Source organism: Rutidosis leptorrhynchoides, chromosome 10, assembly GCF_046630445.1.
Source record: "Rutidosis leptorrhynchoides isolate AG116_Rl617_1_P2 chromosome 10, CSIRO_AGI_Rlap_v1, whole genome shotgun sequence".
In the NCBI taxonomy this organism is placed as follows: Eukaryota; Viridiplantae; Streptophyta; class Magnoliopsida; order Asterales; family Asteraceae; genus Rutidosis; species Rutidosis leptorrhynchoides.
The window spans coordinates 111690672-111762760 of NC_092342.1; the positions used below are offsets into that span (position 1 = coordinate 111690672).

The following is a 72089-nucleotide window of genomic DNA, read 5'->3' on the forward strand; positions in this document are numbered from 1 at the left end:
CCAAGTAATCATCCAAGATCAAGAAACCTTTGTTACTTACAGTAGGTTATCTTTCTAATACAAGGTAATAATCATATTCAAACTTTAATTCAATTTCTATAACTATAACAATCTTATTTCGAGTGGAAATCTTACTTGAAATTGTTTTCGTGTCATGATTCTGCTTCAAGAACTTTCAAGTCATCCAAGGATCCTTTGAAGCTAGATATATTTTTCTCATTTCCAGTAGGTTTATCCAAGGAACTTGAGGTAGTAATGATGTTCATAACATCATTCGATTCATACATATAAAGCTATCTTATTCGAAGGTTTAAACTTGTAATCACTAGAACATAGTTTAGTTAATTCTAAACTTGTTCGCAAATAAAAGTTAATCCTTCTAACTTGACTTTTAAAATCAACTAAACATATGTTCTATATCTATATGATATGCTAAATTAATGATTTAAAACCTGGAAACACGAAAAACACCGTAAAACCGGATTTACGCCGTCGTAGTAACACCGCGGGCTGTTTTGGGTTAGTAAATAAAAAACTATGATAAACTTTGATTTAAAAGTTGTTATTCTGGGAAAATGATTTTTATTATGAACATGAAACTATATCCAAAAATTATGGTTAAACTCAAAGTGGAAGTATGTTTTCTAAAATGGTCATCTAGACGTCGTTCTTTCGACTGAAATGACTACCTTTACAAAAACGACTTGTAACTTATTTTTCCGACTATAAACCTATACTTTTTCTGTTTAGATTCATAAAATAGAGTTCAATATGAAACCATAGCAATTTGATTCACTCAAAACGGATTTAAAATGAAGAAGTTATGGGTAAAAGAAGATTGGATAATTTTTCTCATTTTAGCTACGTGAAAATTGGTAACAAATCTATTCCAACCATAACTTAATCAACTTGTATTGTATATTATGTAATCTTGAGATACCATAGACACGTATACAATGTTTCGACCTATCATGTCGACACATCTATATATATTTCGGAACAACCATAGACACTCTATATGTGAATGTTGGAGTTAGCTATACAGGGTTGAGGTTGATTCCAAAATATATATAGTTTGAGTTGTGATAAATACTGAGATACGTATACACTGGGTCGTGGATTGATTCAAGATAATATTTATCGATTTATTTCTGTACATCTAACTGTGGACAACTAGTTGTAGGTTACTAACGAGGACAGCTGACTTAATAAACTTAAAACATCAAAATATATTAAAAGTGTTGTAAATATATTTTGAACATACTTTGATATATATGTATATATTGTTATAGGTTCATGAATCAACCAGTGGCCAAGTCTTACTTCCCGACGAAGTAAAAATCTGTGAAAGTGAGTTATAGTCCCACTTTTAAAAACTAATATTTTTGGGATGAGAATAGATGCAGGTTTTATAAATGCTTTACAAAATAGACACAAGTACGTGAAACTACATTCTATGGTTGAATTATCGAAATCGAATATGCCCCTTTTTATTAAGTCTGGTAATCTAAGAACTAGGGAACAGACACCCTAATTGACGCGAATCCTAAAGATAGATCTATTGGGCCTAACAAACTTCATCCAAAGTACCGGATGCTTTAGTACTTCGAAATTTATATCATATCCGAAGGGTGTCCCGGAATGATGGGGATATTCTTATATATGCATCTTGTTAATGTCGGTTACCAGGTGTTCACCATATGAATGATTTTTATCTCTATGTATGGGATGTGTATTGAAATATGAAATATTGTGGTCTATTGTTACGATTTGATATATATAGGTTAAATCTATAACTCACCAACATTTTTGTTGACGTTTAAAGCATGTTTATTCTCAGGTGAATACTAAGAGCTTCCGCTATTGCATACTAAAATAAGGACAAGATTTGGAGTCCATGTTTGTATGATATTGTATAAAAACTGCATTCAAGAAACTGATTTCGATGTAACATATTTGTATTGTAAACCATTATGTAATGGTCGTGTGTAAACATGATATTTTAGATTATCATTATTTGATAATCTACGTAAAGCTTTTTAAACCTTTATTTATGAAATAAAGGTTATGGTTTGTTTTAAAAATGAATGCAGTCTTTGAAAAACGTCTCATATAGAGGTCAAAACCTTGCAACGAAATCAATTAATATGGAACGTTTTTAATCAATAAGAACGGGACATTTCATTGCAGGTAGCAAGGTACCGTAAATCTTCCTGTGTCTCATAACTTAGGGGGAATACCATGTTGTAACACTAATGAGCATTCTTCACTTAAGGGCAAGCTAACTATCTCTCTTAATCTCTCTTTGTTTGAAAGCAGTTCTTTGAAAAATTTAGCGCAGATTGGCATTTCTACTAAAACATCTACTAGTCGTACATTCAAATGCAAGTTCTTGATAATATCCCAATACTTAGCGAATTGCGCTTCTTGTTTTTCCTTCCTAAGCCTACCTGGGAAAGGTATGCGGGGGCGCAGAATAATTTTCGGGGCCTTAGGAGAGATAGGTTCCGGTGAATTGACAACTGGGTCAATTGACACAGGTTCCTTATCTGAAAAATTTTGTTTGGGTATAATAACAGTTGTTTCTTTCCCTCCTCTAGTGATTACTAGGGCATTAAACTCACTACACTCTATATCAACTTTAGTGGTTAAACGTTTAAGCGTAAGCTGAAAATTAGTTATTAATTCTTCAAAAGTCTTTATCAAAGTGTCGAACTTATTTTGACATTCTATGACTTGAAGGTTTATCATGTATTGCTTTTTCATAAATTCAACTAAAATTCCCTTAGAGTGGAGAGTAGGTTTATGTAATGGGAAGAATATATATTTATCCGAGCTATTTTGTTGTTTATGTGCCCATCTAGGGTAACGATACCTTAGATTGGTTCTAGTATCATCGGAGTTTTTAGGAATTGGTAAACTTTGAAGAGTGAGGGTGAGATCTTGTAACCTGGTTTTCAGCATTTTTACCGTATGAGTGAAGATGTCATCCTTCTCATTAGCTTCATTGCTCCAATCTTCCTATTGTGCGGCTATTGTATTCAAGAGATTCCATGCTTCGTCTGCTGTTCGGGACATGAAATTGCCTTGCGAGGCCATGTCTAGGAGAGACTTATCATCTTTGGTCAAACCATTGTAAAGCATATAGATTATGTTTACCCGACTTAACGAATGATTCGGACATATTTTAAGCATCATCTTTATTCTATTCCATGCTAGACACAATGACTCGTTTTTTTTTTTTTTTGAGAAAAGTTTGTGATGTCATTTCTTAAACAGATTTGTAGGGAAGGTGGATAAAATTTGTTTAGAAATTTGGTGGCTAGTTCCCCCCATGAATGTATTAAATTCGGGTTAAGTTTGTCAAACCATGCTAAAACGTGTGCAGAAAGTGAATATTGAAAAAGATGAAGTTTCAAAATGTTTTTCTCATTTTCTTCCTTCTTAAAAGAGTCAACCAGACTGAAAATTTATTTAAGTGAAAGTTCGGATCGTCAGTCAGTAATCCTAGAAATTTACAGATCATACTGACTAGTTTAATCATATGTGAACTGATATCAGGAATTTCTTCGGTTCCTAAGGTCATTGGTCCTCCTCTTCCCTCCAAGCATGACTTATGCATAGAAGCAAGGGTATTTTGTTGTTCTATTTTTTTTTTTAAATTTTAAATTTTCTGTTTAAAAAGACTTAAAAGTAACTTTTAGAAAATATTAATTGACTAAAAGGATCGATAATTTAATAAAAATAATTATTCTTGAAATTTGGTTGCAAACCTTATCGGATATCTCAACTGATAGGATTTCTTACAGATTACTTGTATCTAGGTGGCCAGGCTGACTACGGAGAGGCAGGATCCTTTTGGTTCCAATATAATTGGAGACTGTTTGGAAAATCCAACATCTAAGTCCGTGTATAATTGTCTTTCTTAGACACCACCAAACAATACTTTTGTCTGTTTAAAATCTTTCTCAATCAAAATATTCGATCCCCGGCAGCGGCGCCAGAAAACTCCGATGTCACTACAAAGATACGGTTAAAACAGACGGTTTTATTCGTGAGTGTCCTTAGGCCGCAGGACGTCAGATTCAGTTGATCAAGGTAGCGCACAGTGGTTTTGTTTATTTATATTATGCGGGGCCTAAATTTACTTTTACTTTCTAAAGTGTAGAAGGTGTAAGTTAACCTAGTGTCGTATTATTGAATGGATTAACGAATTGAAAATCAAGTGGATAATTGTCTTTTATTTAAATTACCTAGATAAGGATAGTAGTTGGTTTAAGCTAAAAGTCCTAAGTGCGGAAAGGTAAATAAGTGGAAGGATATCCGGAGTATGCAGATCAGGGAAATGTTGACCAAGATATTAATATTGGGTTAGGGAAAGATAATTATGCTTATGTTAAGGCTATGCTTGGAATGATGTAGATCTGGTTGGATGAGCCAATTACACAGACCTACTTATCTATGAACTCTCGGAGTTCTCTTTAAACAGTGAGAAGTATGTCACTTGGTTGTATAATTGAAAGGTAGCTATACCTCGGAGGTTATCCTCAGTAAAGTACTAGGTTTATTAGTGAGTTGAGCTCTATTCCTAACCCTCGTTATCAGTTTGGTTAACTGAATAACAATGTGCCGTGTTGATTGAACACTGATTACAAACGGAAGGAGTCAGTCGGTTTAAGTTGGCAAAACCTTAAATGAAAACTAACAACCATTTCATCATACTAATGAGATCATATCAGTTCAAATATTATACAGCATTACAGTGGATATACTGAAAGTAAAGCAGATAGAAACCTAATAAATACCTAAACAGTTGATATGACTTAGTCCTAAGGCAACAATCAAACAAGAACATGCAATAGGCTTAGGTCACACAGTGAAGGCACTAACTAGATCTTAACAGCTCCTAAGAAGTCTCTTTGGAACAGTCAATAGGCATACTAGGTCATTCATGTCTCAATTCCTAAGTTTCATGTCCTAAAAGCGCATTAGATGCCTCTCGGGAACTCCGGCCATACCGAGTTCATAGAATCTTCAGATACAGTATAACCAGGGGTCTTAATCCTATGAAGTAGATAATTTCATATAGGTGGACAAGTCCTTATCAAAACCTATGTTGGTCAATCCTTAAGATGCTAGCATACAAATCTATCAGACTTCCTAGTTCAGTACTACGACAGTAATCGTACTAAATTAACATAATTATGCTAACCCAAACTTCTATCATGGTAACATACAGATTAATTAAGCTATCATGGTAATATCGGAACGCATTATTAAACATAAAAAGTAAGAACACATGTTTAATACAAAAGACAAGCGTTTACGATAAAAACCTGAAAAGGCTGAAGAAATCTACCCGAGATCGCAGGGACTCGTCGGGATATCCTCCGAAAAATAAAAGCTAAGCTAACTACTACTAAAAACTAACTAAAAACTTGAAAATATAAAGTGAATTACAAATTGAGTGTGTGTTGAAATGGATGGAGAGAGCCCTTTAAATAGACTTGGAATTTGCCTGCAAACTGCTGGCAGGCCGTTTGGCAGGCCGTTTGCAGGGGCTATTTTCCAGATCAAGCCGTTTAAGGTATAGGTAATGTAATAACCCGCCTTTTTCCGTTAATTTATTTTAACGCCCGTCATTTTTTTTAAATAATATCTTTCGTTATCTAAATTCGTATCTTCAGTTAATTAGCGTTTTAATATTCCCGTTACTTAAATATAACATCTCTCGTTTACTCTAGCGTATTTAAAATAATTCGTATGGTTAATTCACGCACCCGGTTTTAAACTCGACAGACTAATGTTGCCAAGGGACCAAAGTTGTGACTAGGTCAAATGGTCAAACCCCATCTCTTCTCCACTCATTCATTCCACCTCCCACCACATCTTTTTCTCTCTAGTTGCAAGAACACACATTTCACCCAAATCACTAAATCATCATCTAAATCAAATCTAGGAAGCTCACAACAAATCTAATTACATATTTGTGATCTACTACTCAAGACCTTCAATTTGGTACCATTTTTAATACTTGGGGTAAGCTTTTCAAAAACTCTAGATTTCTTGTTCTTGGTGTTCTTGGCTTATAAAAGTGTTAGTTAGTGTCTATGGCTCAAGTCTAACATGAATATGTGATTTGTTTGCTCGTTCTTGTCATTTTGGTGTAAGTTGCATGAATTTGAAAAGTGACTAGTTAAATCTTGGATTTTGGTTGATTTAATGTTGTTATATGTTAAAATTCATGTGTTAAATGTGTTACTAGCACCATTAGCTTCAATTTGACGTGTTGGTTGATTTGGAAAACTTCACTAACATGATTATTGATTTTTTGGTTAGGGTTTGATAGACTTAAATATGAACTTTTGATACATTGAATGCTATGAAATGTTGTTGGTAAGTGTTTAGTTGCAGTGTATGTTTAATTACCTTCGAAACGGCATATCGTATATGTAAATTGGGTTCCCGAATCATGAAATGCATTTAATGAACTTGGAGTAATTATGTTGAACATTAATGATGGATTTTGGTGTAATAAATGTTTGGAATGATTGATGATATGTATCTAGTTGTATTCCTTGTTAAAATACCTTTCTAACGATGCATGGTATGCGTTTTTAGTGTTTTCTGTTCATAAAATGTGTTTGGGTGAAGTTTGGTTTGAGACTTGACAAAAATCAGCACTCGGCACTTGGAAACCAAAGCTTCGCGATCGCGAAGCCTGGAAGGCCTGCAACCTCGCGATCGCGAGATATCCTCTGTCCCAATTTTTTTTTTTTTTTTTTTTGTGTTTTTCAATTTTCATTCCCGCTTACTCGCAACTCCGATTAACATGAAACTTGGCCAACATGCTTATATATAAGTACGTTTTTATGTGCAATAGGCGGATACCCGACCCGACCCCATTGACTTTGACCTTGACCAAGTTTGACTTTTAGCCAAACTTAACCAAAGACTTATGTAATCGTTCTAACCTTCTTTTATACTTATATCTTGCATGAAACTTGACAACGTGACTCACATGCTATATAATCGAGTCGTAACGAGCCATATGACTAATTGAACACATTTCGACCGACCTTGTGTCTTACCCGGTATTGATATAAATTACTTGTTTAGGTCAAGACTAAACAACTTTCATTGCACAACGTTTAAAATGAAGTACTTTGGCGTGCAACTACGGTGAGATCATAGTCCCACCTTTTCGACAAATTTTACTCTTTAAATCATTGGAAGAGAAACATATACATTTAATACTTTTATGCTTTGAACAGAAGTACGAAAACAAACATTCCACGTACGAGTTAGAACAAAAAGCCTCAATTCAATTATCATTAGTTACACTTGCAAGGTGTAAGCGAGAACTTATATTGTGTGGATCCATACGGGTTTGACGAACCCACATTCGGACGGTTCGCTACCCTTAGCGGATGAAATATATTTTCGGGTATAGTGTAGGTTCTAACACTATGATAACGGGGTTCATATACAGTTAAGTCTTGATAATTGGGTGCTCGTGATTCAAGCAACAAATTTTGGAATGTAAACGATTTGGATAATCAACATTATGGAAATACTAAATCTTGTGGTTCAAAAACAACGTTTACAAATACACCTATGATTTCACCAACGTTTTTCGTTGACAGTTTTCTATATGTTTCTCAGGTTCTTGATTGGCTACTTGATACATGCTTCCGCGTACACTTTGATTTCTTGGTTGGGGTATAGCATACATGCATATGCTATTGATAGCATCCGTGATTTTCAACTTATATTATGTCGCAAATTATTTCATTTATACTTTATAACTTTTGTAAACTTAAACTTGTTGTCGAACCGTTTGGTAAACTTAAAACTTTGCAAGTCCTACACGTTTCAAATGAATGCTACATAATTTTGGTCAAACGCGTCTCATTTAGGGACTATGACCACGTAACGGGACCTAAGTTAACGGCGCCGTCAATGGCGATTTTGGCGGGTCGCCACAGTTGGTATCAGAGCGTTGGTTGTAAGGATCTAGGATATGCATTAGTGTGTCTGACAGAGTTGTTAGGACGCATTAGTGAGTCTAGACTACAACACGGTAGTTAACCATTGTATTCTGACTTGCATTTGCTATAGATAGCCCTTACTTGACTACTTGTGCATTTATACTTGAATCTTTCTTCGGTGAACTTCCTAATTGTATCTAACTCTCGTCATACGAACCCGTACTCTACCACTTTCTGGTAACACACGTAAACTTAAGATTCATACGCGTAAGGATGACGATGACTTCATTAGTTATACTAGTTCAGAAACTCTGTCTCCCGGGTTGTTATTCACCACCGTCCCAGCTTACTATCCACAAGTGCTGTAAAGTTTCCACCACTATGGCAATCACTAACCACTACCAATGTTACACCGGTGTTCTTCACTATCTACCATTTCTTGTTACTACCATCACTACTCTAGGTGAGTATTGTCATAAATACTTATCACTACGGTTGCGTACTACTCGTTATCATAATTCGTTACTCTTTTCGTACCTAAATACATTATTATTTGACTTGAACCACATTGACGTGAACAACCAGTTATACACTTCCTTCTGGAAACGCATCTTCAGAGTTGCGCTAACTCTTTCGATTAAATACGAGTCATGTTAGAGATGTCGTTACACTTTGTTCATTTTAAATCTTCACGATTACACGAACTTAATTATATGGAGTGATATGGGAATGGAGGTATGAGTTAGTGTAATATAACGACACTTGATCAATATGATTATATTATGGTAAGTCATACCAAAGCTCTAATGACTCGTGATGGTGATGGGGCTTGATCAACCTTGTCCCACCATGTGCCATGTTACATGACTTTATTTTTCTTTATTACCATCCGAAAACTCCGAGAATATTGATAACAACCATACCGAGTACACACCTTTAATTTTTGCCAAACCGTATTCATGCTTCTGAATAAATGACCAATTCTCTCAACTTCAAAACCCATGTTACACGCGTATACTATCTCGTTTTCGCACAGTTTTATCAACGAACTACAAAATGCTTGATATGATCACATCGAGGCGGAAACTTCTCTCGCATTACACTCGTACTTCCGTATAAGGAAATCTTTTATCTGAATTCTCAATGGAGAGAGATACTTTTCACATTATACTAGTATTCACCACGAGGGTGAATAATCCTAACAAACGTTTTCAGAAACCGATAAGATTAACAAAAACTTGTTCAAATATACCTTAAAGAAATGTACCTCGTTTCGGATCGAGATGCTCGTTTCACTTCTAGATTTTTGGGGTGCCTTACAAGAAGCCTTGGGAACACGTTTAGACATGAGTACTGCGTATCATCCACGAACCGACAGACCAAGTAAACGTACGATTCAAACCTTGGAAGACATATTACGAACTTGTATTGTTGCCTTTAGGCGATTCCTCTTACAATGATAGTTATCACTTGAGTATTAACGCCACACCTTTCGAAGCTTTATATGGCCGCACATGTCGTTCTCCTAATGGTTGGGCCGAAGTAGGCGACAAGCAAACCACCGGACCCGAACTCATTCATGAGATAACCATTAAGATCGTTCAAATCCAATAAAGGCTCAACACGGCTCGTAGTCGCCAAAAGAGCTATACCGATGTTAGACGTAAACCACTCGAATTCCAAGTGGGTGACCGAGTAATGTTAAAAGTCGCACCTTAGAAAGGTGTAATCCATTTTGGGAAACGTAGAAAGCTAAATCCATGGTATATTGACCTTTTGAAATCTTGGAGCGTATTGGACCCGTTGCTTATCGTTTAGATCTTTCGACTCAATTAAGTTCCGTTCATCCTACATTCCATGTGTCAAACTTGAAGAAGTGTCTTGCTGAACAAGAACTTGTTATTTCTTTCGAAGAGCTTACTATCGATGACAAACTCCACCTCATTGGAGAACCGATTGAAATTATGGATCGTGAAGCCAAACCTTAAAATAAAGTAGGATTCCGATTGTCTTAATTCGTTGGAATGCCGAAGGAGGACCCGAATTTACGTGGGAAAGGCAAGATCAAATGAAAGGAAGTACCCTCACTTATTCGTAGATTTGGCAATGCAAGGTCTCGAGGAAGAAACAACGACTACTACTTCCAACTAAATTTCGTGACGAAATTTCTTTTAAGGTGTAGGTAATGTAATAACCCGCCCTTTTCCGTTAATTTATTTTAACGCCCGTCATTTTTTTTAAATAATATCTTTCGTTATCTAAATTGGTATCTTCCGTTAATTAGCGTTTTAATATTCCCGTTACTTAATTATAACATCTCTCGTTTATTCTAGCGTATTTAAAATAATTCGTATGGTTAATTCACGCACCCGCTTTTAAACTCGAGGGACTAATGTTGCCAAGGGACCAAAGTTGTGACTAGGTCAAATGGTCAAACCCCGTCTCTTCTCCACTCATTCATTCCACCTCCCACCACATCTTTTTCTCTCTAGTTGCAAAAACACACATTTCACCCAAATCACTAAATCATTATCTAAATCAAATCTAGGAAGCTCACAACAAATCTAACTACATATTTGTGATCTACTACTCAAGACCTTCAATTTGGTACCAATTTTAATACTTGGGGTAAGCTTTTCAAAAATTCTAGATTTCTTGTTCTTGGTGTTCTTGGCTTATAAAAGTGTTAGTTAGTGTCTATGGCTCAAGTCTAACATGAATATGTGATTTATTTGCTCGTTCTTGTCATTTTGTTGTAACTTGCATGAATTTGAAAAGTGACTAGTTAAATCTTGGATTTTGGTTGATTTAATGTTGTTATATGTTAAAGTTCATGTATTAAATGTGTTACTAGCATCATTAACTTCAATTTGACGTGTTGATTGATTTGGAAAACTTCACTAACATGATTATTGATTTTTTGATTTTTTGGTTAGGGTTTGATAGACTTAAATATGAACTTTTGATGCATTGAATGCTATGAAATGTTGTTGGTAAGTGTTTAGTTGCAGTGTATGTTTAATTACCTTCGAAACGGCATATCGTATATGTAAATTGGGTTCCCGAATCATGAAATGCATTTAATGAACTTGGAGTAATTATGTTGAACATTAATATGGATTTTGGTGTAATAAATGTTTGGAATGATTGATGAAATGTATCTAGTTGTATTCCTTGTTAAAATACCTTTCCAACGATGTATGGTATGCGTTTTTAGTGTTTTCGATTCATAAAATGTGTTTGGGTGAAGTTTGGTTTGAGACTTGACAAAAATCAGCATTCAGCACCTGAAAACCAAAGCTTCGATCGTGAAGCCTGGAAGGCCTGCAACCTCGCGATCGCGAGATATCCTCTGTCCCAAATTTTTTTTTTTTTTTTATTTTTTTTTTTTTTGTGTTTTTCAATTTTCATTCCCGCTTACTTGCAACTCCAATTAACATGAAACTTGGCCAACATGCTTATATATGACTACGTTTTTTATGTGCAATAGTCGGATACCCGACCCGACCCGTTTGACTTTGACCTTGACCAAGTTTGACTTTTAGTTAAACTTAACCAAAGACTTACATAATCGTTCTAGCCTTCTTTTATACTTATATATTGCATGAAACTTGACAACGTGACTCACATGCTATATAATCGAGTCGTAACGAGCCATAGGACTAATTAAACACATTTCGACCGACCTTGTGTCTTATCCGGTATTGATATAACTTACTTGTTTAGGTCAAGACTAAACAACTTTTATTGCACAACGTTTAAAATGAAGTACTTTGGCGTGCAACTACGGTGAGATCATAGTCCAAACTTTTCGACAACTTTTACTCTTTATATCATGGGATGAGAAACATATATGTTTTATACTTTTATGCTTTGAACACAAGTATGAAAACAAACATTCCACGTACGAGTTAGAACAAAAAGCCTCAATTCAATTATCATTAGTTACACTTGCAGGGTGTAAGCGAGAACTTATGTTGTGTGGATCCATACGGGTTTGATGAACCCTCATTCGGACGGTTCGCTACCGTTAGCGGATGAAATACATTTTCGGGTATAGTGTATGTTCTAACACTATGATAACGGAGTTCGTATACAGTTAAGTCTTGATAATTGGGTGCTCGTGATTCAAACAACATCTTTTGGAATGTAAACGATTTGGATAATCAACATTATGGAAATACTAAATCTTGTGGTTCAAAAACAACGTTTACAAATACACCTATGATTTCACCAACGTTTTTCGTTGACAGTTTTCTATTTGTTTCTCAGGTTCTTGATTGGCTACTTGATACATGCTTCCGCGTACACTTTGATTTCTTGTTTCGGGTCAAGCATACATGGATACGCTATTAATAGCATCCGTGATTTTCAACTTATATTATGTCGCAAATTATTTCAATTATACTTTATAACTTTTGTAAACTTAAACTTGTTATCGAACCATTTGGTAAACTTAAAACTTTGCAAGTCCTACACGTTTCAAATGAATGCGACATAATTTTGGTCAAACGCGTCTCATTTAGGAACTATGACCACGTAACGAGACCTAAGTTAACGGCGCCATCAATGGCGATTTTGGAGGTTCGTCACATTTAGCTTTTGAATTTTTCCATCTAATATAATGTAATGGTGATTATCTGAAAGTGCATGTAAGGTGTTTGATGATATGTCTAAAAGAAACGAAACTAAGAAAGTATTGGTGGTGGTGTTAGGTATATAGTTGAATGACCTAAAATATTGCTCTTTAAAGTGGTATATAAAATGGGATTTCATTATCACAAATTAAGAGGATTTTGAGGAGTTTGACTTCTCCTTGAAAATATAGGACCAACCTATAAATGTTGTCTATGCCAATAACTATGGCGGCACTTTATCTTATACTCTCAGTTAGAGGAAATTGTCAGGTGTCTCTAGCTTTTTCGTGTTTAAATATACTATGTTCATATGAATTTTATGTTGGGGAATTACGGCCTCACCAATTCCCACCACCCAGCCCAACAATAACAGCAAAGAAATAAGAACAATCCACAACACAAGAATTTAACGCGAAAACTCCAAAACAGGAGAAAAACCACGGGCCTCTAGAGAGAGAAATACACTATATCGCAAATTGTTACAATGACATAGACAACTCTCTTAAGCCAACTACACTCTCCAAAGTATTTAACTAATACAACTCTCGAACAATGGTAAGAAAGAAAGAAATAATCAAATACTTAAAGTGTATTGATTGGTGCAAGTTGGAATGAATCCCATGAGCTCCTTTTATAACCAAGTCACCCACCTCCAACTTCTTCCTCCCACCGATGTGGGACATCATTTTATATTTAAAGAGGTTACACCTCTTTTCTTCCATCTACCAAAGTGGCACAAGTAACCATATCATTTTCAATCAAAAATAAACCAACAAATCCCCACCTTTTTGATAGAAAAAGATAACCATACTTCCACATTGCAAAGGTAACCGACGTAGATGCTTCCTCGACGACAACTTCAAGATCCTCATCTCTATGCTGTTGACATTATCTCCCAAGAGACAAAACTTTGCATCCTCATCAAACATTGTCAAAACCCGACAATCATTGTCTTCACAGACAATCATAAATCTTAACAAGATCATACTTCACCGTAAGAGTATAACCACTTAGAAGATCCCATTCTAAGAATTTCACCTCGGTACATGTTGAATAACCAGCTGAACATTTACGGTGCAACTTCCCCGTTTGGCTTTCCCGAAAGTTTCATCAGTTACAACATCTATTTCCACCACAAAACCTGCACCAATGCCAAACCAGTGCCCATGTGCAATTGTGGAACCGCTAACGAACATCCCTTTCCATGGTGGCGCGGACACACCATGAGGATAACGTGACTTCAGAGGAATTCGTCACTCTTCGTAACAACTGTAACACCCTAGGCAAATCCCACATCGCCCACGAACATGAGTGATCATGGGATTATAAGGTAATACTCACGCTTAAATGACACAACGCGTTTTGGGATCACAGGCTGAGTAGATGTGCGAGTACGTTGTGGTTAAGCGTGCTCGGGAAGGAGCACTACCAGGATGGGTGACCTCCTGGGAAAGTGCTTCTCGTGTGTGGTCGCCAAGAAAAAGCCGTGCGCCTGCGGGTAAAGCGGACAATATTGTGGTCATGTTAAGATGGGGTGTTACAGAATGGTATCAGAGCCACTCATGTGCCGTTGGGGGTGGTGGGGCAAACCTCATCGAGGACGATGAGTCCCTAAGGGGGGGGGGGTGAATGTAACACCCTAGGCAAATGATGTCGAACGAGGTGTATATAAAATAGCTTATATTTTACTAGAAAATACTATTAAATACGATACAATTTTACACAAGATATTTATTTATTTATAGAATGGATATACTTAAACCTTGCTACAACACTTATAGGCAGTGTACCTAATCGTACAGTAGTGTAGTTTTTAGTAAGTCCGGTTCGTTCCACAGGGAAATCTTTAAACAAAGCTCAACGCTATATTAGTTTACTTTTATTAAAAATACAAATATATATATAAGTGATATTATTATTATAAAGGGGGGTTTTTACCGTTTAATGACCGGTTTGTCGATTTTAAAACTTTAGTCGCAGTTAAAACCTAATGTAAAATATAAAATAAATACAAGACTTAAATTAAAGCGTAAAGTAAATAACGATAATGAAATTGCGAATAAAAATGCGATAAAATAAAATTGCGATAATTAAAAAGTACGATAATTAAAAGTGCGATAAAATGAAATAACAATAAATAAAAGTGCGATAATTAGAAGTGCAATTAAATATAAAATAAAGGAAATTAAAGTATGATATAAAAGAATTATGCTTATTTAAACTTCCGTAATCATGATGTTTGACGTGTTGATTTTAGTTTTATGCCCTTGGGTTAATTGTCCTTTGTCCTGGATTATTCAATATGTCCGTCTGGTTTTTGTCCATAACAGTCCATCAGTCATAAATATAAATTGCAAGTGTCCTTGTCAAATTATTATTATACCCGAAGATAAATATTCCAACTAATTGGGGATTCGAATTGTAACAAGGTTTTAATACTTTGTTTAATGAATACACCAGGTTATCGACTGCGTGTAAACCAAGGTTTTACTACTTTGTTAACAATTACACCAATTACCCTTGAATGTAATTTCACCCCTGTTTTAATTATTCTAGTGGCTATTAATCCATTCCCGTGTCCGGTTAAATGAACGATTATTCGTACATATAAATACCCCGCCCATCGTGTCCGATCGAGTGTATATGGTAATTTATAGGGACGCCCAATTGTAAATCTTTATATTAACATTAACAAACTTTCATTTAGTTAAACAAATATAAAGCCCATTAATAGCCCATAGTCTAGTTTCCACAAGTGTCGTTCTTTTATCCAAACCCCAATTATGGTACAAAGCCCAATTACCCAATTTTAGTAATTAGCCCAACATCATGATTACTTCGTTTTAAACAAGCATAATAATAACTTAGCTACGAGACATTAATATAAAAAGGTTGAACATAACTTACAATGATTAAAAATAGCGTAGCGTTACACGGACAGAATTTCGACTTACACCCTTACAACATTCGCTAACATACCCTTATTATTAGAATTATAATTAAAATTAAAATATAAATTATAAATATAAATATATATTACTCGTATATATTGAGAGAGATGAAAAATATGATATATTTTTGATCAGAATTCGGGTTGATTTATAGCCAGGAGTGAATTTTGGGGCTCCGCGACTCGCGGCAAAAAGCCCTTCAAACTCCGCGAGTCGCGGAGAGGTATTTTCAATTTACTCCCTTGGAGTTTCTGGCTGCCGATAGTTTTTAATATATATATATATAATATATATATAATTAATATAATTAATTATATATTATATTATATTTATATACATAGTTAACTTGTAATTTTTAGTCCGTTGCGTCGAGCGTTAAGAGTTGACTCTGGTCCCGGTTCCGGTTTTTCGAACGTCCTTGCGTACAATTTAATATCTTGTACTTTGCGTTTTGAATCTTGTACTCTTGTGATTTCGAGACGTTTCTTATCAATAATTGGAACCTTTTTGATTGTCTTTTGTTCTTTTGAGCTTTTTGGTCGTTTGCGTCTTCAAATCGTCGAATCTGTCTTTTGTCTTCACCTTTTATTATTTAAACGAATATCACTTGTAAATAGAACAATTGCAACTAAAAGCTTGTCTTTCTTGAGGAATAATGCTATGAAATATATGTTCGTTTTTAGCATTATCAAATATTCCCACACTTGAGCGTTGCTTGTCCTCAAGCAATATTGTCTTGAAATACTAGAATCACTTCTTTATTCTTCACACTTTGTACATCAGTGAATTCTATACGGCGGTATAAACAATGGTAGTAACGATATGGTTTACAGTCCCACATGACTATAAAAATTTAGATCCATTAAGGAAATTGGATCTTTATGAAAACATTTGATCTTTTGAAAATTAAATCTAGTTTTTACCCTAGATAAGTTTTCCGGAATAACCCTTTACCGGTGTTTGCAAAATATTTTTGTGGGTTTGGTGGGTTTCAGATTTGAAAATTTTAGCTCAAAACTTGCGGTTTTGTGTCACCCACTTGCTAACCTTGTATTTGGAAAGCAACACGTCCAGTTTACTTGTTCCGTATATTACCTTTCGGCAAACTACCGTCCGGTTGTAAAGGAAAGCGTTGAACAAGCAACTGTTAAGGCAATGTCTCGTGACATGCTTTTGATTATGGTCTATAACGTGTCGGACGCAATTACTATCCTTGGTAGGAGCAATAGTAAAGCTCATCCTATGATTTTTCGGTCTGGCACAAGGTCCTGTCTTTGACCATGCTATGCAACCACCGTTCTTACGGTTGACACCCGATTTGGTTCAGGTGACCTAATGAATTCCAGGTGAATTCCTAGGATTTTACGTTCAATGGTAATGAACGCATTGAAAATAGGGTTTTCAGAAAACAAATCGGTTTGTAATTTTGATCAAAATATTTTCTCGTTTAAGCTCGAGTTTAGATATCATTGAATTCCATGAGTTTGTAATTCTCAATCTTTAAGGTCAATCTCAAGGATTGAGTAATATCAGTCTTAAAAGCTGATTTTTAATCTTTAAGGAGATTATCCTTTCTGGGGATCTGATTCATTAGTCTTATCCAGCTAATTTGCACGGTGCCCCCCCATTGTACTTGATAAATCCTTCTCATGGTTAGGATAAATCTGACCACTTGGCGACCCTGTTTAATGCTGAGGTCCGTGGATTTCCTGCTGATTTTAGTGATGACTTTTCTAGATTTTTCGTCAACCTACAGCTGGTCTGAACGACAACTTCATGACCTAAATCAAGAAGCGCGTGTCTTTTTCGGAAGACTTTACTTCCTTTTAATGATGGAATTGATTCATCGTGTAGATCCATCTCTTCTTTTCTTTCATTGGGTAAAACAGTTTAGTTTAGTTCAAAGCAAAAGTATTTTCAGTTATTTGTTACAAATATATGTGGCATATGTTTAAAATAACTTGGTAAATTTTCCCACACTTGGCTTTTTATTTTTCTTTTTATCGTCCTCTATTCCATTTTAAATGAATTTTAACATTTTAGTTTGTTTCTCAATTTATGTCCTTTCCGAGGTAACAATAATTTCGGTGTTAAAACCTAGTTTTATCGTTCATAAATATGTATAAACATGATTTGAATTCATTTAATTGAAAATTTTGAAAAATTTTACTAGAATTGGGTAGTCAGTATATAAGACTAGGGCTGTTCTTTATTATCAGAGAGCACTAGATTCTAATACAACTACTGCTTTACTAGTATTTTTTCTGGTAACCAAGTGTTTAATATAAAAATTTTAAAATCCGAAAGAATTTAACCCCTTCCCACACTTAAGATCTTGCAATGCCCTCATTTGCAAGAAATCAGTAACAATTTAAATTATTGAGGGTGATTTGTGTGAAAATGATTAAATTTTTACCAAAGTTTCCAAATATATTGGCGTTTGTTTGCTGAATGATAAATGGTGCACGTCATTTGTTCATTCCGTCTTGTTGTTATTTCACATGTATTTTGCATCATTGTCGTCAAAATTACTTGCTTTTGCTGAACTTAATGCCAGTCTTTGAAAGTGCGTTGTTTTACCCTGTTGTGTACATAAGATAAACTGCAAACATATATACATATTTTTGAAGTTTGGTTTATTACCCCACATTCAAAAATTATTAAAATCTAAGAATAAAAGTTAGAAATTATAAAAATGATTACAATATTAACAAAAAATATTAAACATATCAATAATTACAAATTACAAAATAAAAAAAATAAAAAGTAAACTAAGGATGATATTGGTACCAATAGGGGTTCCACGCATAACCATAAGTGCTATAGAATGCTTCGGCAGGGTCATACGTAGGATATGGTGGCTGCATCTCTATCGACCAAGGAGGGAAGACGGGTTTCGGTGTAGGAATATAGTTTCTACCTATGTGTTGGCAATGCGCTATGATCTGGTTCTGATGAACTTGCCAATCTTCAAATGCTCTCTGTCTAGCATTTTCGTATTCCTGAGAAGCTATAAACCTATGCATTTCTTGCCCCCCTCCTACATTACCTTGTTCCTGGTTTCTCTCTACCTGTGGATGTCTACCATTGTATCGTACTGCGGCGTTATTTCGCCGCTTCAAAACTTTCGCACCATGGTACACATTTAAACCTATAGTGTCGCGGGGTTCCGGCTCTTCTACTAATAATCCCCCCCGACTTATATCCACACCGAGATATTCACCAATCAAAGTAATAAAAATACCACCTCCTATTATGCTATGTGGACGCATCCCTCGAACCATAGCTGATAAATAATAACCCACACAATATGGTATACTTACAGCGCTGTGTGGGTCTCGAATACACATATGGTAAAACAAATCTTGTTCATTTACCTTTTCTTTGTTTTTACCCCTTTGTGTAATCGAGTTAGCTAAAAACCTATGTATTACTCTTAATTCGGCTCTATCTATATCCAAATAAGAGTAGTTTCCCCCTTTAAAACGGTGGTGGCTTGTCATTTGACTCCACACACCGTGTGTATCAAAATTCTCATCTATTTTCCTACCGTTTAGTATCAATCCTCTACAATCGGCAGACGCTAATTCCTCAGGCGTGTATATACGTAAAGCCTGAGCCATGTCCAGTAAAGACATGTGGCGCATCGAACCGCCTAACAAAAATCTAACAAAAGAACGATCGGTTAAACTGGCTACCCGATCATTCAACTCTATACTACATAACAACTCTTCACACCATACTTTATATACAGGTCTGCGTATGGTGAATAAACATATCCAGTCATTAAAAGAAGAATTACCATACCTCTGTACCAGTAATTCCCTAATTGGCCCGGCCAATTCTACAGCTTCCAAGGGTCCCCATTCTATGACCCTCGGTACCTCAACAACCTTGGAATGAAGAGTATGCAAACCCCGTTGATATTTTGGATAATCTATCCAAAGTCTGTCAAATCGCAAGTTCGGGTGCAACTGTTCCAAGTGCATATCTGAAAAGGTCATGACTGGATGAGGTACATCCTGCTTGTAGTAGTTATCTACCTCCTGTTGTTCCAAGTTCTCAGCAGGAGCATGGCGGGCTTGGGATGAAGATTCACCCCTTTCATTCTGCAAAACACATCAAACACAAATTTTGTGCATCCAAATATGCATTAGTGTCAGCAAAATCATCAATCAAAATAATTACAATGACATTATCAATTTATATCAAACTTAAGCTTATTTTCACATTTTTATCAAATCTACACTTTTTCAAATAATCATATATGAAAATTTTCGCCAAGTTCATAAGCATTCAACTCAAATAACATGTCAAAATAATCATTACTAGCAAATAAACAAGTCTCAAATGGCATTATCTTTCAAAAATCAAGTTCATGAATTTTGGACTTGAAAAAGTCCACTTTAATTCTCAAAATCATGTTTAGGCTCAAAGTTTGGATCATTTAACTACCTAGACATGTTACACTACTCAATTTAGCAACAATTCATGACAAAAATCGGCCATAACCTGTTTATATCAAAAAGCCCCAAATTGCTCAAGAACACAAACCCTAGATTCTAAAGATTTTGAAGTTTTTGGCTTCAAATCATGTTAACAAGCATCAATCTAGGTTATACATGCATAATATACTAACAATTTAACACTAATTACACTAAAAATTAACAAAATTTAAATTATGAAAATATGCTCAAGAACACACTAAAATTCGGATTTAAAGGTGATTTGGGGTGTAATTGTACCTGTTTTCTTGAGTAGTTCCTAGATATCATCCTTCTCAACATGATTGTAGTGAAAAATTTGAAGATTAACGGTGAAAAATCGAGTTTTTGGGATGATTTTCGTGGGTTTTTTCGGGTTTTTTCGAAGTGCAGTATGTGTTTTTGTGTGTGTGTGAGTGATCAGATCGTGTGCAGCTGTTTTATTTTTTTTCTGTAATTTGGTCCCTCCGCGAGTCGCGGAGGTTTTCACTGAAAACTCCGCGAGTCGCGGAGTTATTTTTTTTTTTTTTTTTTTATTTTTTTTTTTTTATAATCTTTAACTTATAAAACAATTAAGAAATTAATTTTAAAATTTTGTTTCCCTTGTTATTTAGGACGAGGTCGTTTCGGATTGATGTCCTAGTCCGTCCCTCGACAAAATTTTAAAATTTGTCTTTTTGTAGCGATTGTTTTAAAAAGCTAAGATTTTTGGGTTTTTTAATGTTTTTGGCATACTTTAAATCAATAAGATTAAAAATAATGATAATAAAAGTTCTCGTCCCTCCCTCGGGTAAAGCAATTTCGGTTCAAAGACCTAGTCTTCAACTTACGACGAATTTTAAAATTCATATTTTTAACTTAATGAGATAAAGTAAATTTTTGTTTTTAAATTCACACAACTTAAATATAAAATTCAAAATTAATATTAAAAATTCAAAATTCACACCAAACTTAAAATTTGAAATGCATAAAATTAAAATTTCATATTTTAAAACTTAAAAATTCACACCAAACTTAATTTAAAAATTTATAAATTCATACCAAACTTATATTAATTTTTCAAATATTTACAATTTTAAAAATATTGTTTTTACAAAGTTTACAATATTAATTTAAGATTTAAATATTAATTTTAAAAACATGGTAAAAATAAAATTAAAAATCTTTTTGTCTTTTTATCCCACTTTAATCAATCAAATATTATCAAAAATATGCGCCCCTCTTTTCGGTAAAGTAATTTCGGTTTCAAGACCTAATTTAACTCATGACGAATTTTTGAAATATTTTGGGTTGATTGATTAAAGATATTTATACCTTAAGAATAAACGTTAAATTTCGCAGTGATGTAATAAATTTTTGAAGGATATCAATAATTTCGGTCGCCAAACCTAATTTTATTCAATACCAATTTAATACTTTTTAGCGAACAAATTAGCGTTTATTATCAAAAGGTTAAAAATAAAAATAAAAATAAAAACTGTACAGACATACCTGTGAAATAGATTTCTTAGTTATATGATCTATTATATTCATAAGATAGTCGGTTTAATTGGTCTTCCATGGCTGCATAGGCGTAACCTCGAGCATTCATTGTCTTTTCTTCTAAACATATGAACGGTCCGTCTCTGCATAAAGTAACAAATTCGGTATTTGAATAGGTTTGATTATTTGAACATTTACCTCCATGTGACCATTTTCCGCATTTGTGACATTTTTCTAGGTGTCGTGCTCTTCTTTTTGCTGCGGATTTTGATTTTCCTTTACCAAATTGTAACTTATTATCTTCGCATCTGGATCCTTTTCTAACTCCGTCCATTCTTTCTCTGATTACTGATACTATTTCACTCGGGAGTATGTCATTATTACGTTTAGTGATCAAAGCGTGTAGCATTAGACCATGGTTTAGTTCACAGGCAGTCTTCATTTTGTAAAAACCTAAAAAAAATAAAAATTCAGAATGGGGGGAGAAGACTAGTTCTTTAGGGTCTGCTAGGGAAAGACCATACGTGTTCCATTTTCGAGAACTACACGAAAACAGACAATCTAACTCTAACAGAAATATATATTATCCTTTAAAGACTTGATTCTCCCCACACTTAGTTAGCTGTGGTGTCGAAATTGTGATTAACTTCGTTGTCGACTTCCATCGGACCATGTATGTAATGTTTAACTCTGTGACCATTAACTTTAAATTCAATCCCATTTGAATTTATCAATTCTATCGTTCCGTATGGGAAAACTCTTTTGACTATAAATGGTCCAGACCATCTTGATTTTAATTTTCCAGGAAATAGCTTGAATCGTGAATTGAAAAGAAGAACTCTGTCTCCTTCTTTAAATTCTTTTGAACTTCTGATTCTTTTATCATGCCATTTCTTCGTTCTTTCTTTATAGATTAACGAATTTTCGTATGCTTCATGTCTTAATTCTTCTAATTCGTTTAGTTGACTTAATCGTAGACGTCCAGCTTCATGTAAATCAAGATTACATGTCTTCAAAGCCCAAAATGCTTTGTGTTCAATTTCTACTGGAAGATGGCATGCTTTTCCATAAACAAGTCTAAAAGGTGTGGTTCCAATTGGAGTTTTGTAGGCTGTTCTAAAAGCCCAGAGTGCATCCTCCAATTTAATGGACCATTCCTTCGAATTTGATCCTACGGTTTTCTCAAGAATACGTTTTAAAGCTCGGTTTGTATTTTCAACCTGTCCACTTGTTTGTGGATGATATGCGGTGGAGATTTTATGAGTTACTCCATATCTTTTAAGAACTTTCTCAAGTTGATTATTACAGAAATGAGTACCCCGATCACTTATTAAAGCTTTCGGTGTTCCAAACCTTGCAAAAAGACGTTTTAAAAAGTTGACTACAACTCGTGCATCGTTAGTTGGGAGAGCTTGTGCTTCCGCCCATTTAGATACATAATCAATGGCTACGAGTATATATAGATTATTATGAGATTTTGGAAATGGACCCATAAAGTCAATACCCCAAATGTCAAATACTTCACATACTTGGATGACATTTTGTGGCATTTCATCACGTTGACTTATTTTTCCGGCCCTTTGACATGCATCACAGGATTTGCAAAGAAGGTGTGCGTCTTTGTAAATTGTAGGCCAATAGAATCCAGCTTCATAAACTTTTCTTGCTGTTAGTTGAGGCCCATAATGCCCTCCTGTTGGTCCTGTGTGACAATGGTTTAAAATTTTACTAGCTTCATCTCCAAATACACATCGGCGTATTATTCCATCGGGACAACTTTTAAACAGATGTGGATCTTCCCAGAAATAGTGTTTTATATCACTGAAGAATTTCTTTCGTCTTTGGTACGATAATCCTTTTTCAAGGAATCCACAAACTAAGTAGTTTGCATAGTCTGCAAACCATGGGATTTCTTTATAATCTATCTTCAATAGATATTCATCAGGAAAGTTGTCTTGTATGGCCGATTCATTCAGAACTTCTAATTCGGGATTTTCAAGACGAGAAAGATGATCAGCGGCGAGATTTTCTGCTCCTTTTTTATCTCGGATTTCAATATCAAACTCTTGTAAGAGTAAGATCCAACGGATTAATCTTGGTTTAGCATCTTGTTTTGAAAATAGGTATCTAAGAGCAGAATGGTCGGTATAGACCACCGTTTTTGCTAGAACTAGATATGATCGAAATTTGTCAAAAGCAAAGACAATAGCAAGGAGTTCTTTTTCAGTAGTTGTATAGTTTGTTTGTGCTCCTTGTAATGTCTTACTAGCATAATATATAGGTTGAAATCGTTTTTCAATCCTTTGTCCTAAAACGGCTCCCATTGCAAAATCACTTGCATCGCACATTAGTTCAAATGGTAGATTCCAATTTGGTGTTATCATGATCGGTGCATTAGTGAGTTTTTCTTTAAGAATATTAAAAGATTTGATACATTCATCTGAAAAGATGAATGGCGCATCCTTTTCTAGGAGTTTATTCATAGGAGTGGCAATTTTAGAAAAATCTTTTATAAAACGTCGGTAAAAACCGGCATGCCCTAGAAAACTCCTAACTCCTCTAACATTGGTGGGATGTGGAAGTTTAGCAATTACATCTACTTTAGCTCTATCCACTTCAATTCCTTCTTTTGAAATTTTATGTCCAAGAACGATGCCTTCTTTAACCATAAAATGGCATTTCTCCCAATTAAGTACTAGATTTGATTTTTCGCATCTAATTAGCATTCGTTCCAGATTAACTAGACATGATTTAAATGTATCACCGAAGACTGAAAAGTCATCCATGAATACTTCCATGCATTCTTCTATCATGTCGTGAAAAATCGCCATCATACACCTTTGAAAGGTTGCAGGGGCGTTGCAAAGTCCAAATGGCATGCGTTTGTAAGCAAAAGTACCATAAGGGCACGTGAATGTGGTTTTCTCTTGATCTTCGGGTGCTATTGGAATTTGAAAATATCCGGAAAATCCATCTAGAAAACAATAGTAACTATTTCCGGCTAATCTTTCCAACATTTGATCTATGAAAGGTAAGGGAAAGTGATCTTTTCTGGTGGCGTCATTTAATTTTCTATAATCAATACATACACGCCATCCTGTTACAGTCCTAGTAGGAATAAGCTCATTTTTCTCATTTGTGATAACAGTCATGCCACCCTTCTTAGGCACGCATTGAACTGGGCTTACCCATGGACTATCAGAAATTGGATATATCAAACCTGCATCTAGCAGTTTAATAATCTCTTTCTTAACTACATCTTGCATATTAGGATTTAGTCTTCGTTGGCGTTGCACATACGTTTTATGACCTTCTTCCATAAGGATTTTATGTGTGCAATACGAAGGACTTATTCCTTTAATATCATGAATCTTCCATGCAATGGCTGGTTTATGAGCTTTCAACACAGAAATGAGCTGTGATTTCTCATTTTCAGTAAGAGAAGACGATATTATTACAGGTAATTCAGATTCACCATGTAAATAAGCGTATTCCAAATGGTTTGGAAGTGGCTTTAACTCTAATTTCGGAGGTTCTTCTATCGATGATTTATATCGATATCTGTCTTCTTCTTTTAGCATTTGAATTTCTTCTGTTGTTGGTTCATATCCATTAGCTATAAGTGTAGCTAACATTTCAGCTTCATCAATTGGTTCATTACTTTCTCCTAAGGAACATTCTCCTGTTCCTTGTAATTCTGGAAATTCTTCTAATAATTCTGCATGTGCATCTATAGTTTTAATATAATAACATGTATCATCTGCAGATTGTGGTTGTTGCATTGCTCTATCAACTGAAAAGGTAACACTCTCATCCTCTATACTTAGGGTCAGTTTCTTACCGAACACGTCTATCATTGCTTTAGCCGTGTTTAAGAATGGTCTTCCTAATATGAGAGGAACTTGAGAATCTTCTTCCATGTCCAAAACAACAAAATCTACTGGAAATACTAAAGTACCAACTTTAACTAGCATGTTCTCCATTATCCCTCTAGGATATTTTATTGATCTATCGGCTAGTTGTATGCTTATTCTTGTTGGTTTCAATTCTCCAAGGTCTAGTTTAGCGTATAGTGAATACGGCATTAGATTTATACTAGCACCTAAATCAGCCAATGCTTCTATTGAACTAAGACTACCCAGAAAACATGGAATTGTGAAACTTCCTGGATCAGATAGTTTTTCTGGTATCTTATTCAACAGCACTGCTGAACAATTAGCATTCATAGTAACAGCCGAGAGTTCTTCCATTTTCTTTCTATTCGTGATTAGATCTTTCAAGAATTTAGCATACCTTGGCATTCCTGAAATCACATCAATGAAAGGAAGATTTACATTTATTTGTTTAAACATATCCAAGAATTTGGATTGCTCGGCCTCAAGTTTTTCCTTCTTCATTTTACTCGGGTAAGGAAGTGGTGGTTGATATGGTTTAACATAAGGTTTATCCTTAACTGTGTTATCTTCATTAACCTTTTCAACTACCGGTTCTTTTTCCTTATCTTGATCAGGTTGTGGTTCTTGTGGAGTAGGAATAGTTTCATCAGAAGTTACAGGTATTTCAGGTGGTTTAAGTGTTGTACCACTTCTTGTGGTAATAGCTTTAGCTGTTTCATTCCGGGGGTTAGCATTTGTATCACTAGGTAGACTTCCCGGTTTTCTTTCACCTATTAACCTTGCTAGGTTACTTACTTCTTGTTCCAGATTTTGAATAGAAGCTTGTTGATTTCTAAATGCTTGAGCATTTTGTTCATTGGTTTGTTTTTGAGATGTGAAAAACTGCGTTTGAGTTTCAACTAGCTTCGTCATCATATCTTCTAAATTTGGCTTTTTATCATCGGTTTGTTGTGGTGGTTTGTTTTGAAAATTCGGTCTTTGCTGATTGTAAGTATTATTGGATACTTGTTGATTGCTAGGACCTTGTTGGTTGTTGTATGGAATATTTCGGTTATAATTCTGGTTTTGATTGTAAATCGGTCTTGGCGGTTGATAATTATTCTGATAATTATTTCCAGGCCTTTGGTTTATGTATGAAATATTCTCTCTTTGTTCCATTGTTAATTCAATACTGAGACAATCTTTTGTCAAATGTGGTCCTCCACACTGCTCACAACTAATTCGTATTGAGTGAATATCCTTAGTCATCTTTTCCATTCGTCTCTCCACAGCATCTATCTTTGCGGAAATGGAATCTAAGTCATGGCTAGAATCGGCTCTAGCTGCTTTAGATGATCTAATGATATCTTTTTCTTGGTGCCACTCATGTGAGTGGGAAGCAGTGTTATCAATAATTTTGTAAGCATCAGTTTCGGTTTTCTTCATAATAGAACCACCAGCTGCTATATCTATGTCTTTTCTTGTAGTGATGTCGCATCCTTGGTAAAATATTTGTACTATTTGACAGGTGTCTAAACCATGTTGCGGACATCCTCTTAATAACTTTCCATATCTTGTCCACGCCTCATATAGAGTTTCATTTGGCTTTTGTGTGAACGTAACAATTTCTGCTTGAAGTCTTACGGCTTTAGATGCAGGAAAGAATTGTTTAAGAAATTTATCAATTAAAACGTCCCATGTATCGATCGCCCCTTCAGGTAACGATTCCAACCAATCTTTGGCTTCTCCCTTTAAAGTCCAGGGAAATAACATGAGATATATCTGTTCATCCTCCACTTCTCGGATTTTAAATAGTGTGCAGATCCTATTAAAGGTACGTAGATGTTCATTTGGATCTTCCTTCGGCGCACCACTAAATTGGCATTGATTAGTCACCATGTGTAAAATTTGTCCTTTGATTTCATAATCTGGCGCATTAATGTCTGGATGAGTAATTGCGTGACCTTGGCCAGTGCGTTTAGCTCTCATTCGGTCTTCCATACTTAAAGGTTCCAGATTCTCCATAATTGAATTTGTTGACTCAGTATCACTAGATGGTTCTGATTTAATAGTTCGTTCCTCAACAATCTCTGTTTGAATGATTGGTGGTTCCGGAGGAAAGTTTAATGGTTCAGGATCTATGAACCGTTCCTGAATATTTTCTGGATTCTCAATTGTGAGGTTTGTTTCAAAAAATGGATTATCGGAAATTTGAACTGAAGTACTTGGTCGACTGGATGACGATTCTAAAGAAAAATCAACGGCGGTTATATTTGTTAAACGATGTCTTGATCGAGTTACAGGTGGTGAACGTACAAAAGGTGATGAACGTCTTGCTCGGTGCATTCACTGAATATCCTATTAGTTTTTTAAAAGGAAAGAAAAATTATAATAAGTTATCCAATCAATAGACTTTTCTGATTTTGCCCACGTTTCGAATAGCCAAAAGATGCAGCAGAGGGGCAGGATTCGTTTGGTCTCAATATAATTGAGGACTGTTTGGCTCCAATAACCCGGTCCACGTACAAATCCAACTATTACTACGAACCAGAAAATTTTGATGTCTATCAATTTAACCACTCAAAATAAATTTTCGTAATTTTTAGAAATTTAGATAAGAAGTAGAAAAAATTCTAAGTCCTAAAACTAGAATAGCGAGAAATAAGAGAGAAAAAGATTGCGCGTCGAAAAATGTCGAAAAAGAAAAAAATGGTTGAAAAATAAAAGGTGACGGAAAAATAAAAGAAACTTATAAAAACTTAAAAATACTTAACTAATTTAACCTTATTACTACAACTAACTTAAAATTATAATCGCAAATTGAAATTACTAATTGGAATGATAATTGATACATAGTAAAAGGTCTAAAAATATTAAAGCTTACAGGAAAAACTAAATCCCAAATGGAAATATCTTAAAAAGAAACTAAAACTTAAAAAGGCGTCGAAAAATTCTAAAGCACCTAAATCTTAGTCTAAAGAAAAAGCACTTAAGGAATTCTACGGCAAAGCCTAAAAATCTAGGAGTAAAAATAACTATAGCAAAAACTAAGTTTAAAATTAATTATGAGCTAAAAAATACAAAAGTTACGCTACAACGATTAAAAAGGTACAAAATATAAAAATATACAAAAAGTTGTAAAAAGTACAATTTTTATAAAAATATTATTTTTATATTATTTATTTAATAAAACTACTAATTTTTCAATTTTAATAAAACTAATTAAACAAAATACATAAATATAAAGTAAAAAGTAAAAATAAAACTAAAATTAATAATAATAATAATAATTAAGTAATTAATAATAATAATAATAAATTAAAACCCGTGATTAGGGTTTTGTCCGTGTGTCAGAGGGCCTCCGCGAGTTGCGGTGAATAAAGAGTAAAACCCCGCGAGTCGCGGGGATCCAGAAATCAGTTGACAGGTACTAATTTTTACGCGTTTTCTTTTTATTTTTTTTTATTATTTTCTTTTTTTCTGTTTTTAATTTAAATAAACGATTTTTAATAAAATTTATATTTTTATAAATTAAAATAAAGATAAAGAAACTTATAAAACTTAAATATTTAACAAAATCCTAAAAATACTTATATTTTTGTTTTTCTTTTTATATTTTTGAATAATTAAAACGTAATTTTTACAAAAACGACTTTTAATAAAAGTAAATAAAAATCTTTTTTTTTTTTTTTTTTTATATATTAGCGTTGCGCTTCCGGCTTTTAAGATGAGTTCCCCGGCAGCGGCGCCAAAATTACTTGATGTCGAACGAGGTGTATATAAAATAGCTTATATTTTACTAGAAAATACTATTAAATACGATACAATTTTACACAAGATATTTATTTATTTATAGAATGGATATACTTAAACCTTGCTACAACACTTATAGGCAGTGTACCTAATCGTACAGTAGTGTAGTTTTTAGTAAGTCCGGTTCGTTCCACAGGGAAATCTTTAAACAAAGCTCAACGCTATATTAGTTTACTTTTATTAAAAATACAAATATATATATAAGTGATATTATTATTATAAAGGGGGGTTTTTACCGTTTAATGACCGGTTTGTCGATTTTAAAACTTTAGTCGCAGTTAAAACCTAATGTAAAATATAAAATAAATACAAGACTTAAATTAAAGCGTAAAGTAAATAACGATAATGAAATTGCGAATAAAAATGCGATAAAATAAAATTGCGATAATTAAAAAGTACGATAATTAAAAGTGCGATAAAATGAAATAACAATAAATAAAAGTGCGATAATTAGAAGTGCAATTAAATATAAAATAAAGGAAATTAAAGTATGATATAAAAGAATTATGCTTATTTAAACTTCCGTAATCATGATGTTTGACGTGTTGATTTTAGTTTTATGCCCTTGGGTTAATTGTCCTTTGTCCTGGATTATTCAATATGTCCGTCTGGTTTTTGTCCATAACAGTCCATCAGTCATAAATATAAATTGCAAGTGTCCTTGTCAAATTATTATTATACCCGAAGATAAATATTCCAACTAATTGGGGATTCGAATTGTAACAAGGTTTTAATACTTTGTTTAATGAATACACCAGGTTATCGACTGCGTGTAAACCAAGGTTTTACTACTTTGTTAACAATTACACCAATTACCCTTGAATGTAATTTCACCCCTGTTTTAATTATTCTAGTGGCTATTAATCCATTCCCGTGTCCGGTTAAATGAACGATTATTCGTACATATAAATACCCCGCCCATCGTGTCCGATCGAGTGTATATGGTAATTTATAGGGACGCCCAATTGTAAATCTTTATATTAACATTAACAAACTTTCATTTAGTTAAACAAATATAAAGCCCATTAATAGCCCATAGTCTAGTTTCCACAAGTGTCGTTCTTTTATCCAAACCCCAATTATGGTACAAAGCCCAATTACCCAATTTTAGTAATTAGCCCAACATCATGATTACTTCGTTTTAAACAAGCATAATAATAACTTAGCTACGAGACATTAATATAAAAAGGTTGAACATAACTTACAATGATTAAAAATAGCGTAGCGTTACACGGACAGAATTTCGACTTACACCCTTACAACATTCGCTAACATACCCTTATTATTAGAATTATAATTAAAATTAAAATATAAATTATAAATATAAATATATATTACTCGTATATATTGAGAGAGATGAAAAATATGATATATTTTTGATCAGAATTCGGGTTGATTTATAGCCAGGAGTGAATTTTGGGGCTCCGCGACTCGCGGCAAAAAGCCCTTCAAACTCCGCGAGTCGCGGAGAGGTATTTTCAATTTACTCCCTTGGAGTTTCTGGCTGCCGATAGTTTTTAATATATATATATATAATATATATATAATTAATATAATTAATTATATATTATATTATATTTATATACATAGTTAACTTGTAATTTTTAGTCCGTTGCGTCGAGCGTTAAGAGTTGACTCTGGTCCCGGTTCCGGTTTTTCGAACGTCCTTGCGTACAATTTAATATCTTGTACTTTGCGTTTTGAATCTTGTACTCTTGTGATTTCGAGACGTTTCTTATCAATAATTGGAACCTTTTTGATTGTCTTTTGTTCTTTTGAGCTTTTTGGTCGTTTGCGTCTTCAAATCGTCGAATCTGTCTTTTGTCTTCACCTTTTATTATTTAAACGAATATCACTTGTAAATAGAACAATTGCAACTAAAAGCTTGTCTTTCTTGAGGAATAATGCTATGAAATATATGTTCGTTTTTAGCATTATCAGCAAATCCCACATCGCCCACGAACATGAGTGATCATGGGATTATAAGGTAATACTCACGCTTAAATGACACAATGCGTTTTGGGATCACAGGCTGAGTAGATGTGCGAGTACGTTGTGGTTAAACGTGCTCGGGCAGGAGCACTACTAGGATGGGTGACCTCCTGGGAAAGTGCACTACTAGGATGGGTGACCTCCTGGGAAAGTGCTTCTCGTGTGTGGTCGCCAAGAAAAAGCCGTGCGCCTGCGGGCAAAGCGGACAATATTGTGGTCATGTTAAGCTGGGGTGTTACAACAACGGAGACATCATTAGCGCCTTTGGAGCCATTTGCTGAATTAGCTCCACCTGGACAATTAACCCTTACATGTCCAGTCTTCCCGCACCTCCAGCATACCAGATTCTTCTCGGAGTTTTTCTTTCGCCTATCCGAACACAACAGTACCGTACTTTTTGATGACGAGACCCCGTTACCTTCTAGTCTTTTCTCCTCGGATAGGAGCTTGCTAGTAACGTCTTCAAACTACATCAAAATAGGTTTCATGTGCTCATAGGACGATGACAAAGATAATATCAACTTCAAAGCATTATCTTCGTCTTCCACTTTAACTCCAATAGCCTCCAGTTCCGAAACAATACCATTCAGAATGCTCAGATGATCTGAAATCTTTGAACCCCATCCATACGCAAAGTATGGAACTGTTCTTTAAGACACAACCGATTTGAGATGCCCTTGCCCTGGTACAACTGCTCCAACTTATCTCAAAGTTCCTCAGCCGTTGATAACCCGTGCACATTTGCAAGCATGTTCTTTGCAAGACACAAACAAAGCGCACTTGACGCCCTCAAATCCATATCATCCCATTCTTCTTCATCGAACTTACAGCTAGAATCACTGCCGGAAACAAAGTTGGGTTTACCTTTCAAAGCCTTGTGTAACCCGGATTGAATCAACACATCCTTGATTTGAACCTGCCACAAGCTAAAATTGATCCTACCATCAAATTTCTCTACATCAAACCTCATTGGACTGAACTTCGACATCGTATCCATATCCTAAGAACAACACTTTCTCTGATTTTGCCCACATTTCGACTGGTCGACAGATGAAGTGGAGTGGCGCACAGGATCCGTTAAATTGGAAGATCCAACACCCGGTCTACTACAAATTCTTGACACCACTTACTCCGAATCAAAAAAAATATTGTCTAACCAAATTCCCTATACGATCAATAGAACTCGTTTCTGATGTGGACGATCCACTCCCGTGGCAACCACAGAGCATACTCCGACTCCTTTAACCGAGACCCCCCGCCAAACCTGGCTCTGATACCAGTTGTTGGGAAATTACGACCTCACTAATTCCCAACAAACGTCCAATGAAAAACAGTAAAGAATTAAAATTAATCCATAACACAAGAATTTAACGTGGAAACTCCAAAACAGGAGAAAACCACGAGCCTCCAAAGAGAGAAATACACTATATCACAAATTATTACAATGAGATAGACAACTCTCTTAAGCCAACTACACTCTTCAAAGTATTTAACTAATACAACTCTCGAACAATGGTAAGAAAGAAAGAAATAATCAAATACTTAAAGTGTATTGATTGGTGCAAGTTGGAATGAATCTCATGAGCTCCTTTTATAACCAAGTCACCCACCTCCAACTTCTTTCTCCCACCGATGTGGGACAACATCATTTTATATTCAAAGAGGTTACACCTCTTTTCTTCCATATACCAATGTAGGACAAGTAACCATATCATTTTCAATCAAAAATAAACCAGCATTTTAGTCACTAAACCTAACCTTCTGTTTTGCCTTTTTCTGTAGGTCATTCTTGTTTTCAGCATTAAACGAATCAATGTTGATGAAATTGTTGTTGTTGCAGTTAGCTTGGTGGGTCTACAAGGTGAATTCATATCATGATGGGTTGTGTTGATAGGTCTAAGGCAGAGACAATGTTCCCACTAGAAGACTTGCTGCTTGATAAATAGATAATGCTGCAGAAGCATCCGAGGTATGTATGCATTATGAAATTGTGGAGCTTTACTTTCATTCGTGTATTGTTTTAATTATTTCAAAATATGAAGATCGAATGCTTATGAAGTGTTTATTTTTCGAATTAGGTTATTTACAACAAAGATACTAAAGATATTGATCGAACTAGAGGTTTCGAGTTTGTGAAAATGATTACTATTGAAAAGCTTAGAAGGCTGTTGAACTGCTTCATCCTTATGTAGGTCTATAAATAATTGGTTTAGAAATCAACTCTTTTTTTAATGTTACATAGATTTTATTAGTGTAACAAGATTACTTATTTTGATACTAAAGGCGCTGTTTGATACAGTTTTTGTTACTCGAATAATTGATTAGTGAACTAAACTCAGAAAAATAGGAATTCAAAAGTGCTTAACAAAATGTGATTTTTCAAATTTGTCAAAAATGGTGCAACTTTGCATTATTTATTATTATTATTATTATTATTAATTATTATTATTATTATTATTATTATATATATATATATATATATATATATATATATATATATATATATATATATATATATATATATATATATAATTTTTTTTTTTTTTTGTAGATTCTGTTTTCAAGTACAAGAAGTTGATATATGAATTTGGCTTATGATGAAGGTCATTATGATCAGATACATGTAATATTGTTAAGATTCTTTATGAATAATAGTTACAGTTATGTTTTACATATAAGAAATTGTACACAAAAAGATGCAGGATTGCATAGCATTCGGCTCAAATGGTTAAAAAACAGTTTGTGACCAGAATCAGATGTACATGATTATGTACTCCAGCAATCCACCTCGCCAGCAATCCTTTTCTCCAGTTTTATATGTACTCCAGTTATACTTTTTAAACCATGTATGTATTCCATTAATCCTTCCGAACTATGTTTGTAACCATGCTTTTGTACAACTACTTATGTACCTCCAATAATCCTTAACGATGTGTAATGTTCATTGTTTGTCAAAAACCGCAGCAACGCGCGGACCCCTTATCTAGTTTTACATATATTAACGATAGCTTACGTTATCAAATTTCACTCAAGTTTTACCAAGTTAAAAAAAACATAGATAAAAGAAGTCTATCAAGTAAAGGCCCATTGTAGCTAAAAAATATTATTTGGGCCTAAGCTTTCACAGGCCATTTTTGCTAACCCAGATATGTCTGTAAATAAAGTGATCAAAATTTAGGGTTTATCATCCTACACGCTTATAAAATCCAAACCCCAAACTATCAAACAACCACTTCAGTCGTTCACAGCAGTGGTCTTAATACCGGCAAACGCCGGTAAGGTCTTTTCAACATCGTTAATTTACTATTTTAACTCTCTATTAGCATTAGCTGTTGCTTTTGATAGGCGTTACGTTCACCGGTACCCGGCGGACGTGTCAACGGAAGCATAAATCAATATTTCAAATACCATCGGATATCCTCCGATCTCTACTTAACAATCTACAATATGAATTGTAGTTTGTTCATTATGGTATTGAAACATCAATTTTGCCCTAATTTCATTTTTATTTCTAAATTTTAAATCCGTTGCTTCATAATGGTGAACTCTCTCAAATCATTGAGAGAAATTCAAGTTTCCGGAGCATATATTAAAATATTTTTTTATTACCAGTATTAAACAGCTCGGTGTGCTTTCAATCGCTTCGTCGTTACCTGTCTCCTGGCACATTTAATCACACTTTTATTTAAATTAGGGTTTTGGTATTTTTAATTAATGTATTGATTGAATTTGCATCGAAATACTGATTACCAGCACCTTTTGATTTGGTAAGTGTTGTGTATGAGACGATGCGATATTAATTAATCCTCCGGGTTTTGAATCTTCATTTCATGAAGTTTTAGTTCTAATTGTTGAGCTAAATTTATTTCAAATTCGGAGATAATTATAATTATTTTTATTAATTGTACTGAGTGATGTTAATTAAAGGTGAAGGATATGATGATTATTTCCCCAGATGATCGAATCTGAAATCACTGAGCGCTAATTTTTAGTTCTTCTCTTTATTGAGAGGAATTCAAGCCAGAAATCTGATCCTTTATTTTTTTTGTAGTGTTTTAGTATTTTTTTATCGATCAATTATTATCATGCATATGATATTGATATATTAATTACACCTCCGGTTTTTGAATATTCATTTTGTCAAGTTTTACTTAGAATTATTGAGCTAAATTAATTTTAGATTTTGAGATAATATAATGAATAAAAAATAAATTGTTTGATGTTACTTAAAGGTTATGGATATGATGATTATTTCCCCAGATGATCGAATCTGAAATAACTGAGCGCTATTTTTTATTTCTTTTCTTAATTGAGAAGAATCCAAGCCAGAAATCTGATCCTTTATTTTTTGAAATGCTTATATAGTTTTAAATGTAGTTTAATTATTTACCAACTAGTAGAGTGCCCCGATTTACTTCTTGTGTACAAAAAGATCCAAACTATTTTACCACGTCTTTTACATCAAAGACACACATGTCAACAATAATAAAATGTAAGTTGTAAGTTACAGCGTGTTTATGTGTTTTCCTCACTGCTATATGTGCTTTTATAATTTTATTCAAAATGTTATTCTATACTTGCAACATTTAGGCTTGCCTTCCTAAGATACAAAATGTGTCATATGTTCATCATCATATCCCAGTGTTTCATTGTTATTCATGTTTTTTACCCCAAAAAATAAAAATATGAGGCTGTAAAGTGGTGCCAGATGACAAAATACCTTCATAAATAATTGTAAATAGACAATTCAATCTAAAGGTTAGTGCCAAAGCAATCTGGCGATCAATGAAATGTGGTGACTAACACCCTAACAAATACAGTATAAATATGAGGCACAAACACGAAACCAAATGACAAACACCTTCAAAAAATATGAGAGGACAATTCAATTAAGAGGAAACAGTAACTCAACACGGCAGTAGGCAACTCTAGGAAATCGTATATCAGGATAATTTAACTAAATCTTGTAAGATGTGAAAACATTAGAGCTGAGGCACGTACATAACATTAACAACAGATAATGAATGAGTCGCCATGGCTGCAATTTTGTTGCCCAACTGAGTTATATCCCCCATTTGTTATCACTCTGGTGTAGTCCTCACGTGTTTATCATCATAGCTCATTTAGACGATACAATTAATTAATATTCTAATAATGAGAAAATGGATCATCATGGCTGCAGCCTGCAAGTCTTGTCACATTGTGCTAATAACGAGTATAATTTTATTCAATATAATCATATACAATAAGTTTTTGAGATGTGATATTTTATATACTTTGTGTATTTAAGTATTTTATAAACTTTTCAATCAACTTTTTGTATGTGATATTTTATAATACTTTAAACATGAAGTATTAAGTTATTTTTCGATATTTTGATTTGGTAACTTATTGAAAAATAGATACATAATGACTAATTGGGTATACCCGTTTACCCGTGGGGAAACCCGAAACCCGATAGTATGTAAGTAAATGGGGATCCGACGGGTTTCGGACCGGGTTTGGGGCGGGGTTTCTTAATCGGGTTCGGGATTACATAAACCCGACCCAAACCCGACCCGATGCCATCCCTAGTCATGTGTACCATAAGATCACCTCTTCTCTATTTTTTTTTTCAGCCAAAAAAAAAAAACCCCGAAACAAATAAATTTATATATAACGAAAGAAGGTTCATAAAAAATGAAATCTCCTTTAAACATACAAACCAAAAAACCCGAGCATAACTAAACAAAACTACAAAAAGCTCGCGACGCCAACTATGATATAAAATAGCTAAATGAAATTCAATCTAACCGATAAACGGAAGATTAAGATTCATATTTAACAAGACTACAAAGGATACCCGATGATAATCAAGACAAAACGCTCAAGCATCTTTAATAAACTCTCCAAACACCTCCAACTCCTCTACATGAGTCAATTTCTTTTTTCTTTCAATTCTAGGCTTTCTATCTTGTACCAAAACGGATGAAGGATTGCTAGACGTGAACACGTCTCCCTTTTGAACGCCTTCCATATTGTCCATAACATCAATAAAAGCCGCAAGAGGATCGGGATTTGAAGGAATTTTCCCACTAGATTTATCGAATTTGGAAGCAACGGACTTCTTCTCTATTGTGAAAGTCAAGTAATAAGCATTTGTTATGACAACCACGCATTCAAGATGCTTCCGATAATATTTTTGCAACAAACATATGTTTTCAATTTAAATCAAGGTCGTTCAGTATGAGCAACCATAAGTGCAACACATACATTAGATAACCATGGTTGCAACTCTTATGGTGCCACAACAAGATGTTGTTCGATTATTTCTCATTGCAAGACTCAACTTATGTAGTTGCAAAAATCGGGAAAATCGGTCGAGAACTCGGGGATAACTTGCTTTCAGGAGGCTGTCGATTTCTCGTTTCAAAAAATTGGCCAACTTTCAATTTTATCGGTCAATGACCGATAAATTGCGTTTCTAAATCAAATCTCGGTCAACATCTGATAAATTGAATATCTTGGTCAAATCTCGGTCAAGTGTACGGTCAACATTTGTTTGTAGTTATATATATATTATATTATGTATCATAAAAATTATCTAAAAAATCTAATATTCACACACACACACAAAAGAAAGTCAACGTTAGTCAACAACCGAGTCGTCCCGAGTTATCTGAGAATTCCCTAATATTTTCCCGCTGAGAACTCCTTAAGTTCTGAGTTCTTCAACTTTGATAAGCACCCATTATGTCAGCCTTGCATTAAGATGTCATGTTGCATCAAAAACATAGTCACGTAAAGAGACTACATATCATTTTAATAACATGGATATGCTAGGCGACTTAATGGAACAAATTTCTAAACATCTACCCATTAGTCTGTTATAGGCGACAACAGAGCACATACGATTGAAAATGCAGATAACAAATACTAACATTTTATAAATTTCATGAAAACAGTGACTTGCAATGATGAAAGCATCAATAGTAGTACACACAAAGAACGAAGAAAATCAGTCAACCAAGAAATGAAGCAAATGATGGTAGCACTCATCGAGTCATCGTTACGACAGAACAAACATGCAACATAAAGTGTTTGATTTTTAACGGCAACAATAACTCTAAATCGTGTATTCGATATGTTTAAATGAATTAATTATGAATACGAAACCCTAAACACAATCAAATAACAAATAGAAGGTCACCGTAGAAGGTTACCGTCGTGAACGAATAAAACCCTAATAAAATTCCGGCAGCAAAGACACACGGAAATAACGATTCTAACGGCCAAAATTATGCCCAACAACTATCCCGACGGTCAAAATCAAGCCCAGCAACCATCCCGACAGCCAAAATCAAGCATAAAATCCATCGATGTGATGTTAGGGTACGAAAACCACACCCCTCGCCAACACCGCTGGTAGAAATCAGGCGTCGGAGATGTTATGGCACAAAATTTTTTACCCATCGCCAAGCCCACATGTAGAAGTAAACCATCGGAGATGGTAGAGCACGAAAACCAGCAGGTAAAAGAAACAATCGGGTCGATGAAACATTGAAATGAGAATGATAAAAACCCTAACAAATATAAATAGACAGGATACAAAATGACGAATATACCCTCAAAAATATGTAAAAGGACAATTGAATCCAAAGGAAACAGTAACTCAGCAGGGGCGGTAGGCAACTCTAGGAAATAGTATATTAGGATGATTTTTTCGGGGGAGAATGTGGTCTAATACGGGATTATGCTTAATGACTATACGAATCTTAACCCATAACAATAAGTGTTTTGATGATGACATATGCACATAATTAGAAGTGATGGTAGACATCTTGACATAAAAGCACAAGTTCACTAATCCACACTTACTCTACGAAAAGACCAAAACCAAACAAAGCTTAGAATGAATGTTTAGTTACACGGTTTAGTCCACTGTCGACCGCAGGTCAGACCATGGAACCCTGCACCCTGGTTTATGAAACCAGGAGTGCACGGTCGACTCCACGGTCAACTGTGGGTCGAACGCAGAAGTTTCTGTCCGAACTTTTGATAAAATTTAGTTTGACCACTTCAGGGAATCTATAATTTATGAAACTTGTTTAAACATGCTTAGAATAGTTGACTCCTTCATTCCCAAAGGAGTTTTGGTCACTAGAACACTAATCTTGGTTAATCACACCTAATGACACCTTAATGACAATTAAGCCTTGAGTAAGGGATAACACATAAGTGTTATAGGAAAACATGTACATCTAAAATGCATTTTGACATACTTAGGATGGTCATCAAGTCCTAAGCAAGAGTTGTTCCTTCCTTGTACATGTGTTGGACATTAATGTATACTTATACATTAATCTTGCAAATGCCACTTTACAAGTAAAACTTACATATCTTTAGTCCAATGCTATGATATCACTATATGATGTGATCTCTTGCTAGTCATTATATGAATATTTCTTGACTACTTGCTATTAATACATGAGTATTATTTGACTATGTGCTAAACGCTAACTTGCTAAGTAGTTACTTAATATGTATATGTATGAACTTTGTCTTACTATGTGTTACAAGTTGGAAACTCATAAACTTGTATTTGGACTACTTCAATATATTCTACTTGGATAATGCTTGGTGAGATTACAAAATACAAGGTGACTTCGGGTTTTTGTCCGGTCTTAAAATATTTGGCTCATGTTATTCTTCACTGTCTGAGCTCAAGAAGAGAGGGTCATGACAAGCTAAACAGTGTGATGCAGTCTCTTATGGTAGCTCTTATTCTGAATCTCCCGTTCAACTTTTCGGGAATGATATTCGATTACATGGTGGAGAATATAAAGTACAAGTCCTATCCATATCTGCTCTATCCTTCATTCCTTCAACTTATCATCAATTCACAACATGATGGGCTGACTAGGGATCCAGAGGATCTTATAAAACTTCACCTCATGACTGAAGAGACGGTGAGACGTATTAAGTTCTACAAGGGAAAGGATACACCACCAAACCGACCTTTGTTTGGTCATTTGATTAAAGCTGATTCAGGTGACGAAGACGTTGCACCAGTTCTTATTGATTCTGAAGAGGAAGAAGCTAATTAAGGTGCTGGGTCACAGTCAGCACATAACGTTGATGATCTTGAGAAGTTGAGTTTGAATGATGATGTTGAGCTTGATGAGCAGGTGACATATTGTTATCGTTGAAAAGAAGGGAGGTTATTGAAACAAAACCTGTCAGAGATCGGATGAAGAGGATAAATTATACATTTAAGAAGAAGAGTGATGTGTCATCTTCTGCTGCTGCTCAGAATACTCAATCTTCCAACCAACACAGTATGTTCCACTAACACAACCACAACAAACACCACAAGTTCCACCACAACGCACCGACACGCTGGGAGTTCAACTCCTCTATCCGTTTCTCAGCCGAGTAATGCTGACTTGATGGATAAAGTGTTAAGCATGCAAAAATCGACATTGTCTCTAGTCAACAAGTGTGATAAGATCAAGTCATCAAATAAAGATAAGAATAAGGTGATTGATGAGTTGCAGTCTAAGGTTAACCTTTCGACTTCTGAACTTGAAAAATCCAAGAAGGAGACTGTGGATCTTAAGAATCTTACTGAGAAACAGGCTAAGAGAATCTGACGTCTGGATCGTCGTGAAAGGAGGTTCAAAGAGAAGTTGTGTGCTGATGAAGAAGACGGTACAATTAGATTGATATATGTGAAAGATGCTCTGATATCAGATGATAGCGAAGCGCCTTCTGATTCATCTTTTGATGGTCCTGAAAACGTAAGTCAAATTCACGAGGTACATTTCCCTAAACATGTTTCATTTGATATTCACAGGTTAACATATCTTTTGGACAATCAAGGTACAAAGATCTCTTCGCTGAACTACGATGTAGAAGAGCGATATATTGTACATACGATGAGCAAGGAGGAAATAGCTGAGATTTTTGGTATAAACGTGGAACATTTTTTTTTGATAACCGAGGAACCCCTATTACGAATGGGCACATTGGCCCTCCCGCAACGGATAAACCTCGGGAACTCCAAAGACGTGGAACTATTACTGGCAAGTGAAAGAACTCCAAATACGTCGGGAACTCGTGTACATAGACATTCCGAGTGAAATGTCCCGTTCATATCAATTATAAATGTTTCATATTAATTGGTTTCGTTGCAAGGTTTTGACCTCTATATGAGACGTTTTTCAAAGAATGCATTCGTTTTTAAAACAAATCATAACCTTTATTTTATCGATAAATGTTTAAAATATTACGAAGATTATCAAATAATGATAATTTAAAATATAGCATTTTCACTCGACCATTACATAATGATTTAATATAATATTACACAATAACTTAAGTCTTCGAATGCAGTTTTTAAACAATATTATACAAGCATGCTGACTCCAATTCTTGTCCTTAATTTAGCATGTAACAGCGGAAGCTCTTAATAATCACCTGAGAATAAACATGCTTAAAACGTCAACAAAATGTTGGTGAGTTATAGGTTTAATCTATATATATATATATATATATATATATATATATATATATATATATATATATATATATATATATATATATATATATATATATATATATATATATATATATATATATCAAATTGTAATAATAATAGACCACAAGATTTCATTTTATAAACATAATCCTCAAGCAGAATCCTCTCGTCTGCATTAAGGTAAAATCATTAATATGATGAACACCTGGTAACCGACATTAACAAGATGCATATAGAATATCCCCAAAACAGAATCCTCTCGTCTGTATAACGGAATCCTCTCGTCTGTATAAAAATCGAAGTACTAAAGCATCCGTACCTCGGATGGGGTTTGTTCGGCCCATAGATCTATCTTTAGGATTCGCGTCAATTAGGGGTACTGTTCCCTAATTCTTAGGTTACCAAGCTAAAAGGGGCATATTCGATTTAGATAATCCAACCATAGAATGTAGTTTCGATTACTTGTGTCTATTTAGTAAAACATTTATAAAACTGCATGTATTCTCATCCCAGAAATATTAGATTTTAAAAATGGGGCTATAACTCACTTTCTCAGATTTTTCCTTCGTTGGAAATAAGACTTGGCCACTGGTCGATTCACGAACCTATAACAAATGTGTACACATATATCAAAGTATGATTGAAATATATTCACAACATTTTTTATTACGTTTTTATGATTTAAGTTTGTTAAGTTTGCAGTCCTCGTTAGTAACCTAAAACTAGTTGTCCACAGTTAGATGTACATAAATAAATCAATATATATTATCTTGAATCAATCCACGACCCAGTGTATACACGTCTCAGGCTAGATCACAACTCAAAGTATATATATTTTTGGAATCAACCTCAACCCTGTATAGCGAACTCGAATATTACAGCATATAGAGTGTCTATGGTTGTTCCAAATAATATATATAGATGGGTCGATATGATATATCAAAACATTGTATACGTGTCTATGGTATCCCAAGATTACATAATATATGTTAGAATACATGTATAATACAATATAAGTTAGCTAGGATATGATTAGTATAGATTTGTTGTAAAATTTTCGTAGCTACAACAAGTAAAATTTTCCAATTTTGTTTTACCCATAATTTCTTCTTTTTAAATCCGTTTTGAGTGATTCAAGTTGCTAAGGTTTCATAATGAACTGTAATTTATGAAACTAAATAGAAAAAGTATAAGTTTATAGTCGAAAATATACAGGTTACAAGTCATTTACTAAAGAGGTAGTCATTTCCGTCGAAAGAACGACATCTTGATGACCATTTTGAAAAACATACTTCCACTTTGAGTTTAACCATGATTTTTGGATATAGTATCATGTTCATATGAAATATCATTTTTTCCAGAAAACAAACTTCCAATTCAAAGATTAAGATAGTTTTTATTTTTCTAACCCAAAATAAGCCCCCAGTTTCACTACGACGGCGTATGTCCGGTTTTACGGTGTTCATCGTTTCCAGGTTTTAAATCATTAAGTTAGCATATCATATAGATATAGAACATGTGTTTAGTTGATTTTAAAAGTCAAGTTAGAGGGATTAACTTTATTTGCGAACAAGTTTAGAATTAACTAAACTATGTTCTAGTGATTACAAGTTTAAATCTTCGAATAAGATGGTTTTATATGTATGAATCGAATGATGTTATGAACATCATTACTATCTTAATTTTAGTTGGTAAACCTACTGGAAATGAGAAATATAGATCTAGCTTCAAAGGATCCTTGGATGGCTTGAAATTTCTTGAAGCAGAATCATGACACGAAAACAAGTTCAAGTAAGATTTCCACTTGAAATAAGATTGTTATAGTTATAGAAATTGAATCAAAGTTTAAATATGAGTATTACCTTGAATTAGAAAGATATATTACTGTAAATAAGAAAGATTTCTTGAGATTAGATGATCACTTGAAATGGATTTGCAAGATTGAAAGTAAGCTAGTAAACTTGAAAGTGTTTTTGGTGTTCTTGTGTAGTTGTTTTGTAAGTTGATCTAGGTTAGGATTTATGAGCTAGATTGAGCTAGATTTTGATGAAGGTGATGAAGAACACTTAGAACATCAAGAGAGAACAAGAGAGAGATAAGTTTGATGCATGAAAGTTGAAAAATGAAAGTGTTATGGTTGGTGAAGAAAAACGTGATCCTACCCTTGAATATAAGGTTCCATTAGTTTTGTATTTTTGTTAGATATTTCATGTTAATTGCCAAATGATGGTTCCCACATGTTTAGGTGACTCATTAAGGCTGCTAAGAGCTGATCATTGAAGTGTATATACCAATAGTATATACGTCTAGAGGCTGGGTATTGTACGAGTACAAATACTGATTGAATACGAGTAAATTGTGTTTACTGTAGCAAATAGTATTTTACTGTAGCAAAGCGAAAATTTACTGTAGCAAATAGTATTTTACTGTAGCAAATAGTGTTTTAATGTAGCAAATAGTGTTTTAATGTAGCAAATAGTGTTTTACTGTAGCAAATAGTGTTTTACTTGTACATCTTTGATTTAATTGTATTTCTTCTTATATATATATATAATAAAAACTTACATCATAAAAAATAAAACGATTATATAATTATCACAAGTTATGACGTTCGTGAATCATCAGGCAAACTGGGTGGTCAATTGTCTACATGAAACTCATTTCAAATAATCAAGTCTTAACAAGTTTGATTGCTTAACATGTTGGAAACATTTAATCATGTAAATATCAATTTCATTTAATATATAATCATGGAAAAGTTCGGGTCACTACAGTACCTACACGTTAAATAAATTTCGTCCCAAAATTTTAAGTTGTTGAAGGTGTTGACGCATCTTTTGGAAATAGGTGCGGGTATTTCAGCTTCATTTGATCTTCAAGCTTCCAGGTGAACTCGGGTCCTCTACGAGCATTCCATTGAACCTTAACGATTGGTATTTTATTTTGCTTAAGTCTTTTAACCTCACGATCCATTATTTCGACAGGTTCTTCAATGAATTGTAGTTTTTTGTTAATTGTAATCTCGTCTAATGGAATGGTGAGATCTTCTTTAGCAAAGCATTTCTTCAAATTAGAGACGTGGAAGGTGTTATGTACACCGCGAGTTGTTGAGGTAACTCAAGTTGGTAAGCTACTGGTCCGACACGATCAATAATCTTGAATGGTCCAATGTACCTCGGATTTAATTTCCCCTGTTTACCAAATCGAACAACGCCTTTCCAAGGTGAAACCTTAAGCATGACCATGTCACCAATTTCAAATTCTATATCCTTTCTTTTACTGTCCGCGTAGCTCTTTTGTCGACTTTGAGCGGTTTTCAACCGTTGTTGAATTTGAATAATTTTCTCGGTAGTTTCTTGGATAATTTTTGGACCCGTAATTTGTCTATCCCCCACTTCACTCCAACAAATCGGAGACCTGCACTTTCTATCATAAAGTGCTTCAAACGGTGCCATCTCAATACTCGAGTGGTAACTGTTGTTGTAGGAAAATTATGCTAACGGTAGATGTCGATCCCAACTGTTTCCAAAATCAATAACACATGCTCGTAGCATGTCTTGAAGAGTCTGTATCGTCCTTTCACTTTGCCCATCAGTTTGTGGATGATAGGCAGTACTCATGTCTAGACGAGTCCCCAATGCTTGTTGTAACGTTTGCCAAAACCTTGAGAAAAATCTGCCATCCCTATCAGAGATAATAGAGATTGGTATTCCATGTCTGGAGACAACTTCCTTCAAGTATATTCGTGCTAACTTCTCCATTTTATCATCTTCTCTCATTGGCAGAAAGTGTGCTGACTTGGTGAGATGATCGACTATTACCCAAATAGTATCATAACCACTTGCAGTCCTTGGCAATTTAGTAATGAAATCCATGGTAATGTTTTCCCATTTCCATTCCGGAATTTCAGGTTGTTGAAGTAGACCTGATGGTTTCTGATGTTCAGCTTTGACCTTAGAACACGTCAAACATTCTCCTACGTATTTAGCAATATCGGCTTTCATACCCGGCCACCAAAAGTGTTTCTTGAGATCTTTGTACATCTTCCCCGCTCCGGGATGTATCGAATATCTGGTTTTATGTGCTTCCTTAAGTACCATTTCTCTCACATCTCCAAATTTTGGTACCCAAATTCTGTCAGCCCTATACCAGGTTCCGTCTTCCCGAATATTAAGATGTTTTTCCGATCCTTTGGGTACTTCATTCTTCAAATTTCCCTCTTTTAAAACTCCCTGTTGCGCCTCCTTTATTTTAGTAGTAAGGTTAGTACGAATAATTATATTCATAGCTTTTACCCGCATAGGTTCTCTGTCTTTTCTACTCAAAGCGTCGGCTACCACATTCGCCTTTCCCGGGTGGTAACGAATCTCAAAATCGTAATCATTTAACAATTCAATCCACCTACACTGCCTCATGTTTAGTTGTTTTTGATTATATATATGTTGGAGACTTTTGTGATCGGTATATATAATACTTTTGACCCCATATAAGTAGTGCCTTCAAGTTTTTAATGCAAAAACAACCGTGCCTAAATCCCTATCATGCATTGTATAATTCTGCTCGTGAATCTTCAATTGTCTAGACGCATAAGCAATTACCTTTGTTCGTTGCACTAATACACAACCGAGGCCTTGCTTTGAGGCGTCACAATATATCACAAAATCATCATTCCCTTCAGGCAATGACAATATAGGTGCCGTAGTTAACTTTTTCTTCAACAATTGAAACGCTTTCTCCTGCTCATCCTTCCATTCAAATTTCTTCCCTTTATGCGTTAATGCAGTCAAGGGTTTTGCTATTTTGGAAAAATCTTGGATGAATCTTCTGTAGTAACCAGCCAATCCTAAAAATTGACGTATATGCTTCGGAGTTTTCGGGGTTTCCCATTTTTCAACGGTTTCAATCTTTGCCGGATCCGCCTGAATACCTTCTTTGTTCACTATGTGACCGAGGAATTGAACTTCTTTCAACCAAAATGTACACTTTGAAAACTTAGCGTACAGTTTTTCTTTCCTCAGCATCTCTAGCACTTTTCTCAAATATTCTTCGTGCTCTTGATCATTCTTTGAGTAAATGAGTATGTCATCGATGAAAACAATGACAAACTTGTCAAGGTATGGTCCACACACTCGGTTCATGAGGTCCATGAACACGGCTGGTGCATTAGTTAAACCAAACGGCATTACCATAAACTCATAATGACCATAACGTGTTCTAAATGCAGTCTTTGGAATATCATCCTCCTTCACCCGCATTTGATGATACCCAGAACGTAAATCGATCTTCGAATAAACCGAAGAACCTTGCAGTTGATCGAATAAGTCATCGATTCTCGGTAGTGGATAACGGTTCTTGATGGTAACTTTGTTCAACTCTCGATAGTCGATACACAATCTAAATGTACCATCTTTCTTCTTGAGAAACAAAATAGGAGCTCCCCATGGTGATGTACTTGGTCGAATGAAACCACGTTCCAAAAGTTCTTGTAATTGGCTTTGTAATTCCTTCATTTCACTGGGTGCGAGTCTGTATGGAGTACGAGCTATTGGTGCAGCTCCGGGTACAAGATCTATTTGAAATTCAACGGATCGATGTGGAGGTAGTCCCGGTAATTCTTTCGGAAATACATCGGGAAATTCTTTTGCGACGGGAACATCACTGATGTTCTTTTCTTCGGTTTTGACTTCCTCGATGTGTGCTAAAATGACATAGTAACCTTTTCTTATTAGTTTTTGCGCCTTCAAGCTACTAATAAGATTTAACTTCGCGTTGCTCCTTTCTCCGTACACCATTATGGGTTTTCCTTTTTCGCGTACAATGCGAATCGTGTTTTTGTAACATACAACCTCTGCTCTCTCCTTTTTCAACCAATCAATGCCAATTATCACATCAAAACTCTCTAACTCTACTGGTTTCAAATTAATCTTAAACGTTTCGCCAACTAATTTAATTTCTCGGTTCTGACATATTTTATCCGCTGTAATAAATTTATCGTTTGCTAATTCGAGTAAAAACTTATTATTCAAAGGCGTTAATGGACAATTTAATTTAGCACAAAAATCTATACTCATATAGCTTCTATCCGCACCCGAATCAAATAAAACATAAGAAGGTTTTTCATCAATAAGAAACGTACCCGTAACAAGCTCCGGGTCTTCCTGTGCTTCTGTCGCATTAATATTGAAGACTCTTCTGTGGCCTTGCCCATTAGTATTCCCTTGGTTCGGGCAGTTAGTCCTGAAGTGGCTCGGTTTCCCACATCCATAACAAATAATGGCGGCATTATTTGTTCCGACATTATTTGTTCTTTTAATTTTGTTGGTCATTGGTCCGTAGACTTCACACTTCATCGCACTATGACCATTTCTCTTACACTTGGTGCAAAATGTCGTGCAGAACCCATTCGGATGGTATCCTTTACACCTCTGGCACGGTTTCTACCCCTTGTTTTTATTGCTGGGATTGTTGTTGTTGTGGTTGTTATTGTTGTTGGAACAGTTGTTGTAGTTGTTGTTGTTGTTGAGATGGTTGTTGTTGCGTTTGTTTTTACGAAAAATGGTGCGATTGTAGTTGTGATTGTTGGGCTGACTGTTGAAGCGATAGTTACTGTTGTTGTGTTGGTGACCCTTGTCACTATTTTCTTCCCACTTCCTCTTAACTTGTTTCATTGTGGCCTCCTCGGCCGCCTTCTCTTTAATCCTCCCCTCGATCTGATTTATAAGTTTGTGAGCCATTCGACTTGCCTTTTACATTGAGGTAGGCGCGCTCGCACTCACATCCTCCTGAATTCTCTCTGGTAACCCTTTTACAAACGCATCGATCTGCTCTTCTTCATCTTCGAACACTCTTGGACACAATAAACACAACTCTGTGAATCGTCATTCGTATGTGGTAATATCGAATCCTTGCGATCGTAATTCTCTAAGCTCTGTCTTGAGCTTATTGACTTCGTTTCTGAGACGATACTGCTCATTCATCAAGTGTTTGAATGCTGGCCACGGTAGTGCGTAAGCAGCATCTTGTCCCACCTGTTCGAGGTGTAGTGACCCGGAACTTTCCGACCAAATTTAAACTTAATCTTTATATGTTTCCGACACGATAAGCAAAGTCTATAATGACGAGTCTCGAAAACTTTGGAACTATGTTCATATATTCAATTATCCTTTAACTAGTTCTGACGATTCACGAACCTATAATTGTAAACAGAAATATAAATATAAATAAATAACTATATTAAATATATTATTGAACTATTATGTAATTTAGTTACTATGAGAGATAACTTTAAGTAACTAAAAATTGTTATTTTGAATACATAGAGTATATTATATATAAACAGTTTCAAATATAATTGTCAACGTTATCAAAGTATGACATGTATAATTTTATATTTTAAGTTTAATTGTTTAAGCTATATAATCAATTATCTACTTAGTATTTAAAACATAATTGTATATATAGTTGTATATATATATATATATATATATAAATCTATATATGATTTCTATTCATAAATATAATTATATTGTAATATATAAAATACATGCACATTAAATATTTAATGAATATCATCATGTAATGTATTATATAATAATTAAATATTTACATGGTTAATATTTATAATTGTATAATTAATATAATTATTATTATGTTTCATTATATAATTAATATACAAATAAATATATAGTTATACAAATAAAGATATACATGAATACATATACATATACATATTATAAATATAAATATATATAAATACATATGAAGATATATCAGAATTATATAATGCAGATATAACTAGATTTATATATATAATCAAGTTATAAAAATATATATATATATATATATATATATATATATATATATATATATATATATATATATATATATATATATATATATATATATATACACGAATTTATTACATATATAAATTTTACAGAATATGCATGCTGTTATTGACCACTTTCCAGCTTTTTGACAATATAATTCCCGTCTTTAAAAATGAATCAAAACGAAGGAAAATTCCAAAATCTGTTGAATGTCTTATTCACCTTTTATTTTTTTTATTCTTCTTCGTACGAGTGCAAATATTTTCCTGTCGTTTCAATGAACTATAAACCAGTTAAGCAGCTCAATGTGATGTTAAAAAAACATTTATTATCTCTTACCATTATCAATTAATATAATTACATTCGTTTTCTGATTTAATTAAAACCGAAACAGAAAAGAAACAAGCCTGTAACTCTGTTCTTGATACTTTTTTTGCAAAACCTCGAATTCAATCCCATTTCAAAATCAACAAATGCAAAGTTGTTTTAAATCCTTCGTTTAAACTTTCTGTAAAGTTTCAAATGCCAAAGCATAGTATCAAATTCGAATTTCTAAGTCAAAGTTGAAATTGTAAAAAGTCAACTCTTGTTCTTCAATTAAATTCGATTTTTCTGTTATGTTCCGAGTCAAATTGATGATTTGTAGAGTTTATACGAATGATATGCAAGATATTTCATGTTTTAACAATCATCCAAAACGTTCTCTAAATGGGAATCAATTTTTTTTGTGTGTGTTATACAGCGACGAGCTGCTCTTCAATTTTTTTTCTTTTTTCTTTTCTTGTTTTCTGATAATACAAATATGGATACTGATTGTTTACGAGTAGTTTGAAGAATCAAAAATCGCTGACTGAATGATTTAAAAGTTTTGTGGTCGATTAATTTCTTTATAAAGAAGTAGAGGAAGAAGATGATGAAAACATAATAAGAGTTAAATACATATGCGAGCTGTAGTATTTCGAGAAATGGGTGACAGCCCAGCTGGTTTAAGGATTGTGTCGGGTTACGAGAGGTCGCGGGTTCGAGTCCCGGGAATGGCATAATTTTTTTTAAAGGCTTTTGAGGTAGTTTTCCATTTTCATTATTATTATTATTATTATTATTATTATTATTATTATTATTATTATTATTATTATTATTATTATTATTATTATTATTATTATTATTATTATTATTATTATTATTATTATTATTGTTATTATTATTATTATTATTAATTATGTTATTGTTATTATGATAAGTAGTATTGTCACTAATATAAATATTACTAGTATTATTATCATTAACCTAGCTAAATAGTATTATTATCATCATTGTCATTATTATTATTATTATTATTATTATTATTATTAACATTATTATTGTTATTTTTATTGTTATTATTAGTAATTATTATTATACATATTAAGATTTGTAATATAATTGATATTATCACTAATATTATTATCATTATTAATAATATCATTAGGAGTAAAATTGTTAAAGTTATTATTGTTATCAGTATTAGTGTTATTATTAGTTTTATCATTAATATTAGCGCTGTTATCACATGTATAGTTATTATTGTCATTACAATCAAAAATATCATTTTCATTAATATTAGTATTATAAGTACCATTTAACATTAATGATAGTATTATTAATTTTATGATCATTAAAATTTTCATTGAAGCGATAACTATTATTAAGCTTACCATTACGATTAACCTTGCTAAAAGTATTAGTTTTAATATATCATTATAAGTTAAATTATCATTTTTTTTATTAAAATTATTATTAACAATATTACTATTATCTTTAAACTAGTATTATTACAAGTAATAATTTTATAAAACAAAAGTTATATATATATAAGTATAAATATAATTATTATATATATAAAGTATACTAATACTACTTAAAATGTCGTTTTTAACTAATAACATTAATTAAAAATCAAATAAGTATCATAATGTAATATAAGCATTAATAAAATCATATATAAGAATATTAATCTTAATACATAAAATAATATGTATATATATAATTTTTTAAATTACGATTATTTATTTTAATATATATATACAAATGATATAGGTTCGTGAATCCGAGGCCAACCCTGCGTTGTTCAATATTGTCATATGTATTTTTACTACAAAATACATTAGGTGAGTTTCATTTGCTCCCTTTTTAAATGCTTTTGCAATATATATATTTTTGGGACTGAGAATACATGCGCTACTTTTATAACTGTTTTACGAAATAGACACAAGTAATCAAAACTACATTATATGGTTGAATGATCGAAGCCAAATATGCCCCTTTTTATTAAGTCTGGTAATCTAAGAATTGGGGAACAGACACCCTAATTGACGCGAATCCTAAAGATAGATCTATCGGGCCCAACAAGCCCCATCCAAAGTACCGGATGCTTTAGTACTTCGAAATTTATATCATGTCCGAAGGAGGATCCCGGAATGATGGGGATATTATTATATGCATATTGTTAATGTCGGTTACCAGGTGTTCAATCCATATGAATGATATTTTGTCTCTATGCATGGGACGTATGATATGATAAATAGAAATATGAAATCTTGTTGTCTATTAAAATGATGGAAATGATTATTTATGTTAAACTAATGAACTCACCAACCTTTTGGTTGACACTTTAAAGCATGTTTATTCTCAGGTATGAAAGAAATCTTCCGCTGTGCATTACCTCATATTAGAGACATTACTTGGAGTCATTCATGGCATATTTCAAAAGACGTTGCATTCGAGTCGTTGAATTCATCAAGATTATTATTAAGTCAATTATAGTTAGATGTATTATGAAATGGTATGCATGCAGTCAACTTTCGATGTAATGAAAGATTGTATTTTCAAAAACGAATGCAATGTTTGTAAATGTATCATATAGAGGTCAAGTACCTCGCGATGTAATCAACTGTTGTGAATCGTTTATAATCGATATGGACTTCGTCCGGATGGATTAGGACGGGTCTTCACAGTTGGTATCTGATAAGGTTAAAAAGGAACATATATTTCATAGCATTATCCCTCAAGAAAGACAAGATTTTAGTTGCAATTGTTCCATTTTCAAGTAATATTCGTTTATTTTAAATAAGTGCGAAGACAAAAGGCGAAAACGACGATTTGAAGACAAAAAGGTCCAAAAAGCTAAAAAGTACAAGATACAATCAAAAAGGTTCAATTTATTGATGAGGAACGTCTAAAAATGACAAGAGTACAAGTTACAAAACGCAAAGTACACGATATAAAATTGTACGAAAGGACGTTCGAAAATCCGGAACCGGGACATGAGTCAACTCTCAACGCTCGACGCAACGGTGTAAAAATTACAAGTCAACTATGCACAAGAATAAAATATAATATTTAAATAATTCATATTAAGAATAATATTAAATAATAAAAAGTTGTTAATTGAGCATAGTTCAGGGGTCGTAAGTGAAAATTCAAATTCATAATTCGCCTATAAAAAGGCATTGCATTCGATCAATTGGACGACACCTTTTCAATCCCATATTCAATATATCTATCTATCTCTGTAACGTATTTATATATATTAATTTTAATTTTAATTTTAATAATAATTTTAATTTAGTTATGGTAGAAATAAATTACGGGTTTTAAGTCAGAACTCTGCCCGTGTAACGCTACGCTATTTTTAATCATTGTAAGTTATGTTCAACCTTTTTACATTAATGTCTCGTAGCTAAGTTATTATTATGCTTATTTAAAACGAAGTAATCATGATGTTGGGCTAATTACTAAAATTGGGTAATTGGGCTTTGTACCATAATTGGGGTTTGGACAAAAGAACGACACTTGTGGAAATTAGACTATGGGCTATTAATGGGCTTTATATTTGTTTAACTAAATGAAAGTTTGTTAATGTTAATATAAAGATTTACAATTGGGCGTCCCTATAAATTACCATATACACTCGATCGGACACGATGGGCGGGGTATTTATATGTACGAATAATCGTTCATTTAACCGGACACGGGAATGGATTAATAGCCACTAGAATAATTAAAACAGGGGTGAAATTACATTCAAGGGTAATTGGTGTAATTGTTAACAAAGTAGTAAAACCTTGGTTTACACGCAGTCGATATCCTGGTGTATTCATTAAACAAAGTATTAAAACCTTGTTACAATTCGAATCCCCAATTAGTTGGAATATTTAACTTCGGGTATAAGAATAATTTGATGAGGACACTCGCACTTTATATTTATGACTGATGGACTGTTATGGACAAAAACCAGACGGACATATTAAATAATCCAGGACAAAGGACAATTAACCCATGGGCATAAAACTAAAATCAACACGTCAACCATCATGGTTACGGAAGTTTAAATAAGCATAATTGTTTTATTGTTTATTTCATCGTACTTTTATTTACTCGCTATTTTATTTTCTGTCATTTTATTTTCTGTCATTTACTTTATCGCAATTTATTTTATGCACTTTAATCTCTGTCATTTATATTTACGCTTTAGTTAAAATCGACAAACCGGTCATTAAACGGTAAAACCCCCTTTTATAATAATTATAATACTAGTACATATATATATTTTTGCATTTTTACAAATATTGTGTGTAAAAATATAGCGTTAAACTTCACGAGCTCCCTGTGGAACGAACCGGACTTACTAAAAACTATACTACTCCGCGACTAGGTACACTGCCTATAAGTGTTGTAGCAAGGTTTAAAGTATATCCACTCGATAAATAAATAAAACTTGTGTAAAATTTCGTCGAATTTTGTATTAAAAATAAACACTATTTCGTACCCTCACGCTACATCATCAAGTTTTTGGCGCCGCTGCCGGGGACCTCGGCAAAACGCTATATTTTGTAAAATATATTGTAATTGTAATAAGTGTTAAAAAAAAAAAAACAAAAAATATATATATATTTTTTTTTAAGATTTTGTTTATAAAATTAATAAGTGTTTTGATTTTTTTTCTTAATTTTAAAATACACGTTTATTTTATTTTATATACATATAAATTTTCTACAAAAGCGATTGGTCAACAAAAGGCATCCAATAAAGGGTTAATTTCTAATATCTCGCGACACACATCAAATAAGCACTTAAGGGTTCAAATATATTTTAATTCAAAAATATATGTCAATTACAAACTATTCGGGTTGGAAATAAAACAAGAAACCATTTTTGGTGACATCAATTACAAACTACGGAGTATTCAAGAAGGGATTCCAAAAAAAAAAAAAAAAAAAAAAAAAAAAAGGTGTCGTGACCACTTGCTTATTTCCACTTATTTCGGTTCAATGTATTTGTAAAGTTTATATTTTTTCAATAATTTCAACCCCAAGTGGGGCACAGCTGTTGACAACCAATTCACAGATCTCATTTTTTCTTTTAGTTTGATGTCTCTAGCGTAGCTTATTTAACAATAATAATAATATATGGTAGTAGAACTTTATTTCTTTTAGATGCTTAGTGTCAATTTTTTTTAAGTGTTTTAATTTAAGTTTTATTTACCTTTAGTTTTTTTTAGACTATAGTCGCAACTCTTAGTTTTAACTATAGTTTTTGCCTTAGTATTTATTTTTACTTCTAAGAATTTTTAGGCTTTGCCGTAAAATCCCTTAAATGCTTATTCCTTAGACTAAGTTTTAGGTGCTTTAGAATTTTGCGACGCCATTTTTCGTGCTACTTTCTTATTTTTATTTTTCGACGCCTATTTTTCAACCTTTTTATTTTTCGACGCTTTTCGACGCGCAATCTTTTTCTTTCTTATTTCTCGACATTCTAGTTTTTAGGACATAGTATTTTATCTACTTCTTATCTAATGTTTCTTAAACGGAAAGAAAAATTATCTAAGTGGTTAAGTTAATAGACGTTGACATTTTTCTGGTTCGTAGTAATAGTTGGATTTGTACGTGGAACGGGTTGTTGGAGCCAAACAGTCCTCAATTATATTGAGACCAAACGAATCCTGCCCCTCTGCTGCATCTTTTGGCTATTCGAAACGTGGGCAAAAATCAGAAAAGTCTATTAATTGGATAGATTATTTAAGTTTTTCTTATTATTTTTATAACTAATAGGATATTCTGTGAATGCACCGAGCAATACGTTCGCCGCCGGTCATACGTTCACCACCTGTAACTCGATCAAGACATTTAGCAAATATCGCCGCCGTTGATTTTTCTTTAGAATCGTCATTAAGTCGACCGAGTACTTCAACTCAAATTTCCGATAATCCAGTTTTTGAAACAAACCTCACAATTGAGAATCCGGAGAATACTCAGGGACAATTCCGAGACCCTGATCCACTAATTATTCCTCCGGTACCTCCAATCATTCAAACGGAGATTGTTGAGGAAGAAACCATTAAATCAGAAACTTCTAGTGATTCGGATACAACAAATTCAATCATGGAAAATCTAGAACCTCTAAGTATGGAAGACCGAATGAGAGCTAAACGTACTGGCCAAGGTCACGCCATTATTAAACCAAACGTTAATGCACCAGATTATGAAATCAAAGGACAAATCCTACATATGGTGACTAACCAGTGCCAATATAGTGGTGCGCCGAATGAAGATCCGAACGAACACCTTCGTACATTTAATAGAATTTGTACACTATTCAAAATCCGAGAAGTGGAAGACGAACAAATATATCTCATGTTGTTTCCCTGGACTTTAAAGGGAGAAGCCAAAGATTGGTTAGAATCGTTACCTGAAGGGGCGATTGACACATGGGATGTCTTAGTTGAAAAATTTCTTAAACAATTCTTTCCGGCATCCAAAGCCGTGAGACTTCAAGGAGAAATTGTTACGTTCGCGCAAAAGCCAAATGAAACTCTATATGAGGCGTGGAAAAGATTCGGAAGGATGTTGAGAGGATGTCCTCAACACGGTTTAGATACTTATCAAATAGTACAAATATTCTACCAAGGTGTCAACGTTGCTACACGAAAAGACATTGACATAACAGCTGGTGGTTCCATTATGAAGAAAACCGCAACTGAAGCTTACAAAATCATTGATAACACTGCTTCCCACTCACATGAGTGGCACCAAGAAAAAGATATCTTTCGATCATCTAAAGCGGCTAGAGCCGATTCTAGCCATGACTTTGATTCCGTTTCCGCAAAAATAGATGCTTTCGAAAGACGAATGGAAAAGATGAATAAAGATATTCACGCAATACGAATCAGTTGTGAGCAATGCGGTGGACCACACTTATTGAAAGATTGTCACATTGAACCAACGATGGAACAACGAGAGAATGTTTCCTATATGAACCAAAGGCCGGGAAATGATTATCAAAATAATTATCAACCGCCAAGGCCGAACTTCAATCGAAATCAATACATTCTTTACAATCCAAAAGGACCCGACAATAACTCGTACAACCAACAAGGTCCGAATAACCAACCAACTCAAACCAACAGTTTCAATCAACAAAGACCTAGCTGGTATAAACCACCACAACAAACCGAAGAGAAAAAGCCAAATCTAGAAGAAATAATGGCAAAGCTAGTTGAATCTCAAACACAATTTATTGAAACTCAAACCCAAACGAATGAGAGGTTTGATCAGTCACTTAGAACTCAACAAGCTTCCATTTTGAATCTAGAAAAACAAGTAGGTACTGTTGTTAGATTAATAAGTGAAAGGGAACAAGGAAAGCTACCGAGTGATACTGAAGTAAATCCTCGGAATGAGAATGTTAACATGGTGTCAACAAATTCTGAAAAACTAGCTCCAGAAAATGGGAAGGTTCTAGATGAGAGTAACGATGAAGAAGTTACACCACCACCGCCACCACCCGAGTATGTAAAGCCAGTGGTGTCACCATACAAACCACCCATCCCATTTCCAAGAAAAGGAGTTGAGTATGAGCAAGTGATAGGAAATAAAGATTGTGATAATCCTGGAAAGAAGAAGAAGAAAAAGAAGAAGAAAGTACAAGAAACAAAAACCGTAGAAATAAACCCGGTGAATACATTTCCACCAAAACCTCCACCTAGGGTAGGTGATCCGGGTGAATTTATTGTTCCTTGTCTACTTAGTGATTGTGTTATGTATGATGCACTAGCAGATTTAGGTGCAAGTGTGAGTGTTATGCCTCTTTCCTTATATAAGAGATTAGGTGTAGGTGAGTTAACTCCAACAGATATGAGTGTTCGACTCTTTGATCAAACCATTAAGCACCCAGTTGGAATCGCTGACAACCTACCCATTCAAGTAGGCAATTTAACCTTTCTAGTCGAATTCATTGTCATTGACATAGAAGAGGACCCAAACATTCCTCTAATTTTAGGTCGACCATTCTTAGCGTCCACCGGGGCGTTATTTGATGTAGGAAATGGAAGAATGACACTTAAAAGTGGTGACAAGTCAATTACCTTTATGATTCGAAAGTCTAAATCTCCACCAACCAAAACCGTTGAACCAATAAAAACGATTGGTAATAACCATGTTGTTTTACCAACTCCAACGGTAGTGCTCAATAATAATAAAACGCCTAAGTGTGGAGAAAATGAAGTAACACCTAATGATGACCTGATAACAAAGAACCCCGTTGTTGATACGAAATTAGATGACCCCGTTATTAATAGTTCAATGAAGAAACTTTATAAACGGGCTATTGATGCTAAAAATAAGGGGAACTTTAAGTTATGTAACCGGTTAGTATCCAATCTATCGCCTAAAGAAAAGGCGAAGCTAGTTGAAATTGTGGATATTACTGTGGATGCTAGCCAGTGGTTTAAAAAAAAAGTCACAGATACGCAAGTTGATTATGGACCAAGAGAAATTGACGATGAAGTTAATCACAATTTCGACACCACAACTACCTAAGTGTGGGGAGATTCAAATGTTCTAAAAAGAAAATGCTGTCTGGAGTTATTTGTTCTGTTCTCGTGTAGTTCCGAGAATGGAATCCGATTGGTCTTTTCCGCTAGCAGACACTAAAGAACTAGTCTTCTCCCCCCATTCTGAATTTTTTATTTTTTTTTTTAGGTTTTATATAAAATTAATATGGTTTTCAAATTTAAGTTTTGTGTGTTCTTTAAAAACAAAAATTTACTTTATTTCATTAAGTTAAAAAAATTGATTTCTAAAATTCGTCGTGAGTTAAAGACTAGGTCGTTGAGCCGAAATTGCTTTACCCAAGGGCGGGACGACAAATTTTGCTATCATTATTTTTAATTTTATTGATTTAAAGTATGCCAAAAAAATATTATATTGTATAAATTTTTGAACGTGGGGTTATATACCAAACTTCAAAAATATGTATATATATGTTTGTATTTTATTATGTACGAAACAGGGTAAAACAGCGCACTTTCAAAGACTGTCATTAAGTACTAATTTTGACGACAAGACGTACAATATCAAATGTGATTTAAACAATATATCTGCAAACTCGGTATTTTTAATCACTTTTCTACACTAATCACCCTCATGAATTTATAATTAGAGTCTGATTTCATGCAAATGAGGGCATTGCATGATCTCAAGTGTGGGGAAGGGTTATAAATTCTCTCGGGTTTATACTTGGTTTAATTGCCAAATTTCGTGAAAATTTGAAAATTTTTTGATTTAAACACTTGGTTATCATTAAAAATACTAGTAACGCAGTAGTTGTATTAGAATCTAGTGCTCTCTGATAACAAGGAACATCCCTAGTCTTATATACTGACTACCCACTTCTAGTAAAAATTTTCAAAATTTTCAACAAAATGAATTCAAATTCATGTTTATACATATTTATGAACGATGAAAACTAGGTGTTAATACCGAAATTATTGTTACCTCGAAAAGGACATAAATTGAGAAACAACCCAAAACGCTTGAATTCATTTAAAATGGAATAAAAGAGAATAAAAAGGCAAATAAAGAAACTAAGTGTGGGGAGAATGTACCAAGTTATTCAATTAAAAAAACTATCTATCACATATTTTTGTACAAGATTATTGCAGGTACTTTTGCTTTGGACGATACTAATCAGTTTTACCCAATCTATTGTAATATATTTGAAAGAAAGATGGATCTACACGATGAATCAATTCCATCATTAAAAGGAAGTAAAGTCTTCCGAAAAAGAAACGCGCTTCTTGATTTAGGTCATGAAGTTGTCGTCCAGACCAGCTGTAGGTTGACGAAAAATCTAGAAAAGTCATCACTAAAATCAGCTGGAAATCCACGGACCTCAGCATCAAACAGGGTCGCCAGTGGTCAGATTTATCCTAACCATGAGAAGGATTTATCTCGTACAATGGGGAGGCACCGTTCAAATTAGCTTGATAAGACTAATGAATCAGATCCCCAGAAAGGATAATCTCCTTAAAGATTAAAAATCAGCTTTTAAGACTGATATTACTCAATCCTAGAGATTGACCTTAAAGATTGAGAATTCAAACTCATGAAATTCAATGATATCTAAACTCGAGCTTGAACGAGAAAATATTTTGATCAAAATTATAAACCGATTTGTTTTCTGAAAACCCATTTTCAATGCGTTCATTACCATTGAACGTAAAATCCTGAGAATTCATCAGAATTCATTAGGTCACCTGAACCAAATCGGGTGTCAACCGTAAGAACGGTGGTTGCATAGCATGGTCAGAGACAGGACCTTGTGCCAGACCGAAAAATTATAGGATGATCTTTACTATCGCTCCTACCAAGGATAGTTCTAGCATCCGACACGTTTTAAAGACCATAATCAAATGCATGTCATTAGACATTGCCTTAACAGTTTCTTGTTCATCGCTTTCCTTTACAACCGGACGGTAGTTTACCGAAAGGTAATATACGGAACAAGTAAACTGGATGTGTGCTTTCCGATACCGGGATAGCAGTGGATTACACGAACCTAAAAGTTTTTAGCCAAAATATTGATCCACAAATATATTTTGCAACACCGATGGGGGGACAAATCAGAAAACTTGTCTAGGGTAAAATCGAGCTTGAATTTTCAAAAGATCAAATGTTTTCATAAAGATCCAATTCCCTTAAGGATCTAAATTTTCATAGTCATGTGGGACTGTAAACCGCCTTTCAAATGTGCACTTTGCTTTGGAAACCGAAAGTAAATCGGCTATTTGATTGCAAGTGTCGTTGACCTAAACCCGAGGCAACTGTGGATGACACACCCACCTTTGAACCATATCGTCACTATCATTGTTTATACCGCTCTATCATAATCACTGATGTACAAAGTGTGAAGAATAAAGAAGTGATTCGTGTGATGTATTATATTTCAAGACTGTATTGCTTGAGGACAAGCAACGCTCAAGTGTGGGGATATTGATAAGGTTAAAAAGGAACATATATTTCATAGCATTATCCCTCAAGAAAGACAAGATTTTAGTTGCAATTGTTCCATTTTCAAGTAATATTCGTTTATTTTAAATAAGTGCGAAGACAAAAGGCGAAAACGACGATTTGAAGACAAAAAGGTCCAAAAAGCTAAAAAGTACAAGATACAATCAAAAAGGTTCAATTTATTGATGAGGAACGTCTAAAAATGACAAGAGTACAAGTTACAAAACGCAAAGTACACGATATAAAATTGTACGAAAGGACGTTCGAAAATCCGGAACCGGGACATGAGTCAACTCTCAACGCTCGACGCAACGGTGTAAAAATTACAAGTCAACTATGCACAAGAATAAAATATAATATTTAAATAATTCATATTAAGAATAATATTAAATAATAAAAAGTTGTTAATTGAGCATAGTTCAGGGGTCGTAAGTGAAAATTCAAATTCATAATTCGCCTATAAAAAGGCATTGCATTCGATCAATTGGACGACACCTTTTCAATCCCATATTCAATATATCTATCTATCTCTGTAACGTATTTATATATATTAATTTTAATTTTAATTTTAATAATAATTTTAATTTAGTTATGGTAGAAATAAATTACGGGTTTTAAGTCAGAACTCTGCCCGTGTAACGCTACGCTATTTTTAATCATTGTAAGTTATGTTCAACCTTTTTACATTAATGTCTCGTAGCTAAGTTATTATTATGCTTATTTAAAACGAAGTAATCATGATGTTGGGCTAATTACTAAAATTGGGTAATTGGGCTTTGTACCATAATTGGGGTTTGGACAAAAGAACGACACTTGTGGAAATTAGACTATGGGCTATTAATGGGCTTTATATTTGTTTAACTAAATGAAAGTTTGTTAATGTTAATATAAAGATTTACAATTGGGCGTCCCTATAAATTACCATATACACTCGATCGGACACGATGGGCGGGGTATTTATATGTACGAATAATCGTTCATTTAACCGGACACGGGAATGGATTAATAGCCACTAGAATAATTAAAACAGGGGTGAAATTACATTCAAGGGTAATTGGTGTAATTGTTAACAAAGTAGTAAAACCTTGGTTTACACGCAGTCGATATCCTGGTGTATTCATTAAACAAAGTATTAAAACCTTGTTACAATTCGAATCCCCAATTAGTTGGAATATTTAACTTCGGGTATAAGAATAATTTGATGAGGACACTCGCACTTTATATTTATGACTGATGGACTGTTATGGACAAAAACCAGACGGACATATTAAATAATCCAGGACAAAGGACAATTAACCCATGGGCATAAAACTAAAATCAACACGTCAACCATCATGGTTACGGAAGTTTAAATAAGCATAATTGTTTTATTGTTTATTTCATCGTACTTTTATTTACTCGCTATTTTATTTTCTGTCATTTTATTTTCTGTCATTTACTTTATCGCAATTTATTTTATGCACTTTAATCTCTGTCATTTATATTTACGCTTTAGTTAAAATCGACAAACCGGTCATTAAACGGTAAAACCCCCTTTTATAATAATTATAATACTAGTACATATATATATTTTTGCATTTTTACAAATATTGTGTGTAAAAATATAGCGTTAAACTTCACGAGCTCCCTGTGGAACGAACCGGACTTACTAAAAACTATACTACTCCGCGACTAGGTACACTGCCTATAAGTGTTGTAGCAAGGTTTAAAGTATATCCACTCGATAAATAAATAAAACTTGTGTAAAATTTCGTCGAATTTTGTATTAAAAATAAACACTATTTCGTACCCTCACGCTACATCATCAGTATCAGAGCGGTGGTCTTAGCGAACCAGGTCTAGCATTAGTGTGTCTAACTGATAGTTACTAGAATGCATTAGCGAGTCTGGACTTCTACCGTGTCTGCATGTCAAAAGTTTTGCTTATCATTTTCGTCAAAAATCATCTGCTTATCATCCTTAGGAAATTACCTACTCATTATTCTTAGTCTAGAGACGTTTTACTGCATTGACTGCATGAATAGTGTATAGACAAAATTCATATCTTAGCGTATCTGTTACTGTAAACCTTGCCTGATATCCCTCGTAAATTTCTCCGTAATTTAAGGGATCCCGGTACTATATATATCTATGCAAATTATGCATTGAGAATACCATCTAACTATCAATTGCTGTCACTAAACTCTTCATACCAAAAATCTTTCATGAGATCGCGTAAGATGGCCTTTACGAATTGACCAAGTTCCTCTGACTCCGAAGACAGAGTGACAGGAGCACACCAACCAATCAACTACCGTGATTACTGGAGAAAATGGGGGTGGGTTCGGACATACTCACCCTATGGAGAAGGGAAGAAGGTACCCCATATCATGAATTGAATCTACCACCTAACCTTGGAGTACTTGACCCGCTCACCGGCGAACCCGTTCGCAACACCGTTTATACCCTTTTTGCCAGAATTTTTCGTCTTGAGTCTACCATTAACGGAACTAGAGAAGATATCCGATCTCTACCTCACACTGATAACCAACCTGGGTTAGTAGAAGAAGTTAAAGAACTCCGAGCTCGAGTGTTAACTTTAGAGAGCACGGTACACAATTTGCAAGCACCAGCAGTATCACCAACACCAGTAACATCACCAACCTTAGCACCAACAGCACTAGTACCATCAACAACAACATCCACACCGCCAGCTTCGACGTCTCATTCTGTACCTCGAGTATAATCATCATTCTACATGACGTTCTACATCATTTATCTTCGTTCGACATAGCGATTATGTAATCTCTAATGTTTTAGAGATTATATATACTTATTCTAACGGTAAATCAAATGAGTTTAATATTATATTGACTCATTAAATCCATGATTACATCTGAAGAAAATATATAGGTATATATATTTTTTCATAAAGATTGTGATTAAAAATTCTTTTGTACAAACTGTTAATGGCGAAAATATTTTAACGGGTAGGTAATACCTGAGGAAACATTTATATTTCATATTAATAAGTTACACTGTACATTCTTCGAATCTGATTCAACAGTCATTTACTATCCTATTTACATCCGCATATATACGAATCCGTTCACCACAAAATAACCATATTCATCCAATTTCATATTTGGATTTTGAATTATCAGAATCCAACAAGTGGCATAATGAAGAAAACATTTGACAAAATAAAATTGGTTAGAAACAAACAAATTAACTATGAGAAATTTTGATAAGAATCCACGCTAACCAAATCCTAGCTAACTGTTCCTAGTTAACTGTTAATTCCGTAATACCTTTTATTTATCGCAATTTATTTATCGTAATTCATTTATCGCATTTTATTTATCGCAATTTTAATTCTAGCAATTTTATTTATCGTCATTTAAATTCTGTTATTTATTTTACGCACTTTAAATATCGGGACACGTATACAAGGTTTTGACATATCATATCGACGCATCTATATATATTATTTTGAATAACCATAGACACTCTATATGCAGTAATGCAGGAGTTAGCTATACAAGGTTGAGGTTAATTCTACAATAATATATATAGTTTGAGTTGTGATCGAGTCTGAGACGAATACGGCTCACGACACGTATTAATTAATTCAAATATTATATGTTAAACTATGTATGAATTATTTGACTGTAAACTGTTGACTATCGACTGTGGACAAATATTATTGGACAATTAAAATGAATTAAAATACTGATTATAACATATGAAACTAAATAATCCTTTAAGTGTGCCACTTGAGTTCATCTCAAACCTTATTTGTATCTTGACGATTATGATTCACGTTCAAAGCTTTCATGATTCTTGAAAACATCTCAAACGAGAGGATGAACCAACCGCACTTCATCTACGGGAGAAAAGATTGATGCATTTAGTTATGCATCTGAAAAAAACTCTCGAAAACTGAGTAAATGTTTAACACGTAGTTGTGCTAATTCCTTTAGTGTTATTATTACCCAAAATAACTTGGTAATTCTTTTCAAAGTAGCAAATTTTGTCGCAGCTCCAGCAAATCAACTTCGACCTTTCGTTCGAAACAACCTTATTATCACCTTGATGTATATGTATGCTCTTTTATTGTTACCGGGGAACCTTTTATACTCCACCATATTACCGTCAGCATTTAATCATCTAAAAACACAATTCTCTTGAAATCACCTCGGATCGATAACCAATGATTCAGATATGGTAGCAGTAAATGTAAAGGAATCGGCAATCAGTACTTTGAAAACTCACAGCATATCTACACCAACAGTTATATGTATAACATTTATCTCCTAGAATAATGACCTTCCATTCTGAAATTTTGAAAAGCTCCCAGTCTACAAATCAATACTCTGAATATTGAAAAAGATGAATGAAGCAGCAGAAATCGTAGACAACCGTAAACGATCTTAACAGCTAGAAGTTTGATAATAAAGAATATTATGTTGGAAAAATTCATAAAAGTTGGAACTGGAAAACGGATTGAGCTAACCATGAAGGAGACCAAGGACAAATACAAGGACCAAACCCTATATTCAAAGAATCCAGGTAATTCTGGATCCGATGAAATCTTTAGAGAATATCTAAAATGTCCCGTTCTTATTGATTAAAAACGTTCCATATTAATTGATTTCGTTGTGAGGTTTTGACCTCTATATGAGACGTTTTTCAAAGACTGCATTCATTTTTAAAACAAACCATAACCTTTATTTCATAAATAAAGGTTTAAAAAGCTTTACGTAGATTATCAAATAATGATAATCTAAAATATCCTGTTTACACACGACCATTACATAATGGTTTACAATACAAATATGTTACATCGAAATCAGTTTCTTGAATGCAGTTTTTACACAATATCATACAAACATGGACTCCAAATCTTGTCCTTATTTTAGTATGCAACAGCGGAAGCTCTTAGTATTCACCTGAGAATAAACATGCTTTAAACGTCAACAAAAATGTTGGTGAGTTATAGGTTTAACCTATATATATCAAATCGTAACAATAGACCACAAGATTTCATATTTCAATACACATCCCATACATAGAGATAAAAATCATTCATATGGTGAACACCTGGTAACCGACATTAACAAGATGCATATATATAAGAATATCCCCATCATTCCGGGACACCCTTCGGATATGATATAAATTTCGAAGTACTAAAGCATCCGGTACTTTGGATGGGGTTTGTTAGGCCCAATAGATCTATCTTTAGGATTCGCGTCAATTAGGGTGTCTGTTCCCTAATTCTTAGATTACCAGACTTAATAAAAAGGGGCATATTCGATTTCGATAATTCAACCATAGAATGTAGTTTCACGTACTTGTGTCTATTTTGTAAATCATTTATAAAACCTGCATGTATTCTCATCCCAAAAATATTAGATTTTAAAAGTGGGACTATAACTCACTTTCACAGATTTTTACTTCGTCGGGAAGTAAGACTTGGCCACTGGTTGATTCACGAACCTATAACAATATATACATATATATCAAAGTATGTTTAAAATATATTTACAACACTTTTAATATATTTTGATGTTTTAAGTTTATTAAGTCAGCTGTCCTCGTTAGTAACCTACAACTAGTTGTCCACAGTTAGATGTATAGAAATAAATCGATAAATATTATCTTGAATCAATCCACGACCCAGTGTATACGTATCTCAGTATTGATCACAACTCAAACTATATATATTTTGGAATCAACCTCAACCCTGTATAGCTAACTCCAACATTCACATATAGAGTGTCTATGGTTGTTCCGAAATATATATAGATGTGTCGACATGATAGGTCGAAACATTGTATACGTGTCTATAGTATCTCAAGATTACATAATATACAATACAAGTTGATTAAGTTATGGTTGGAATAGATTTGTTAACAATTTTCATGTAGCTAAAATGAGAAAAATTATCCAATCTTGTTTTACCCATAACTTCTTCATTTTAAATCCGTTTTGAGTGAATCAAATTGCTATGGTTTCATCTTGAACTCTATTTTATGAATCTAAACATAAAAGTATAGGTTTATAGTCAGAAAAATAAGTTACAAGTCGTTTTTGTAAAGGTAGTCATTTCAGTCGAAAGAACGACGTCTAGATGACCATTTTAGAAAACATACTTCCACTTTGAGTTTAACCATAATTTTTGGATATAGTTTCATGTTCATAATAAAAATCATTTTTTCAGAATAACAACTTTTAAATCAAAGTTTATCATAGTTTTTAATTAACTAACCCAAAACAGCCCGCGGTGTTACTACGACGGCGTAAATCTGGTTTTACGGTGTTTTTCGTGTTTTCAGGTTTTAAATCATTAAGTTAGCATATCATATAGATATAGAACATGTGTGTAGTTAATTTTAAAAGTCAATTTAGAAGGATTAACTTTTGTTTGCGAACAAGTTTAGAATTAACTAAACTATGTTCTAGTGATTACGAGTTTAAACCTTCGAATAAGATAGTTTTATATATATGAATCGAATGATGTTATGAACATCATTACTACCTCAAGTTTAGTAGGTAAACCTACTGGAAGTGACTAGAAATGATCTAGCTTCAAAGGATCTTGGATGGCTTGAAAGTTCTTGAAGTAGGATCATGACACAAAAACAAGTTCAAGTAAGATTTTTACTCGAATTAAGATAGTTTATAGTTATAGAAATTGAATCAAAGTTTGAATATGAATATTATGTTGAATAAGAAAGATAACCTACTGTATATAACAAAGGTTTCTTGATCTTAGATGATTACTTGGAATGGATTAGAAAGCTTGGAAGTAAATTAGTAAACTTGAAGGGATTTTTGAAGTGTTCTTGAAGTGTTCTTCCTATGATGATTATAGCTTGATTCTTGAAGTGATTTTTGATGAAGATGATGATTAACTACTGGAAAAATACATTCATAATAGTGTGTGTGTGTTGAGAGAGAATTAGAAAGAGAATTGGAAGTGAAATGGAGTGAATGATGAGTGGTAATTGGTGAGTGGTGAGTGGGGTTAAAAGGAGTTCTAGTTAGTTGACAAGCTCATGGTAGAAGTTAAAATTGATTAGTCATACATGACATAATCAAGAGTGGAATCCCATGCTAGTTCCTATTGGTATATACTCATAGTAAGTACGTTTTGAAGCTGTGTATAATACGGGTAAGAATACGACTAGAATTCTTGATGAAAGAAAAGAATGGAAAAGTAACTGTAACCATTTTCGTTAAGTATGAGTGTTTTGATATATGTCTTGAAGTCTTCCAAAAGTATTTTAATACATCTAAATACACTACATGTATATACATTTTAACTGAGTCGTTAAGTCATCGTTAGTCGTTACATGTAAGTGTTGTTTTGAAACCTTTAAGTTAACGATCTCAATTAATGTTGTTAACCCATTGTTTATTATATCTAATGAGATGTTAAATTATTATATTATCATGATATTATGATATATTAATATATCTTAATATGATATATATACATTTAAATGTCATTACAACGATAATCGTTACATATATGTCTCGTTTCGAAATCCTTAAGTTAGTAGTCTTGTTTATATGTATATAACTCATTGTTAATATACTTATGGAGATACTTACTTATCATAATCTCATGTTAACCATATGTATATCCATATATATATCGTCATGTCATTTTTACAAGTTTTAACGTTCGTGAATCGCCGGTCAACTTGGGTGGTCAATTGTCTATATGAAACATATTTCAATTAATCAAGTCTTAACAAGTTTGATTGCTTAACATGTTGGAAACATTTAATCATGTAAATATCAATCTCAATTAATATATATAAACATGGAAAAGTTCGGGTCACTACAGTACCTACCCGTTAAATAAATTTCGTCCCGAAATTTTAAGCTGTTGAAGGTGTTGACGAATCTTCTGGAAATAGATGCGGGTATTTCTTCTTCATCTGATCTTCATGTTCCCAGGTGAACTCGGGTCCTCTACGAGCATTCCATCAAACCTTAACAATTGGTATCTTGTTTTGCTTAAGTCTTTTAACCTCACGATCCATTATTTCGACGGGTTCTTCGATGAATTGGAGTTTTTCATTGATTTGGATTTCATCTAACGGAATAGTGAGATCTTCTTTAGCAAAACATTTCTTCAAATTCGAGACGTGGAAAGTGTTATGTACAGCCGCGAGTTGTTGAGGTAACTCAAGTCGGTAAGCTACTGGTCCGACACGATCAATAATCTTGAATGGTCCAATATACCTTGGATTTAATTTCCCTCGTTTACCAAATCGAACAACGCCTTTCCAAGGTGCAACTTTAAGCATGACCATCTCTCCAATTTCAAATTCTATATCTTTTCTTTTAATGTCAGCGTAGCTCTTTTGTCGACTTTGGGCGGTTTTCAACCGTTGTTGAATTTGGATGATCTTCTCGGTAGTTTCTTGTATAATCTCCGGACCCGTAATTTGTCTATCCCCCACTTCACTCCAATAAATTGGAGACCTGCACTTTCTACCATAAAGTGCTTCAAATGGCGCCATCTCAATGCTTGAATGGTAGCTGTTGTTGTAGGAAAATTCTGCTAATGGTAGATGTCGATCCCAACTGTTTCCGAAATCAATAACACATGCTCGTAGCATCTCTTCAAGTGTTTGTATCGTCCTTTCGCTCTGCCCATCAGTTTGTGGATGATGGGCAGTACTCATGTCTAGACAAGTTCCTAATGCTTGCTGTAATGTCTGCCAGAATCTTGAAATAAATCTGCCATCCCTATCAGAGATAATAGAGATTGGTATTCCATGTCTGGAGACGACTTCCTACAAATACAGTCGTGCTAACTTCTCCATCTTGTCATCTTCTCTTATTGGCAGGAAATGTGCTGATTTGGTGAGACGATCAACTATTACCCAAATAGTATCAAAACCACTTGCAGTCCTTGGCAATTTAGTGATGAAATCCATGGTAATGTTTTCCCATTTCTATTCCGGGATTTCGGGTTGTTGAAGTAGACCTGATGGTTTCTGATGCTCAGCTTTGACTTTAGAACACGTCAAACATTCTCCTACGTATTTAGCAACATTGGCTTTCATACCCGGCCACCAAAAATATTTCCTGAGATCCTTGTACATCTTCCCCGTTCCAGGATGTATTGAGTATCTAGTTTTATGAGCTTCTCTAAGTACCATTTCTCTCATATCTCCAAATTTTGGTACCCAAATCCTTTCAGCCCTATACCGGGTTCCGTCTTCCTGAATATTAAGATGTTTCTCCGATCCTTTGGGTATTTCATCCTTTAAATTTCCCTCTTATAAAACTCCTTGTTGCGCCTCCTTTATTTGAGTAGTAAGGTTATTATGAATCATTATATTCATAGATTTTACTCGAATGAGTTCTCTGTCCTTCCTGCTCAAGGCATCGGCTACCACATTTGCCTTCCCCGGGTGGTAACGAATCTCAAAGTTGTAATCATTCAATAATTCAATCCACCTACGCTGCCTCATATTCAGTTGTTTCTGATTAAATATGTGTTGAAGACTTTTGTGGTCGGTATATATAATACTTTTGACCCCATATAAGTAGTGCCTCCAAGTCTTTAATGCAAAAACAACCGCGCCTAATTCCAAATCATGCGTCGTATAATTTTGTTCGTGAATCTTCAATTGTCTAGACGCATAAGCAATCACCTTCGTTCGTTGCATTAATACACAACCGAGACCTTGCTTTGATGCGTCACAATAAATCACAAAATCATCATTCCCTTCAGGCAATGACAATATAGGTGCCGTAGTTAGCTTTTTCTTCAATAACTGAAACGCTTTCTCTTGTTCATCATTCCATTCAAATTTCTTCCCTTTATGCGTTAATGCAGTCAAGGGTTTTGCTATTCTGGAAAAGTCTTGGATGAACCTTCTGTAGTAACCAGCTAGTCCTAAAAACTGGCGTATGTGTTTCGGAGTTTTCGGGGTTTCCCACTTTTCAACAGTTTCTATCTTTGCCGGATCCACCTGAATACCTTCTTTGTTCACTATGTGACCGAGGAATTGAACTTCTTCCAACCAAAATGCACACTTTGAAAACTTAGCGTACAATTCTTCCTTCCTCAATACTTCTAACACCTTTCTCAAATGTTCACCATGTTCTTGGTCATTCTTTGAGTAAATAAGTATGTCATCAATGAAAACATTGACAAACTTGTCAAGGTATGGTCCACACACTCGGTTCATAAGGTCCATGAACACAGCTGGTGCATTAGTTAAACCAAACGGCATGACCATAAACTCGTAATGACCGTAACGTGTTCTGAAAGCAGTCTTTGGAATATCATCTTCTTTCACCCGCATTTGATGATACCCGGAACGTAAGTCAATCTTTGAATAAACAGACGAGCCTTGTAGTTGATCAAATAAGTCATCGATTCTCGGTAGTGGGTAACGGTTCTTGATGGTAAGTTTGTTCAACTCTCGGTAGTCGATACACAACCTGAATGTACCATCTTTCTTCTTGACAAACAAAACAGGAGCTCCCCACGGTGATGTGCTTGGTCGAATGAAACCACGCTCTAAAAGTTCTTGTAATTGGCTTTGCAGTTCTTTCATCTCGCTGGGTGCGAGTCTGTAAGGAGCACGAGCTATTGGTGCAGCTCCTGGTACAAGATCTATTTGAAATTCAACGGATCGCTGTGGGGGTAATCCCGGTAATTCTTTCGGAAATACATCGGGAAATTCTTTTGCAATGGGAACATCATTGATGCTCTTTTCTTCAGTTTGTACTTTCTCGACGTGTGCTAGAACAGCATAGCAACCTTTTCTTATTAGTTTTTGTGCCTTCAAATTACTAATAATATGTAGCTTCGTGTTGCCCTTTTCTCCGTACACCATTAAGGGTTTTCCTTTTTCTCGTATAATGCGAATTGCATTTTTGTAACAAACGATCTCTGCTTTCACTTCTTTCAACCAGTCCATACCGATTATCACATCAAAACTCCCTAACTCTACTGGTATCAAATCAATCTTAAATGTTTCGCTAACCAGTTTAATTTCTCGATTCCGACATATATTATCTGCTGAAATTAATTCACCATTTGCTAATTCGAGTAAAAATTTACTATCCAAAGGCGTCAATGGACAACTTAATTTAGCACAAAAATCTCTACTCATATAGCTTCTATCCGCACCCGAATCAAATAAAACGTAAGCAGATTTATTGTC

General features: G+C 34.0%; 3 non-coding genes across 3 annotated transcripts; all 3 read left to right on the forward strand.

The window, feature by feature from the left end:
* Positions 1-34751: 34751 nt before the first annotated feature.
* Positions 34752-34896, forward strand: LOC139873795 (small nucleolar RNA snoR137). The gene has a single exon (XR_011767516.1). It is a non-coding gene; the product is annotated as a small nucleolar RNA snoR137 (small nucleolar RNA).
* A 259-nt stretch (positions 34897-35155) lies between these two features.
* LOC139873772 (small nucleolar RNA Z103) lies at positions 35156-35262 on the forward strand. Its single transcript, XR_011767494.1, has one exon. It is a non-coding gene; the product is annotated as a small nucleolar RNA Z103 (small nucleolar RNA).
* Positions 35263-35460: 198 nt separating this feature from the next.
* Positions 35461-35567, forward strand: LOC139873773 (small nucleolar RNA Z103). The gene has a single exon (XR_011767495.1). It is a non-coding gene; the product is annotated as a small nucleolar RNA Z103 (small nucleolar RNA).
* The last annotated feature ends 36522 nt before the right edge of the window (positions 35568-72089 follow it).